At 33.8% G+C, this 72,089-nt stretch overlaps 3 protein-coding genes across 3 annotated transcripts; 1 reads left to right on the forward strand and 2 right to left on the reverse strand.

Moving 5' to 3' along the window:
* Positions 1-33,089: 33,089 nt before the first annotated feature.
* On the forward strand, positions 33,090-34,631 carry LOC124915437 (anthocyanidin 3-O-glucosyltransferase 2-like). Its single transcript, XM_047456153.1, has one exon. The coding sequence runs from the start codon at positions 33,138-33,140 to the stop codon at positions 34,599-34,601; it is 1,464 nt and encodes a 487-aa protein (XP_047312109.1). The 5' UTR covers positions 33,090-33,137; the 3' UTR covers positions 34,602-34,631.
* Positions 34,632-36,809: 2,178 nt separating this feature from the next.
* On the reverse strand, positions 36,810-37,283 carry LOC124911190 (zinc finger MYM-type protein 5-like). The gene has a single exon (XM_047451644.1). The coding sequence runs from the start codon at positions 37,281-37,283 to the stop codon at positions 36,810-36,812; it is 474 nt and encodes a 157-aa protein (XP_047307600.1).
* Positions 37,284-38,772: 1,489 nt separating this feature from the next.
* LOC124911200 (epidermis-specific secreted glycoprotein EP1-like) lies at positions 38,773-40,104 on the reverse strand. The gene has a single exon (XM_047451654.1). It carries the CDS (start codon positions 40,102-40,104, stop codon positions 38,773-38,775), a length of 1,332 nt encoding a protein of 443 aa, XP_047307610.1.
* Between the last annotated feature and the right edge of the window lie 31,985 nt (positions 40,105-72,089).

Genomic DNA, 72,089 nt, shown 5'->3' on the forward strand with positions numbered 1-72,089 from the left:
CATGATTTAATTTCTTTCAATAGAGTAAAAATCAATTAAAAAAGAAAAAAAAAGAGAAAACGTGAAGAAAAGAATGATAAATAATATATTTTTTTTTATTAGAGAACACTTGCATCGATCATTTATTAACTAACATGTTATTTGAGATAATTTTTAATAATAATAAACAAACAACACCCACTGGACAATTAGACATCCAACTGAGGATTTTTAAACTTTGTTACTTGTTCTCTTTGAGTTTTAAAAAAAATAACCAAAATTAAATTTCAAATCAATTATTCTCAACAATTACGTTATTTATTTTATTAACTAAAATACTAAAATACTTTTTATTTTAAATTATTATTTTTTATTTTATTATATATATCAATACCCTTTAACTTTTTTTACAAAAATAATCAACATTTCCTCAAAATTATTATCAATCATTATTTATTTTCTCCCTCTAAATTTTAAAAAAAACATGAATTCGAACAAAGTTTTGATGTAAATGTCATATCAAACAGTAATTTTATCTAATCGAAAAAACTCGTTCTCAAACCCCAAAAAATATTCTTATAATATTTTGTTTACATCAACTTTTATAACTTTTTAATATTACTAAATATATTTTACAAACTTATAAATTACACCACAATATTATAATATATATATCCAATTATTTTAAAATTACACCACAGTATTTGGTAATTTTGTTAATTATATATATATATATATATATATATATATATATATATATATATATATATATATATAAGACTAAATTATTTTTTAATATTATTATAATTATTTTTTAAACATTATTATAAAAAATATTATATAATTAAATTAAATTAATAAATAAAATATAAAACAAATATAAACAAATAAAAAATATAAATAAATAAAATATATAAACAAATTAAAATATAAATAAATTAAAATCTAAATAACTTATATAAATCAATTATATAAGTAAGTTTAATATATAAAATTAATTAAGTAAAAGTTAAATAGCTAAAATGTAAAAATAAATAAAAATATATGCAATTGTGTATTGTAGCCACACATATTTGCGTTTTTTTAAGAAATCTCATTTTGAGTTTTCGTTTGTTTTCACTACGATTGGAGGAGAGAACTCATTTTGGGTATAGGTTTGCAGTACCACACAATTACTCTTATTTATATATATATATATATATATATATATATATATATATATATATATATATATATATATATATATATATATATATATATATATATATATATATATATATATATATATATATATATATATATATATATATATATACGCAAATTGTATCTAATTATTAATCATTCTTTGTTTATTAAAATATAAATTCATACTTTAATTTAAATTAATTATTAAATAAAAATATATAAAGAGGAAGTAGAAAATCAAAACAAATCCAAAATACCTCGCACAAACAAGGCTAATCAATGTCTGGAATTAGTTTTTTTTTTTAAATTAGTCTTAAATGTAAGTCAATGTTTTGTGTAAAGCTATAAAAAGTTCAATATTTATTTTCATATCTTTGTTCAAAAAATATAAATTATTTCTTTATTTTTGCTCTAAAATGTATTTTTGTCTTTGTAAAATTATAAAATTTTATTTATTAAAAATTGTCAGAAATTAAAGATAAAATACATTGTGTCGATATAATAAGTTTTATAAAACTGGACAACTAAGCATGTCATGATTTATTTCATTTTGTTTTTGCATATTTTCTTTCAAAATTTAAGTCAAAATAAGTTTTAAAGTTCATTTATAATTATTTTTTATATTTGTGTTCAATTTTATTACTCATTTTATAAAAAAATTCATATTTATAATATTACCATATGAATATCACGATCAGACGTTATAAATAAAATGAATTTTATAAAATAAAATATCAGTATATAAAATGAATAAAACAATAATTAATAGAAATGCGAAAAATTAATAAATTGAATGAGATTATGATTTTAAATTATTATAGATATAGACATAAGCATAAATATAGAACTTGACCATTAGGTTTACCAAATCAGAATATTTAAAGTAACTATATTTACAAAGATATTAGTTGTGTTTTTTTTTACATTTAAAATAATGAAAATATTCTTCATACAAAATAAGTTATTTTTATATTTGTGTCTAAACTCTAAATTCATAAAATAAAATATAATAAAATATAATATAATTTTAAAAACGGAGTAAATTTTAGAGTTTTAAAACAAAACAAAATTTTTAAATAAAACAAAAGTATTAGCCACATGCATATAATTAATATAACCTAGCATATCATCATCAAATAAAATAAATTTAATAAAATAATAATAATACAACAGATTAGTAGAACAATATTAAAATATTTGAAATTGATATCAAAGTACCTACCAAAACTTTCACAAATAATTAATCGATATTCCAAAATGAAATTACATATCAAATTAAAACGACAATTTGAATTCATCATAATATTAAAAAATATTCAAACCTGTTTGAGGATTCTGGTTGTTCTGTTTGTCAAGAATTTTCAAAAATTCAGTTTTCATTAAGTTTTTGAAATTCTTCATTTAAGTTAACTTGATTTGATTTCTTTTTCATACATGATCTAGGAAATGATTATATACAAAGAAATCACATTAACTAGCCTTATAATAGATTAAACCGATCGAACATAAAAAATTTGAAAAAAAAAAAATCAAATTTCAAATCACAAATCGAATTACAACGATTCTAGATTTCATACCAACAGAGGGAGAACACTCATTGGGTGTATTTGAGACTATCCAAAAGTTTGGATCAAGTCTGGGATCGCCGTAAACAATTTTCACAAAAAATTGTTCTTGGCCGGAATCTTAAAGCTTTGATTGGAGTTGTAATATGTTGTAATTCTTCGATGTTCTCTGCTCTCTTTGGTGTAGAAACCGTGGGGAGGTATTTATAGCAGCTTAGGGCGGTTGAAGAAGGCTAATTCGAATTGATTTCGAGTTCCGATCATTTTTATCTCTAAGTCGTGACAGCCTATTCAGGATAGGATAAAGTTTCTGGATAAGTGGGAATTGTTGGCGAGGATGAGGGGAGCACGTGGCCGAAAAATCAAGAGATTTGATCGTCTACGGAGGCAGCTGGAGCTTCTAGAATAATCGCGCCGACAAGGTTGCGATTCCGGCGATCGTAGAGTCCTGACAAAGAAGACGAGTCGAACAACGTCGTTTGAGGTGACAAAACGATGGGTTCCATAGGAGTTTCGTTCGCGGTCAACTTGTTTGACTAACGAGGTTAGTATGTCCCTTTAATTAATTGAGTGTGGAAGGCGCGTACATGATCAATTGTAGTGGGCTGCGTGGGAGCGTCTAGGCTGTTGAATAAAGCCTAAACACTCTTATTTAATTGTTTAAGTCATAAATTAGACATAATTCATGATTAAATCACAATTAAATATTTTCAACCTATATTTTAGCTTAATTTGGGTAAACTAAATATAATATTTTATCCTCAAATTATTTTTGGTTTTTTAATAATTTTTTTAATTAATATTTAATTATCACAATAATTATCCTTTAATTAGGATTTAATTATTATTTTGGGTATTTTAAATTAAAAATTCAAAATGTTATTTTAAAATATTAAATTAGGGTATATCAAAATTTCATGTCTACAACCTCGACAGAGAAACCTAGCCCCAGGCTAGTCCAGGACCGATAGTTTTTTTACACCTAGACCGGTAAGATCAGCTAAGGACTAAGAGTCCTTTTCTAGCACCTCGATCGAGAGACTCTAGTACTTAGACCGAGAGCTCTTGAACCCAGACCGAGGGTCTCCGAATCGCGACCGAAAAAACGAACCCAACATTAGGACTTCGGTCCTAAGCCATTTTTGGTTTTATTTTTCAAAATCCAAAAGTATTTTTAAAATTTTGGGACTCAAAATCATTTTTTTAAATTCCCAAAAATTTGGAAAATGCATTTTAAATATTTTGGGATATTTTCACAAAAATATTTCAACAAAAGGCTCGTTTGTTGTTTATTTATAAATCTTAATGACTTTAAAAATGATTAATATTCTTCAGGTTTTTCCACCATAGTTATCATCCGCAACAGGTACTAGCATTTAAATATTATTGTTTCAACATTTTAAATAACACTAAAACTTAGAAAAATGACTAGGACTGCAAGAATAATTAGTTAAAATTCAAACGTTATACAACCGATTTTCTAAAAGCAATTTTTATAAGTAGAGACCATTTTTAAAATGGGTACGGAGGATATAGCGCGATAGCCCTTTTTTGAGTATCAATAAACTTTGAACCAAACGACTCTGGTGCAAAATATGTCTGTACGCGTATACCTTTTTATTGATTTCTTTAAAATCAATTGGCGATTATGTCTTCAAAAAATAATATTTTTTTTAAAAATTAATTATATTTAATTAATTTAAATCTGATTTCATAAAAAATCAAATCGTCATTTGACTACAGCAAATCCCCAGATTATTAAAATTTGAATAAAATTAATTATTTTTACATAATTGATTTTAAAAACTGTCACGTACTATCAAAACCTTTAAAAAATGATGTTTTATTTTAAAAAATGACTGACACACAAACCGAGTTAAAACTATCGAATCTCGAGCCACTTCAGGCCCGTATGCACATGTGCGTCTAACACGCGCACACAATACCTACTACGGAATTCCCGCGGATTACATTCGTGCATTTGGACGGGTAAGAATATAAACAAAATATTATTTATCTATAAATATTTTAGATAGAATTAATATTATTCAAATTTAATTAATTTAAAATTAGTTTTAGTTTGTAAAAACTATGTTCAATCCAATATTTAATGTTAACATACATTTTAAAATTCATTAAATATCTAAAATTAAAAAAATTAATTTTATTTGTTTGAAAAACACTTAAAAGAAATGTAGATTTCTTTTTTTAAGAATCAAATCAATTACATCATTTATCTTGTTAGTTATTATAGATCGATACATAGATTTTACTTAAAGTTGTCATACATTTTGCTCTTATCTGAATTAATGTTAGACGTGCTTTAAACTATTACTGACCTCTTATTCATTATTGCGATTTTTACCACCACTTCCATAAACCAACCACCAATCACACAATTCACATCTCATATCATGACCTCACACACTTTCGCACACCTATTATCTCTAATCAAATCAACTACCAAACTCAATCGACCACTCATATCATGACCTCACACACATGACTCTTATCACACTCGATAAACCAACCACCAATCTCAATCGATCTTTAGTATCGTGAGCTCACACATTTTCACATTTCGGTCAATTAAAATTTCATTCATATTATTTTTAACCACTAGTATCTCCTTTATTATCGATCTCTTATACTCACAAATCTAACCTCTCATATCATGATATTTACCCTTACCGCGAACTCTTTTACCACCAATCGACCTCTTATCTTGTGATTCATACTTTTTTATATTCATCTTTATCTACTCAGAAAATCACCCACAAATTTCAATCAACCTTTAATCTCGTGACCTCACACACATTTACAATTTGATTAATCAATATCTCATTCATATATTTTAAATATTAATATATCATTCATTATCATCCTCTTTAATATAACTGAGACCTCTTTTTTACCCACACTTCGGTAAACCAACCGCCAAATCTCAATTGAAATCTCATATCGTGACCTCACACACTTTTACACACCTCTTATCATTATCAAACTAACACCAATCCATCAATTGATCTTTCATATTGTGAATCACATTTTTTCATATGTCTCTTTGTCCCATTGACAAATAACTCATCAATCACAATCGACCTCAAATACTTTTATAGTCGATCAATTAACATCGCATTCATATATTTTTAATCACTAATATCTCATTTATTACCAACCTCTTAAATTATTTCCCACTTCCAGAAAACCAACCAACAAATCTCAATCGACATTTCATCTCATGATCTTACACATATTTTCACACACTTTCACACACATTTTATCCCCTCGGCAAACCACCCACCAATCTTAGTCGACCTCTTGTGACTCACACTTTTTTATATGCATCTTTTTCCACTCAGCAAATCACCCACCAAATCTTAGTCGATCTTTTGTGACTCCCATTTTTTCATATACCTCTTTATCCCCTTTTCAAACCACCCATCAATCTTAGTCCATCTCTTTTACCCCCCACTTCAACAAATCAACAACCAATTCCAATCGATCACACACCTCTTATCCATTGTCAAACCAATCATTAATCCCCCAATTGACCATCAACTTATGACTCACACTTTTTATATGCATCTTTATCCCATCATATGCCCTTTATCCCCTCGGTAAACAACCCACCAATCTTAGACGACCTCTTTTACCCCCACTTCAATAAATCAACAACTAATACTCAATTGATCACATACCTCTTATACATCGTCAAACCAACCACTAACTATCCAATTGACCATCATCTTGTGACTCACACTTTTTCATGTGCCTCTCTATCCCTTGGCTGACAAACCACTCACCACCCGACCTCCATCTCGTGACCTCAGACTTTTAAATACTCGTCAACCTAACCAATAATTTTGACCTCACACTTTCACTTGCTTTTTATCCCTTTTTTTAAAAGTTATTCCACTATATATTATACTCAAGAATGCATTCCTCAACATTGATCTCTCAAATATTTATAATACTCACTTTTAAATTTGCAATTTTGGGATTCAAACCCTAGTCTTAAACATGAAATATAAAAACCTTAACCGCTAGACTACTTGAGATGTTATATATATAATTTTCTGTATGTATATATATTTTGTATTTAATATTTATTACTAATTAGTTAATTAATCGACGGAGATGGGTCGAAATGTATTTGGTTCTTTGTATTCAATAAGTATTGCATGACCGAATAATGAAAGGAGGGGAACACTACAGGGATCTTGTGACTCACACTTTTTCATATGACTCTTTATCATATTTTCACACGTCTCTTATCCCTCGGTAAACCAACCACCAATCTTAATCACAGTTTCATACGCCTCTTATCATTCAGTAAACAAACCACCAATCTCAATCGACCCATAATCTTGTGACCTCACAATCCTTTGTTACCCACCTCTTATCACTTGGAAAACCACATTTCAATCACACGTCTCTTGTCCCTAGGAAAATAAACTACCAATCTCAGTCGACATTTAATCTTGTGACCTCACACTTTGGTCAATCAAATATTTGATTCATATTTTTTAACCACTTTTATTTGTTACCGGACTATTATCTCTCGAAAAATCACACCCTAATCACACTCGGTTAAAGAGTTGTACTTGTTTTGTTAGGTTGCACGTTCGAAAAATACCTATAATATTTTTTATTTTAGTTTTAACCGTTTCAAGTTTATGCGCGAGTTCAACCCACGATCGAGTCCCTATTGAGACATACACACGCGCGCACCTGTCTTTTTGCTGAACCTTGCTCCACATGCACATGCCTGCCACGCCCGCGCCCGAGCCCGAGCCTGCCCCACCCGACCGAACTTGACCAAGCCCTGTTTGGACCGCGTCATGACCCAAGCCTGTGCATTGTTTGTTACATTAGTTTTTGTCATGCTTTTTTTTTCATTTTAATTCTCCATTTGATTCTTTAAAAAATATGGTTGAAAAAAAACATTTTTTTTCCTAATTAAGACCTTTTGGCTAAATTTTTACATTTCACTCAATTTCTTTTTATTTATAACTTAACTCTTTTAAATCCTAAAAATATGAAATAAATTTTTATATGCTCACAAAATTAATTGTGATTATTGGAAGGACCGAAGGCCCGTAACTAAGTAAGTTGGAGGACAAGCGGGGATAAAAAATGAGGTAACCGGGATTGTTCTAGAGAATGTAGATCTCAAATATCTCAACTTTCAATTTTGGGAATTATTTAACTTATTTTTGTTTTAATTTAGTCTCACTTTTAAAGTTAACCAAAAATTATCTTAAAAGTAGGTTAGTGTTTTGTGTAAAGGTATAAAAAGTTCAATATTTATTCACATCTGTGTTCAAAAAAAAATATAAATTATCTTTTGGGAGAAATGTCAAATTTTTTATAAAGTTGGATGAATGTGTCAAATTTGTTTATTAAGTTGTAAAATTCTATTTATATATATAAACTTGTAAAAAAACGTCAAATTTGTTAAAACTAACAGAAAATTTTAACAGCGTTAAAATATAGCTGAGTTGTACTGCCACGTCATATCCACTTGTTTTTTTTATATATTTTTTTATAGTCAAATTTTAAACTTTCAAACCGAACTTATGTCTCTCTCTTCTTTCAAGTTTCACTTTTCTTCTATCTCTTCCCCGTTAGGCCCCGAAGGGCTGCCTTTCTCCGATCAACTCCTCCATCCTTAGACATAGCCTCCACTACTGAAACCATTCTCAATCCGACCCGTGCACATGGGAAGACATTTATGTGAAAACTCCACCTCCCGGCGATGGGCTTTCGGACCAAATTCCAGAAATAACGATCCAACGAGATCTCTGTTCTGACTTTCATCAATTGACACCCGCGATGAGTATAAAGCAAAAAAGAAGTTTTCTTCTACTGTAATTAGCTACAATTGAAATAAGTTCGTCCGCCTTAACTCTTCAATCCTAAGTGAAATAAATAAATAGGTCGTAGATAAAACTGATTCTATGTAAATTTATGTGTTGCACCCGGGTGCAAAGACCAATATCCGATGAAATCTGTCCATAGAGGGTGTTTTGGTGGGGAGAGAGGACTCAAAGCTGCTTTCAAATTTCCAATAGAGTTAAACAGAATTTGGCCAGAAAGCCCGTCGCCGGGAGGTGGAGCTCAACGATTCGGCCAGAAAGCCCGTCGTCGGAAAGTGGAGCTCAACGATGCGAAGAGGGGATGGAGTTTTCGCAGAGAATGTCTTCCCATATGCATGGGTCAGATTGAGAATGATTCAGGATATTTATCGGAGAAAGGCGAACCTCTTCCAAGACGAGGAGGAGACAAGTGAAACTTGAAAGAAGAGAGATATAAGTTCTGTTTGAAAGTTTAAAATTTGACTAAAAAATATATAAAAAAAAAACAAGTGGATATGACATGGCAGTACAACTCAGCTATATTTTAACTCTGCTAAAAATTTGTGTTAGCTTTAACAAATTTGACATTTTTTTACAAGTTTGTATACATAAATAGAATTTTACAACTTAATAAATAAATTTGACACATTCATCCAACTTTATAAATAAATCTGACATTTCTCCCATTATCTTTTTTAATTTTGCTCTAAAAAATAATTTTTTTGTCTTTTTAATATTGGGTGAGATTATGATTTTAAATTATTATAGATATAGACCATTAGGTCGACTCTTACCCCCAAATACAATAAGACCGGACCGAAAATTTACCTAACCCGAATGAATAACAAAACTCAAATATTTAAATTAATGATATTTACAAATATATTAATTGTTGAGTTTTTTTTTTACATTTCTTAAATTATAAATACACCTTGTTTTTGTAATTTTATTTTAAAGTTGGGAAGAAAATTATAAAATAAAGGAATATTCTTTATACAAAGTAAGTTATTTTTATATTTGTGTCTAAATTCATAAGATAAGATAAGATAAAATATAATATAATAAAAATTTAAAAATGGAGTAAATTTTAGAGTTTAAAAAAAACAAAAAAAATTAAATAAAACAAAAGTATTATCCACATATAATTAATAAAATCATATCATATCATCATAAATAAAATAAATTTAATAAAATAATAATATTACCACAAATTATTAAATCAATATTAAAACATGTTAAATTAATTAGAGCAAATTGAAATTGTTATCAAAGCACGTACCAAAACATTCAACACAAATAATTAACGAATAAATTACCTATCAAATTAAACTGACAATTTGAATTCATCATAGTATTAAAAAATATATATATATTTTCAAACTTGTTTGAGGATTCTAGTTGATCCCTCTGTATGTCACAAATTTTCAAAAATTTAGTTTTTAAAATTTAAAATTTTCGAAATTCTTGATTTAAGTTGATTTGATCTAATTTCTTTCAATAGAAAGTTCATACATAATCTAGGGAATGATTATATACAAAGAAATCACATGAACAAACCGGAGAACAGATTAAATCGATCGAACTTAAGAAATTTGAAAAAAACTTAAATTTTAAATCACAAATTGAATTACAACGATTCTGGATTCATACGAACCGCTGGAGAACACTCCATGGTGTATTGGAGACTATCCAGAAGCCTGAATCAAGACTGGGATCGCCGAGGACAGTTTTCACAAAAACTGTTCTTCTTGGCCGGAATCTTCAAACTTTTATTGGAGCTGTAATATGTTGTAATTCTTTGATGTTCTCTAATCTCTTTGGTGTAGAAACCATTGGGAGGTATTTATAGTCGTTTAACCGTTTTTTAACCCGGATATGTTCTTCCCTATGTCCAATATGGCCATGGAGAACAAAATAGGCTTTTCCTTTTCTTTCAAATAACTTATGTGTTGATAGTTCTCTACGTTACCAAATAGTAGCTCTTTAATGGCAGGACGAAACAACTTGAATCGTTTCTCAGTCATTGTACAAGGGAAGTAGACGAAATGATCAGTTCCAGGAGAGGTAATATTGAACTTTGGATCGAACACGTTTATGCCCGACAATACTCGATTAAGCCTAGATTCATTTGAACAACCTTAGAAATATATATTCCGCAACTATCCTCGTTGTAGTAGACATTGATTATTCTTTCATCAAGATCTTGATCTTCAAATCGATCACGATCTTCACATTGATCTTGATCATCATCATTTCATCATCATTGATCAACTTCTTCTTTAATAATACTAGAATGAAATAAAGCCCTCCGTCAATGGCTTCGGCCATCGACAAAGGCAGCGGTAAATTCTCCAATATTCTTAACTTTGGAGCTTTGTTACCATGTTAAATTTTGAAAAGAAATGTAAATTAAAATTATATTATTCAAAGCTATCATTTCAAACAATTTCATATCTCCCTTGTATAGGAGTTTCAATCATATTTACAATTCATAAAACTATCTAACAAACTATTCAAACTAATTAATTATTTTAATTAGTAACTAATTAACAATGTTATTATTATTTTATAAAGTGCTTGTTACTGGTCCTAATCACCATTTAAATAAATCTCTAATTTAAAAATTAGTATGACTTTACAAAAAAAAAAGTAAAAAAAAAAAAAATAGAGTTATAAACACATTATGAATGAGAAAGGTTACATTAACAATTATCTTTGAACAAGTCCTTCCATCCATATAACTCAAGTTTAGACGGTTATGAATCTATGTAATGAAGAAGCATGAAGAAACATTAAGCAAACAAATTGAGTTAATTTTCTCATTCCATTATATATATTGATTAATCTTTTGTTTTAAGCTTGTTTGTATCTTATAATCTGCTCACACAAATCTGTTTATAATTTATCTGTATATCATTAATCACAAAATTTATCTAAAATATATGCTTCCTTCTAAGAACAGAGTCAATTGAACTGAATTCCATTCTGATTCTAAATATTCTTGCCCCTTGACTGGATTTCATGCCAATAAACTTACACAAATTAGGCTATTTTTTAACTAATAATTGATTTTAACAAAGATTATTATATTTGTATTTTTTTTTAATTATGTAGAATTAGTATGACACTTACACTTATGGCCTCAGATTCAAACCATTTTCAGTGACATGTATTTTACTATTTTACAGAAGTTAATATTTCACAAATATCTTGTTCAAATTAATTTAAATTTTATAACATTACTATAAAAAGAATCATTTAAATATTAAGAAGTTGTGTCAAAATAATAAGTGAGTTAGGAAGAAAAATGTTTGTATAGGAACCGTATTTATAAATCATTATAAAACTACAATACAACTCAGAGAGATATACCTGAAAATGATATAATTTTTCTTTAGTTGACCAAAACCTCCGGAGAAGCAAATACAAATGGTTTTATTGTAAAAAAATTTGGACTTCGAATACTACCCGTAAAGATTTGATCGTTCTTTGTACATAAGCCCTTGTTATTGTTTACTTTATTACTATTATTATTACTTCAAAATTCTTCAAACCTTAATTTTTCTCTTTCTTATAGAGTAATTATTTGTCAAAATAATTAATATATTAGCAATTCAATACTAACTTTAATACTAACTTTACATGATTTTTTAATTTGTTAATAATAATATTAAATTATCATAACAATTAATAATAATAACAAACTCACGTGAGTACATTTATTAGGCAAAATAACTTTAACATTTCAGACAAAATAACTAACATTTCATTGAAACCTAGTGTGCATTAGCTTTGACTGAAACAAATGAGCGACACATTTCAATTAATGCTCACCATGCTCAAACGATTTCCAATGGACTCTAGTTGGGAAATTTGACGAAATGACCTTGCAAACCGGGTTATTTGACCTGGTGGAATTTTATAATTTTTTTTGCGCTCGTGGTGTTATATTTTTTTATATACGATTTTGCCCTTGTCGCGAAACGCTAAGTGACTTAGCGTTTCGCGAAGTGAATCAGAGGTTTGTATAAATACCCAAATATTTTCATTTCACTAAATTTTTTTCTCTCTCTTCCTCCAATTCTCTCCTTCACTCACGGTGGCCGGCGGCGACGGCGGCCGGCGGCGACGACATCTCCGTTTCCTCCAATATCCATACAAATCAAACCCGATCCGAGCTCTTCTAACCTAACTAATTCATTTATGTTTATCTATTGCCGATTTCTAACCCTAGATCTATTTTGCATGCAGGTTTCTTATACTAGGGTTTATGTGAGTTCTCCGATTCTAACTATTTGAACGGCGTCGAGGTAGATCTTCATTCTAACAGTTATGTTCTTGTTTACATTTTCTTCATTTCAAAAACTTTTTCATATTTCCTTTATGTCCATCATTTTCTCCGTTTTGGTTGATTCTTATTTCTTATATGGTTCATATTTGTTCATGTTTGAGCATTTCGTTAGGTTATTATTTGTTATCTGTTCATATTTGCAGAAAATCTCTGTCTGATAACAGCGTATGTGTTTCCGTTTCAGATCTGCTTAACGTTTCGCTACGGACTTACCGTTTCGCTACGGACTTACCGTTTCGCTACGGACTTACCGTTTCGCTAAGTATACCTCGCGATTCGCTAAGTATACCTCGCGATTCGCTAAGTATCAAGATTTTTTGTTATTTATAGTTAATCATGAACTTCATTTGACAAGGTATTTACATCACTTCATGGTTATGAAGAGAACATGTGTTAACAAAACAAACCTTCTAATTTTACATTGGAAACATTTAGATTCTTCAGAAAATGCCTTTGAAGAATCTATCATTGACCTCCAGATAAGCAAAGATTGGCTGACTTTGATTTCGTTAGTCGTTAAGCTAAAGAAATAAATTTCAAACAATTTTCTCTTATCTGGAGTTCAACGATCGCTTCTTCAAAGACTTTTTCTGAAGAATCTAAATGTTTCCATGTAAAATTATAGGGTTTGTTTTGCTAACACATGTTCTTTTCAAAACCATGACTTTGTTGTTGATACCTTGTCAAACGAGATAGATTACCTATGAAACCAATAAAAAATTTTGTACTTGACGATTCGCTAAGTACTACGAGCTCCAGCTAGGAGAATGGTTTGAATTCGATTTCGTTATTAAAATATAGTAGCGAAAACGTATTCAAACCATCTTCTCTTAGCTGGAGCTCGTTGACCTCTCGATTCGCTAAGTCCCTCCCGATTCGCTAAGTCCCTCCCGATTCGCTAAGTCCCTTCCGTTTCGCTAAGTCCCTCCCGATTCGCTAAGTCCCTCCCGATTCGCTAAGTGCCTCCCGACTCGCTACGGAAGTTGAAGAGACGCGCGTACTCACACGCGCTAGACCTTATATATTCAAAAAATTCATTACATTTCATTTCAACCGCCCGACTCTCTCTCTCTAACCCATTTTCTCTTCACTGAATCTTGTCAAGCCCGATCATTTCTGCTTTCTTCTCGTTCGTCATTAAGGTTAGTTCATTATCATTTTCTGATTTTTTGTTCATTGGTGGTTTTTGCATGTTAGTGTAATGTTCAGTATATATTTTTTTGCCAGTAGGGTTTCTGTTCAGTATATTTTTGTTGCCATTAGGGTTTCATCAGGGTTTCGCTAGGTACCTTCCGATTCGGTAAGTACCTTCCGATTCGGTAAGGACCTAGCGATTCGCTAAATACCTAGTTGTGGTCGATCATTTTCTGGTTTCTTGCTTATGGATTTTGGTCTTTGCATGTTAAGTTTAAGTGTTTGTTTCAGATTTTTTGTTTAGGGTTTTTGCATGTTAAGTTTATTGTTTGTTTCTGATTAGTTTCGTATTGTTTCCGATTCGGTAATGCTGTCTTATGTTCAGTTAACGGTTTCGCTCGGTACCTCTCGATTCGCTAAGTGCCTCCCGATTCGCTAAGTGCCTAGCGATTCGCTAAGTACTTAGCGAATCGGGAGGCACTTAGCGAATCGAGAGGTACCTCCCGATTCGCTAAGTTCCTACGTTGTATGTGTTTGTTCTAACATTTTTGATGATGTTGTTTCCTTTTGTAGATGGCAGAAACAACTGTTACTGAGTTTCTCGGTCGGATTTCGTGGAAAAGTGCCCTCACCCTGAAGAAGATTGTGAATAAGTTCGAGGAAATGGATCTTCTGGAGAGTGTGTACAATACCCAGTTCAGATCCTTATTCACAGCCCCCCTCCTGCAGTTCTCAGGAAGTATTGTACATCAAATGTTGTTGAGGAGGTTAAGCTCAAACTCCAAGGAGATAACTTTCACTGTGAATGGGCAAAAGCTTGTATTTGGTATGAAGGAGTATGCGTTGGTTACCGGCCTATGTTTCGGCGTTTATCCTGAGTTGGACCAAGAAAAATTGCGCTGTTGTCCACCTCTCTCGGTTAAATACTTTAAAGGGAGCATGAGTGTAAAAATGTGCGACTTCGAGAAGGCTTTTTTCAAATGCAAAGACAAGGAAGATGCATTTAAGATGGGGCTGGTAGTACTGATTTGCCAGTACCTATTCACATTTGACCCAAAAAGAGTTATATTTCCAAAAATACTCAACATGGTGGAAGACAAGGACACTTTCTTCCAATATCCATGGGGGAAGGTCACCTTTAGAGCCACCCTCAAGGGTTTAAACAAGAACATGAAACATCTCTGTACCTCATTTTTTGACAAGAAGGAGAAGGCTGAAGATCCTTATGCTCCTTTTGCATATAACATCTATGGGTTCGCATTGGCACTTCAAGTGTGGACGTATGAGGTCATCGAAAACTTTATCCCTAAATTCGCCAGAAGGAATCAGATTAATGACCCTCTACGCCCAAGGTTGTTACTCTATCATTCCAACAGGAAAAACACATCGATGGAGGTAAAGACTGCCCTAGAGACCACGGATGTGACTGAGATGGAAGAGTCCTCCATGGAGAAGAGGTTATACAGTGGTGATGTATTTGAGCAAATTGACGAGACAGCTGATGATTTTTTTGAGGGATTTACTGATGGGAAGGTAATAAAAGATGATTTTGCTGAAGATGATCAAAGTGAAGATGAAGAAGTTACTCCGATTCCCCCCAAACCTGCCACGAGGAAGAGAAAGGCTGATGCTACTCTTAAAGAAGCAGCCAACTTGAAGAAGAAGTTTGCTTATGAATCGATTCCGGCCCGCATTCTTACTCCCCCATCCGCGACCTCAAGTCCTCGGGCTGACACACCTTCTCCTCGGGCTCCAACACCTACTGTTGGATGTGATTTTAATGAGATGAAGGAGGAGCTGAAAATAGAGATGAAAGAGGAGATGAAAAAGATGAAAACAGAGCTCATCAAAGAGCTAAAAATCACAATCCAAGAAACTCAACAAACTCACGTTGAGTCGTTCAAGAAGATGGTTTTTAATATGTCCACACAGTTGTTAGAAAAATCCAACAAAAGGATGTCCATATTATTAACCAGATTAGATGATATGGAGGATAATATAAAGAAGAAGAAGAGTAAGAAGAAGGATTCTAAGAAGGCTGTGAAGGTCGAAGAGGAAAAGAATACTGAGGTATGGAGATATTTTACATTTCATTTCGCTAAGTACATATCTGATCTAACCAGTACATATTTTGCAGGTTAAGGATTCTAAGAAGGATGTCGAAGTTGAGAAGAGCAAGGTTGAACAGGAGGAGGAGAAGAAAGAGGTATTCTGCGAACTTTTCGTTTCGCAAAGTAGTTTCCGTTTCGCTAAGTTAGTATTTTTCGATTCGCAAAGTAGTTTCCGTTTCGCTAAGTTAGTATTTTTCGTTTCGCAAAGTAGTTTCCGTTTCGCTAAGTTAGTATTTTTCGTTTCGCAAAGTAGTTTCCGTTTCGCTAAGTTAGTATTTTTCGTTTCGCAAAGTAGTTTCCGTTTCGCTAAGTTAGTATTTTTCGTTTCGCAAAGTAGTTTCCGTTTCGCTAAGTTAGTATTTTTCGTTTCGCAAAGTAGTTTCCGTTTCGCAAATTATTTGTTGTCGATTCGCTAAGTGTGAATTTTGTCTATTTTGTAGGAGATGATAGCGATGCAGGAGACTGTGGGGGATGATGAGAAGGTGAATGATGGGACTGATGGGAAAGACGATGTAATGGAGGACAATGAGAAGGTGGAGGATGAAAAAAAAGAGGACGTTGAGAAGGTGGAGGACGCACAGAAGGTGGAGACCATTGAGAAGGGGGATGATGATGAAAAGATGGATGAGGATAAGGTGGAGAACGATGAGAAGGTCGATGATGAAGAGAAGGTGGAGGATGAAAGAAAAGACAACGATGAGAAGGTAGATGATGATGAGAAGGTGGAGGATGCGAAGGTGGAGGACGTAAAGATAGAGGTTGAGGCTAAATTGGAGGACGGTGAGAAGCTGGATGGTGTGGCTAGGGTGGATGATGTGGAGGTTGATCTGAAACTGAAAGATTTGAAAGTGAAGGTGAAGGATGAGAAGAATGTGGGGGATGTGAAGGCAAATGATGACAATGATGACAATGACGATTTCCAGTTATACAATACTCCTCCTAAAGGAAATTATGGGAGGAGAGTGAGGAAGCCGAAAAAAGATGACTCGTACACCAACCCTTCCTTGTCAAAAATGCCCAAGACAAAGGATCCTATGAAAGTGAATCACCTTCAAAAATTTGATGATGAGCTACTTCATAAAGTAGCGTGGTTGGATGATCGAAAAACCGATAATTCGACAACGGATTTACATACGGTTCAAGCAAAGAAGGAAGTGTTGGTTAGAGTTGTAACAAGGCTTACATGGATTGAAGACGAGGTAAGTCGTTCAAATCAATTCATTAATCTTCGTTTCGCAAAGTACTCTTCGTTTCGCAAAGTACTCTTCGTTTCGCAAAGTACTTACTTAGTCAATGTTGTTTGATATGTACTCAATGTATGTTGTATGCTCCCATTGTGCAGGAAATCGATGCATTCTGCCATCTTCTGCGGAAAAGGATTTCCTGCTATCCCAAGACATATAAAAATACACATGCGGCAATTGGGGATTGCGTATTGTCGGATAGAATCAGGCGACTGCACAGGGATTTTATTAAGGATCCTGCCAAATTTCCAGTCGACGAATTCAAAGACTATTATATGGGCGCACCACATAGATATATGCCAGAGTGGTCAACAATTGACGACGTCTACATGCCAGTGAACATTAACCAGAAACACTGGATTTTATGTGTAGCACGTCTTCAAAAGTACCGCATTGACGTGTACGACTGTGACGCCTATCTTTATAAGAATCTGGATCCTTATTTGAAACCCTTCTGCGACATGATTCCATATATATTCGCCAAAACAATCACTCCCGGTGAGAGGGTAAGGTATCCTAATTTCAACTTCGAAGGCCCCCTCCAACCAATGACATACAAACGGTTTCCACACCCCAAAGTGAAAACCGCTGCTGCTAAGGTTGGAGAAGTCCCGCGGGCAACAGAGAGCGGGGACTGTGGGGTCTTCACGCTAATGTACATGGAACACTTGACCGCTAATCAACCCGTGCATAATGTGACCTCAGAAAATATGGGATTTTTTAGGCAGAAGATGGCTGTCCGGTTATTCCATCAGATTATGGAACCTTAAACATTATTGTTTGTAAATTGGATAACTTATTTTGATGTATTGTAAACCTTCATGAATATGTTGGAAGTTGGATTATGTATTGTAAATTATTTTGTGTAAATTGATGTATTGTAAATTCGCAAAGTACTCTTCGTTTCGCAAAGTAGTTTCCGTTTCGCTAAGTCCATCCCGTTTCGTTAAGTCCATCCCGTTTCGCAAAGTCCCTCCCGTTTCGCAAAGTACTCTACGTTTCGCTAAGTGCCCTCCCATCAGATTGATTATATTTTCCATCTGTTTCTTTAGCAACCTTAATTCATTTCTCAATTGAGATTGGTTTGGTCGGTGGATGGATATATTTGAAATCAAGATTGAACAATTTTGTAATTTGTTAAGGTTGAATTCAAAGATTTATAACGATGGGATTAAGTAGAACAAGGATTATATAATGCCAATTGACAATATTTTAAACAAGCATTAAACCTCAATTAACAACATACCAGTACCATAGTTCAATTAACAACATATATTACAACATAGTATCTATCAAGCTAAAGGTTCATATTGTTGAGATGATGAGTCATGCTGCTTAGATGATGAGTCATGCTGCTTAGATGATGAAGCTCGTGCAGTAGATGGTGCAGGCATCACTGCTTTGCATGTTGCCCTATTATGTCCAAGCCCATCACATGAGCTGCATCGTCTCGGGATCTTACGGACCTCACCCTGGGATGACCTACGCTTTGTTTGTGGCCTGCCTTTCTTAACCTTCACATTTGGTTTAAGACATGAACGTTGCTTGATATTTTCGGGAACATCCCAATTTTCTTCATCACCGGGAGGATAACATGTCTCGGCATATGAATTTATCCAACACTCAGTTGTGTAATACCTGTGTGTAGGGAAAATATAACGAATTATTAATTGGTTAAACAGAATGAACACGTGAGCTAGATATTAATACCTTGAACAGAAGTCATAAGAAACCAAATTCCGACTACGGGCAGCAGCCATTGCATGCGTACAAGGAAGACCCGAAACTTCGAATACTCTACAAGTGCAGTTCATGTCTTTCAAATTGACTTTGAAATGGGACTGATTGTCATGCACATAAAACTCGAATCGGTTAAGCGATTGGACTGTATAGAATCTGGCCTTCTCGAATCCCTCACGTAACACCTTCTCATAATTTGGAGATAAAACTTCTTCGTGATTAGACGCTCTTTCTCTTCTATCGTTAAACCATTGTTGTATTGTGAATCTTAAATACTCAGCCATTTCTGAAATGGGATACTTTCTGGCTTCCCTGCTCTGACTATTGAAACTCTCAGCATAATTGCTTGTCAGTTGATTGTATCGCTTACCGGGAAAAAATGCTCTACTCCATCTTGGGAACCCAATTTCTTCCAAATAGGCAGCAATCCTGTGATCTTTAACCTTGATTTTCTCAAACCACCGATTAAATTCGTGGATAGTGTATGCCCTTGAAGCCGAATCAAACTCCGCATGACACTTATCACTTTTAAATTTGGCCACAATATTCATCTTTATGTGATATGTGCACGCGCCGTGGTCTGCTTCTGGGAAAACAGCGCACAAGGCATTAGCGATGCTTGGGTGTCTGTCGGATACGAAGACGAGATCATCAACTAATCCAATTGCGTCTCTCAGTTTTTGCATGAAATAAGTCCAGGAGTTATTATTCTCTGAATCAACAACGCCGAATGCGACAGGATATAGTTGCTCATTCGCATCCAATGCAATAGCCACCAATAATTGACCACCCACCTTGTGCTTAAGAAAACTAGCATCAACACATAATACAGGACGGCAAAAGGATTTGAAACCCCTAATTGAGAGGCCTAGGGACATGAACATATACTTGAAGTGACCGAGCTCGTCTGTCTGTATGTCGGTTATGGTACCAGGATTACACTTCTCCAACATGTAAAGGTATGATGGCAGTATTCCATAAGAATCCTCTACCGTTCCTCGCACCGCTATTAAAGCATTTTCCCTTGCCCTCCATGCCTTATTATAAGTCAAAAATATCCCATAAGTTGTCTGCATGTCTTCAATTATTTTCTTAGGCAAGTGGTTATGATGATGGTCCATGTACTTGCTCTTCACGCACTGCCCAATAACCCATGCTGGTGTTTGCATTTTTTTCTTGGGCCTCGACAAAGTCGAGCATGAGTGTTGATGCTCAAATGTCCGGATCTCAAACATCTCAGAAAACTTACCTTTCACAGCCCGCAAGCTCCACTTGCATGTCTCATCCAAACATTTGAGTTCCCAAAGATTTTTCCTTGACTTCTCCACTTTGAATTCAAAATGATTGGCCATCGCATATTTATATAGAGCAAGTTGAAGTTCTTTTTTATTTTCAAAGAACGAACCGACTTCCAATACGGTTTCACTAGTTAATGCCATCGCAAATGTGGGGTCTGGCGGTGATGTGTCTGTCGGGTCTGTCGATGGTGTACCCATTGAAGATCGTCTTGCACTAGATGGTGTACCCATTGATGATCTTCTTGCACTTGTTGGTGTACCATTTGATGCCTTTCTTGCACTAGTTGGTGTACCCAATGATGATCTTCTTGCACTTGGTTGTATAGGTATTGATGCTTTCTCACCACTATTAACATGCAAGTCCTGAGTAAGTGGGATGTGAGGCAAAGAGGTTTCTCCGGCTTCATTTTGACTTTCAACAAAGAATTCCAAGGGTACAACAGGTGGAACAAATTTCTGAGTAAGTTGTGGTGGTAGTATACTTTCTTGAGTTGGGTATGTAAGTAGTGGTATCTTTTCTTTAGTAAACGCTGACTTCTCCACTACAGATACACACAATGGTGACACTGTTCGACCCAAAATCAAGCGTGATAGATATGTGTTCAAATCCCCATCATTATCAATAAAAACAGGTTTTGGATTTCTGATATTCGGAATATCATACTTCACTTGGAGCACTAAATCGTATGCTGATAACTGGAGATTAAGTCTATCGTAGAGTATATCAAGTAATTCAGCATAACGAGTATTTTGGGGTAGATCAAATGTTTTGATTGAAGATGCATCAAAATACAGTATTCCATCAGCATCAAGTTTCCACTCTCCATTATAGAAAACGAAAACTTCAGCTGCAATATAAAAACATGATTTGATTTAGAGACGTATAATTAATACTTCGCGAATCGAAAGGCACTTAGCGAAACGGGAAGGGCTTCGCGAATCGTAAGGCACTTAGCGAAACGGGAAGGGCCTCGCGAATCGTAAGGCACTTAGCGAAACGGGAAGGGCTTCGCGAATCGTAAGGCACTTAGCGAAACGGGAGGTAAACCCTAACCAATCTCAGAAACCGAACATCAATAAAACATGCTTCAAATAGACGTACCTATTGGAACAGTGCTCGTGCACGTCGTCGAGCTCATAGTGGATTTCGAATGAACTTCGCCGCCGAGATCTCCGCCGAGTTCGTCGCCGCCGCCGGAGATTAGAGAGAAGGAGGAGAAGAGCGGGAAGAGAGAGAAGGAGAAGAAAAGAAATGAAAAAAAAGTACGGAGGTTATATTAAATAGTAAGGGCAATCTAGACATTTCACATATCGTCACTTCGCGAAACGCTAAGTGACTTAGCGTTTCGCGACGAGGGCAAAATCGTCCAAAAAAAATAAAATCACCACGAGCGCAATTAAATTATCAAAATTCCACCAGGTCAAATAACCCGGTTTGCAAGGTCAATTCGTCAAATTTCCCCTCTAGTTTTGGTTGTGCGGAATTGAGGTTTGAGAGAGAAGAGATTGAGAGAAAGATGAGAGAGAAAGCAATTTGGGAAAAACTGATTTTCTATTAACTGGAATTAGGGTTATAAGTAAATTAACAATTACAATCAAGTCCTCGGATTTTTATTTAATTACAATTTTATCTATAACTTCTTAATCATACTAAACTAACATCTAATTAATCTTCTTACATCCCCTCCTCAAGATGAAATTCTTGCAGATTTAGTCTTGTCTTTAGCTCGGCTAAATGACTTCCTTCGACTGCTTTCGTGAAAATATCTGCGACCTGTTTTTTTGTTGAAATGTAGTCTAGAATGATGAAACCACTTTTGTATTGATTTCGAACTATGTGACAATCAATATCTAAATGTTTAGTCCTTTCATGAAATATTGGATTTTTTGTTATATGAATAGCACTTTGATTGTCACACCAAAGTTAAATTGGTAAATTTAATTTTATGTTGAAGTCTTTTAATATATAAGTTATCCATTGTAACTCACATACTGTATTTGTTAGACTTCTGTATTCTGCTTCTGTAGACGATCTTGAAACAATGCTCTGTTTCTTTGTTTTCCAAGAAATTGGTGAATTTCCTAAAAAAACACAAAATACAGTTACAGATTTACGACTTATTGTGCATGATGCCCAATCTGCATCTGAGTATGCTTCAACTCGTATTTCTTGATTTGACTTATAGAAAAATCCTAATGAAGGATTTCCTTTTAAGTATTTGACTATTTCTATTGCTGCTTCCATGTGTGATTTTGTTGGTTTTAGCATATATTGCGAAAGTTGTTGTACACAGAATATTATATCTGGTCTAGTCAAGGCTGTTAAAATCGAGAGTTTACGTAAAATCGTTAGAGCATTGTAAACTCGGATCGTAAACTCGAATCGTAAACTCGTAAGAGTTTACTTAAAAATAATATTTAATTATTAAATAATAAATAGCTCAAATTATTTTAAATTTAATAAATAAAAATTATTCAAAATTATTTAATAATTTTTTCATAACCAACTTTTATTCAAATAAATTTATATATTGTTTTATAAGTTAAACTAACTTTTAAAATATAAATCAACAATATTCTAATAAATTAGATATATCAAATATATTTTATTTTATTTAAGATTTAACTAATATATATATAAAAGAAATAAATAATTTTATTTAAATTAATAAGAATTTAAACTGAAAAAAATAAGTATGTTATAAAATTATAATTATTTATATATTTTTAATTTAAAAATTATTTTCAACATTTTATAATATAAAAACTTAATATTTATAATATATAATATAAAATTATTCAATCAACTATTAAATAAATATCTTTATTATATTATATTTTACCATAGTACAGTAGTTCCCACATAGACCTAATTCAGAGCCGCAGCCGTCGTTTTATCATCTTCCCCGTTTTTTACTCCCTCACTAAAATCTCTATACCTTCTTCTTTCACTGTGGTTCTCTTTCTAAAATCCTGTCAGTCTTCCATGTTCTTTTCTCTCGCATAGAAAGAAGTTACAGATCTACATGTAGACATGATCGAATAATGGAGAAGATTTGAAAGATCGCGAAGAAGGTAAGTACCATCATAATAGATCCAAGAGTGTAGAAAAAAGAAGAAGTAATATCGACCGATATTAATGATTTTATCGAGTTTGGCGATTTCACCGAGTTAACTTGCGATTTCATTACGATTTTATTCCGACCCGAGTTTCTTCAACTCGTGACTCGATCTCCATAAGTTAACTCGCAAACTTGAACGAGTTCACGAGTTGACTCGCGATTTTAACAGCATTGGGTCTAGTTATATTAAGTTATAATAGTTTTCCAATTAGTCTTCTATAGGGTTCAGGGTCAATTAGTTCATCTTCTTCTTTAGGTTCTGTTTTGAAACCTTTCTGCATTGGAGTGTTTGATGTTTTGCAGTTCATAAGTCCCATATTGTGTACAATGTCTAGAACATATTTTCTTTGATTAAGGTATATTCTTTTTGAATTCCTTGCTATCTCAATGCCTAAGAAATATTTAGCATTTCCTAGGTCTTTTATTGAGAATTTTGCATTTAATATTTGTTTGGTGTTTTCTATTTATATTTCGTCGTTTCCAGCTATTAGTATATCATCTACATATACTAGTAGTGTAGTGATTTTGTTCCCATTTGTTTTTATAAACAAACAATGATCATTTGCAGATTGTTTGTAATCTTCTTCAATAAGAGTTTTTTGAGATTTCGATATTCCATTGTCTTCCAGATTGTTTTAATCCATATATACTTTTTTTCAGTTTACATACTTGATTTAATTTTGCCTTTTCATAACCTAAGGGAGGTGTCATATAAACATCTTCTTCTAGGTTTCCATGTAAGAAGGCATTATTTATGTCTATATGATCAAGTTTCCAATTTTTGTAACTTGCTATGGCTATTAAAATTCGTATAGACACTATTTTTGCTACAGGTGCGTAGTTTTCATTGAAATCAACTCCATCAATTTGATGATATCCTTTTGCCACTAATCTGGCTTTATATTTTTCTATTGATCAATTTGGATGTATTTTGGTTTTGTATATCCATTTACATCCTAGTGCCTTTTTTCCTTTTAGCAATTCTGTTAGAATCCATGTATTATTAATTTCTAGGGATTCTAGCTCCTTTTTCATCGCCTCATTCCATTCAGGATGAAGACATGCTTTTTATAATTATTTGGTTCTTTATGTGTACTGATATTTGAAAGGAAGTTAATATATTCATTGTCTTTTGTTTTGGTTTGAAATTGGTATGTGAGTGGTGTATATTTATTAATGACTATAGGTTTAGTTGAACTATTTCCCACATAATCATTCATCCATCTTGGTGTGCATGTGTTTCTCCCACTTTTTCTTGTTTGAGGTATGATTTCTTGACTGTTTGTGTTTATTTCAGATTCTTGAGCATTTTGAGTTTCATGTTGTGTTTCTATTGTATTGGGGATGAAGTCTTCTTCATCTGTTTCATGATGAATTTGTTCATCATCATATTCATTTCCATTTTGAGGATTAATGTTTATTTCATCATCCTTATTTTTAATTATGTCATCTTTAAAGGGGAAAATGTTTTCATAGAATTTAACATCCCTTGAAACGAACATTTCTTCTGTTTCGAGTTCTATCAAAGTGTATCCTTTTTGGTTTTGTGGATATCCCACAAATATACATTTTCTTGCTCTTGGGTCAAATTTAGTTTTATGTGAAGATAAGTTTGAAGCTTAACATAAGGTGCCAAAGACTCTTAAGTTTATGTAATTAGGTTTAGTTTTGTATAGCATTTCAAATGGAGATTTCCAATCTAAAGTTTTTGAAGGCAACCTATTTATCAAATATGTTGCTGTTAATAATGAGAATGACCAATATTTTCTAGGTGTGTTTGAGTAAAACATTAAGGCTCTTGCTACTTCTGCCAAATGTTTGTGTTTCCTTTCAACTATGCCATTCTGTTGTGGTGTATAACTACATGTTCTTTGGTGTATGATTCCTAAGTCATGAAACATATTAGAACATGATTTATTTACAAATTCAGATCCATTATCGGATCTGATAATTTTTACACTTCTCTCAAATTGTGTTTGCACATAATTGAGGAAGGTTTTAATTTTGTCATAGATTGTTGTCTTATCAAACAACATGTATGTCCATGTTGATTTTGAATAATCATCTACTATAGTTAACATATAGGGTGTATTTATGATACATACTTCTTTGTATGGTCCCCATAGGTCAATGTGTATTAGTTCAAAAGTGTTTTGTTTTCTACTTGAACTAATTTGAAAAGGTTGTCTGTGCATCTTTTCCATTTCACATGATTCACAGTGTGATAATTCTATATGTTTATTTCCAATCAATAACTTCATCACAATTTTAGATGGGTGACCTATTCTAGCATGTAATAAATCAACATTTTTAGGTAAGGTTTCACCTAAAATTGAAGTTTCAAATCGTCTTATACCACCATCGTTATTACAGACAGTGCTAGAATTAGAAACTTGAAAACTAGAATTGTTTGCAGAATCATATGGTTTGGACAACATGCCTTTATTTAACAAAAGACTAGTTTCAATTGGATTGCAATATAAAAGAAATAAGTTGTTGCTTTCTTTTCCAATTGTAATTGTTACTCCTTCTTTAGTATCCTGCATCAAGCATTGATTTTCAAGAAATATGCATTTAATTTTGTTATCTTTTAATAATCTAGAAACAGACAACAGATTATATTTGAAATCTGAAGCATATAATACCTGTTTTATGATTAGGTTAGGTCTTATCTGTACCATTCCTATATGATTTATGGTTTTAATTGAACCATCTGGTAAGAACAATTTAACTGGTTCCTTTAGTATTTCTAGATTTGTCATTCTAGTCTTATCATGACATATATGATTACTAGCTCTAGAATCTATAATCCACACTAATGTCTCCTTATTATTTTCAAAATCATTTAAACTCATGCTGTAATTTAATACTTTAGTATCAAGGTTATGTGGAATACCTGCGGAATGTCCAGAGTTGTGCTTCATTGTTTTCCAGTATGATTTGAACAGTTTGAAGTCTTCCATCGAAGGGCTATTTTCTTCCTTATCCATAGGTGCATGAACTATTGATTGGGCATGAGCATGTGTCTGTTGTGTATTTCTCCTTTTGTCTTTTGGCTTGATCCACCAATCTGGATATCCAACAAGTTTGAAACAACCTTCTTTCAAGTGACCTTTCATATTGTAGTGTTTGCAGAGGAGTTTGTTCTTGTCCATTGCTGCTTGTTTTGAATTAATCATACTGCATACTTTCTCACTTGATTCATTTGTCTCAATGACATTCATTGCAGCATGAGAGTTATGATAGAGAATGTTAAGTTCCCTCTTCTTTTCAATATTTAGAACCATTGTAAAGGCCTTATGAACTGGTGGAAATGGATTAGAATTTAGGATCTGATCTTTAATATTTTCGTAAGATTCATTTAGACCTAATAGGAACTGTAACAATTTAGCATTCTCATCTATGAGATGAAATTTCTTAATTGCCCTGCAGCCAAGGCAATTTGCTATGTTTGAGCCATCACATTCACATTTTGGAAGTGAATTAATACCATCCATTTCTTCCTAGTATAACCTAATTTTTGAATAGTATTCTTCAGCAGTTAGGTTACATTGATTAATAGTAGAAATGTCTCTTGCTAGTCCATAGAGTGTTGGTCTGTTGTTTCCTTCATATTGAGCTTTGACTTCTTGCCATAGATCTTGTGTTGTAATCGTTCCTTCGAAATTCGTTCGAATTTCTTTTGAGATAGTGTTTAAGATCCAGGAACGAACCATGGTGTCTACGATCATCCATTGAGTTGCTCCATCATCGTCTTCTGGTTTTACACAGCTTCCATCAAGAAAACCGAGTTTCAATTTGGCTTGAAGCGATAGTTTGATACTCTTTGTCCAGGAAAAGTAGTTTACTCCGGTGAGAGTTATGGCGCTTAGAACAGTGTTTGAATTGTCAGCACCGTGAAGATTCGAAGGATCAACATTGTATTTTTTCTTCGCTGGAGCCATTTTTGATGTATCCAGTTCAGCTTCTTCTATCCTTACACTGCTTGATCCAGCCATTTTTAGTTTCTCTAAGTTTTCTTGTTAGCAATAGGCTTTGATACCATGTGCGGAATTGAGGTTTGAGAGAGAAGAGATTGAGAGCAAGATGAGAGAGAAAGCAATTTGAGAAAAACTGATTTTCTATTAACTGGAATTAGGGTTATAAGTAAATTAACAATTACAATTTTATCTATAACTTCTTAATCATACTAAACTAACATCTAATTAATCTTCTTACATTGGTTCAACATAAGAACGTGCCAGCTTCAAGAGGTGAATTTTTAGCTCAATGACCTAGAGATCATGGCAAAGGAAGACGATGAAGTTAGGACTTTGTCGACTTTGTTGTTTTTAGGTAAGTGTTAAAATGAACCAAAAACAGTTCTTTTTTAAATTTAAATTTCAAGAGATGGAATGTGTTATGTACCATGAGGTACCAAATGAAGAACACTTGATGAAAATTCCAATGCTGGAGACATCATGATCGGCTAGGAGAAAGAAGAAACAACCGAAAATTCTTTATTCATTTTGATTTTAGTTTTCAACTCAATCCTAATATAACTACTCCTATATGATTATCATAACTCAACTAGGTTATTAGAGGCTCAAGAACGTTAATACCTAATCAAATTCTATTTCAAGTTTTAATTTTGATTTAAGATTATAATAGAATGCTCACAATTAACAATCAATTCCTAGCTAATATATGATTACTACCTAGGAATCTAACCGTTAATCACCAAGAAATTCACATAATAACAATAAATCAAATGAAATTCTAGAATTAAACTTATAATTTAAAAGTTAGGTTTACAGAGATTATGGTTGCTTACAACATATCTAGTTTAAGAAGATTTGAAGGCAATAACAAGCTTACAACATAAGGTTTGTTTAAAGAGTCATTTAAAGTTCAACTTAAATTGAATGATATAACTTTTGAGTCAATTAGTACAACGCAAAAAATATGTCGGAGGCTCATTTTACGTTGGAGGTGGTTGAGGCGGTCATTAAGGGGTGCGGAAGTGATAAAGCGTTGGGATGCGACGGGCTTACTTTGACTTTTTTTAAGAAGGCATGACCTTTCCTTAAGAATGAAATTATGAAAACAATTGATTGTTTTTATGGATTTTCATCATTTGATAAGAGTTTGAACTCTACTTTGATATATCGCATTCGTAAAGCTCTAATAACTATTGATGTGAAGAATTTTAGGCATATCACTCTCGTTTTGTCATTCTATAAGATTGTTGCAAAATGTGGCCAACAGGTTGTGAAATGTGTTAGAGACGGTCATATCTAATAATCAGATGACGTTCATCAAAGATCGTTAAATCTATGATGCAATATTAATATTTAACGAGTGCATTGACTCAACTAATTCAAGAGGTGAAAATGTGGTTTTGTCAAGTTAGACATCGGAAAAACTTATGATCATGTCAATTGAGAGTTTTTATTTGATGTGATGAAAAAATGAGAATGGGTGTGAAATAGATTAGTTGAATAAGATTTTTCCTCTCGGCGGTTAAGTTTTCTGTCATTGATAATTAGAGTTCTCATGGATTTTTTGAAAGCTCTAGAGGGATCAGAAAGGTTGATTCACTCTCTCCTTTTTTATTCGTCATTATTATGGAAGCTTTATAAAAAATGATGTCTTTCACAGAAAACTCAGGACTCATCCGTGAAGTGAGTTGTGAGTCAAGAAGATATCATTTTTCCATATCACAATTTCTTTTTGTTGATCACACAGTCTGAATGGTTTATGCTACCTATTTTAATCACCTTCGATATATATTATGGTTATTTAGTGCATGTTCCGGTCTTCAAGTTAATCTTAGTAAGTCAGACATTTTTTTTTAATTCTATTTTGAATAGACAATGAATGAGGTTGGAAATATGTTGGAGTTTAGAATTAGTGGTCTTCTTTCAACATATCTTGGTATGCCATTAGGTGTTAAATTATGTTTTAAGGTCTCTTGGGACCCGATTATCACTAAAATATAATGTAAATTGTCTAGATTAAAAAGTAAAATAATCTTGAAAGGGGGTCAGTTAATCCTCATTAAGAGTGTGTTGTTATCTATGCCCACATATACGATATCGTTAGTCATTCTTTTTAAGAGTGTGGTGGTAAGAATGTAGAGAATAATGTTTAAATTTCTATAGGGATTTTCTAAATTATCGTTTAGTTATATAGTTAGTTGAGATAAGGTTAAATGTTTTATAGATCAAGGAGGTCTATATATTCGATAATCTTATTTATTTTAATAAAGCTCTCTTATATCAAAATGGTGTAGTAGATTTGCAATGAAGCCGAATAGTCTTTAGGCATCGATAATCAAATGTAAATATGATAATGATTGGTTTAGTTGGTTTACCAAAATGTCTAAATATCTAGTGGGGTGTTACATTTGGAGGAGAATTTATTCTATGTGGAAAAGTTTTCATGAATAGTATAGAATAGGGATGGGATTATGGAGGTTCAGGGCGGGGAATACATTTACCATCCCCGCTCCATTTTTATTTCAGGGATTGTTTTAATATTATCTCTGTCCCGTTCAGTTTCGGGGAATCCCCGCAAGGCATCGTTTATAAAACATTTTTTAAAAAAACAAAAAGTATACAATAACACTATATAAACGGAATTTTTAATATAATATATTGAAATTCTATATTATTATAAAGAAATAAACTTACAACTTTTCTAAAATATAATGAATAAATAAATATTGGTAATTTTATATATTTAATCGTGTTTATAGTGTTCAGGGTAAAATCGTGGTGAGATCGGGGCGGGTCGGGGTGGAGAACACAAATATCATCCCCTCCCCATCTCATTCGATTTCGATGAAAAACTGCCCCAAATGGGGCAATTCGATTTGGTTACCGCATGGCGGTTTCAAATTGTCATCCTTAGTCTAGATTCATTAAAGGGGTGGTTCTTTGATTTTATATTTTGGGACAATATTTGGTGTATTGTCAAAAGTCTAGCTACGACGTATCTTGAGCTTGCTTCCATTGCTATATGTAGAAATGTCATAGTTAAGGACATATTTGATACTCGGTCTAGTGGTTTATGTGGCCAAATGAAATAGAGAAGAAGATTAAACATTATAAAGACTTCGTCCCATAATAGAGTTTTACTTTTGGTATAGCACAAAGTGTCACCGTTTGAACAATATGTAATGCATTGGTAAGATATGGATATTTTCTATGTGGGGGTAGCCGAATTAAAAATAGAAGAAGATTAAACATTTTGGAGACTTCGTCCCATAATAGTGTTTTACTTTTGGTAGGACGCAAACAAGTGTGACCGTCTAAATAAGATGTTATGCATTGGTAAGATATCAATATTTTTATGTGTGGTATTACTACAAGTTGTTCGTTAAGATAATTCTATATAATTTTTGTTGGAAAAAATTTTGGGAGTAAAAAATTCCATCTAATATCTCGTTCTTTGAATGAAGCGTTATTCATGATGGATTCTAACGATTGATATGTGCGTGAAAAAATGTTGTATTATGACTAGTCGTATGTGTTACAAAGATGCTGAATCGACAATTTTACTTTTGGATTGTCGAATGATGACTAGTATTTGGAGTCTTTTATGAAGTATTACTAAAATTCATTGAGTGATGCCCGAATTTTTGTGTAGTTGCTGAGAAGTTTGGATTGATGCGACTAATATGGAAATACTACATACTTAGGTTACCGTCCCAATTATTTTTTGGTGCACTATCTAGTTGAAGAGAAATCGTTGAACATTCAATGATCGCAGTCGTCTAATGCGTATCATTCATAATACTATTATTATGACGCTTCTTAATATTCGTTCAGGAAAACCAATAGAGTCTGTCAGAGAGTTAATCGTTCTTTTCGAGAATTTACGAGCTCGATAACTTATTGAGTACCATTTTTTATTATTTATTTATTTATTTCTTTTCTTTTTATGTAATGCTTTTTCATTATGCTGTAACTTAAAATATGAAACTTTTTTTTAAAAAAAAAAGCTCGAAACAAGCCTCGAAGCCGATTGAAGAACCTTGGCAAGTTCTTAGGTTGACAATGACGAATATTTCTTAAGAGCGTTTTAGATCTCTAAATACCATTCCTTTCTAAATGACATATGTTAGCTATTTAAACCATTCCTAACCCTTAAAATTTTTTACATCAATAGTTTATAGAGCTTTATGATTGAAATATATCAAAGTAGAGTTCAACTCTTATTAAATGATAATAATTGATTAAAAAAATATATCAATTGTTTCCATAATTCCAGTAATAAGGAAATATCTGTCACATCTTCTTAAAAAAAAGGTTAAAGTAAACCCGTCACATCCCGGCGCTTGATATAGATTTTTTAAAAATTTATTTTTTTAATTTTATCTATTGTTTTTTTAGAAATTCTCCCTATGTTACATCACACTATCATTCTAATTATAAAATCACTTATTTCATCAACAAAATACTAAAATATCTCACTATATCTTTAAAAAAAAAATTATCATTCTACTATTTTTATTTTGAAAATGATCAATGTTATATATTATGAAATGAATATTCGTTTAAGGAAAACAACAAAAACATTACATTTGTAAAAAAAAATACACAAATAATACAAAATTAACGTTTGCGGTGAGATCTTCCAAAAGGGCAATGAGCTCTCCGACTGATATTCGTTTGAACCTCATATAATGTTAAAATTATAACATTGTGAAGGATCCGCAACAGTCGTTTGAGAATGTTGAAGGTTCAATAACTTTTCTCCAACTAAATTACCACAAAAAATAATAGGAATATAACCCCATTGTTTTAGACCCTCAAATTTAGTTGCCTCAATCCACGTTTCCCAACACGCACCAATGGTTCCTAACATAATCCAATAAATATCAGTAATACTCCAAAGAAGACTCAAAATACTAGCGACTCCCTTACAATATAAAAGGAGACGAGAGATCGTCTCAACATCCTTAAGACACAGACGACATTGACTAACTAAGATAACACTTGTGCATACATTTATCATTATACATTTATCGTTTAACTAATTCAACCAATTAAAAATACAAATAACATTTATCTAACCAGATATTTATAAAAAAAATCCCAACAAATCCTAAAGAAAACCCAATATGAAAATAAATCCCTAAGAGCAAGTTTGATGTTAAAATTTTTTTTATTAAAAGTTAATTTTAAAAAAAATAAGTAAAACCAATTTGATATGATTTGATAAAAAAAAATATTTTTTTTAGATATATATTATCTAAATAATCTTATTTTGGTAAATAATAAAAATATTTAAATAATGAGTAATTTGTTATATAATTTAATAAATAAAATTATTTTATTGATGATAAAAAAAATACTATGTTGATTATTTTGATAAAATCGAGAAATAATCATCAAGAGTGTCATCATTTTCCGACAAAAAGTTTGGTTTCATTCCAACTGTTATCGAATGAGTCTGACTTAAATATCCATCTTTTTACTACTATGAACGAAGACCATCGGTGACCGCCTGACCGGACTAGCTAGATCGACGGCGAGAAAATCTGCAGAGTAAATAAATTATGATGGAGAAGAAGATAGATCTGATTTTTATTCCAGCCCCAGGCGTCGGCCATATTGTATCCATGGTGGAGATGGCCAAGCTCATAGTCGCACGTGACCACCGTCTCTCCATCATCGTTTTCCTCATGAAACGACCCGGTGCCAATACCCACCTGGGCTCATTCGCTAAATCGTTATCCATCGACGACGATTTCGACCAAACCCACATACGATTCATTGATCTCCGTGAACCCGATCCAGACTCCGTCGCCAAATTCAAGAACACGGTCCCATTATTTGCCAGCACGATTGAGTTCCAAAAGCCGATAATCCGTGAAGCCATCACGACCGAGGTCATCGGCCGGCCCGATTCAGGTAAGTTCGCGGGGATCTTCGTCGATATGTTCTGTGCTTCTTTGGTTGACATGGCAAAGGAGTTTGATGTTCCTAGTTATATCTACAATCCTTCCGGGGCTTCTTTTCTTGGCCTGATTTACTATATGAGTTCCTTAAGAGACGAACAAGGGAGGGACGAGTCTGAATTTATGAAGTCGGACGCCTTTCTCGACATGCCCATCTTCTCCAATCCGTTTCCGGCCAAGATGCTTCCTTTAGCGTGCATCGACAAGGGTAGTGGCTCCACCCTGATGCTTGACCTGCCTAAAAAGTTTAGTTTGGCCAATGGCATTGTGGTAAATACATTCACTGAGATTGAGTCTCGGGCGATTAGAGTCCTCTCCGGCGATGAGAAGGTTCCACCAATTTATCCAGTGGGTCCGATTCTCAATCATAAGAAGAACGTGGGAGAGAAGCACGACGAGATCATGCGGTGGTTGGACAATCAGCCGCATTCGTCGGTGGTGTTCCTCTGTTTCGGGAGTATGGGCACATTCAAGGAGGCACAAGTGAAGGAGATCGCGGTGGCGCTCGAGCGTAGCGGGCACCGGTTCTTGTGGTCATTGAGAAGGCCGTCAATTGAAAACAAGCGTACCCTTGCGAAGGAATACGAGGACCCGAGTGAGGTCCTGCCGGAAGGGTTCTTGGAAAGGACGGGAGAAATGGGGAAATTGATTGGATGGGCACCACAAGTTGAGGTTTTGTCGCATAACGCGGTGGGGGGATTCGTGTCGCATTGTGGGTGGAATTCGACGCTTGAAGGGTTGTGGTGCGGTGTGCCGGTCGCGACTTGGCCGTTGCACGCGGAGCAACAGATGAATGCGTTCATACTGGTGAAGGAATTGGAAGTGGCGGTGGAAATTAAGATGGATTATAGGAAGAGATTTAGTGGATTAGAAGAAGACGACGACGGCGAGAATATCGTGGCGGCGACGGTGATTGAGAACGCGATTCGGCGATTGATGGAAGTTGGGAGCGAAAGGGTGAAGAAAACGACCGAGGAATGCCGGACTGCCGTGATCGAAGGAGGGTCTTCGTATGTCTGTCTAGGCCGGTTAATTGATGACGTCATCAACAACATTACTTGATCAATAATTTAATAATAACATTTTCATAAAAAAAAAAAAATCATATTATATTATTAGTCAAATAATTGAGAGTGGATAATTCATTAAAGTCTAGTTAACCATTCTAAAATATATATATATATATATATATATATATATATATAATAATAATTCTTAATTTTTAAAATATTTAAAAACAAATACGTCTCTTTAACCAATTAGGTTAATAGAACTTTATATTTTAAATTAAACACTAAATTTAATGAACGTAGAACATTTTAACAATATAAGTTCAATTTTTACATAAATAAATACTTTAGTCGGATTATGGATTGACACGCCCATAAATTTAAAACGGTTAAAAATAAAATAAAAAATGTTATATTTATGGTTCGAACTTATAACCTAACAAAATAAGTACAACCCTTTAACTAACTAGGCTAAATTCATCACTAAATTTGATGAACGCGGTGATTCATAAATAGTTTTTAATTGGTCATAATTCTCTTTTGACTCTGTGCTATAGATTTCACTATTATTAGTGATCAATAATGGAAGAATTTCGTCATATTTATAAAGATATGTGACATAATTCATATGGATATAGTAAATCTCGCATGAGTTACTTTTAATGTAGTATTTACATTTTTCCTTTTACTCGTAGTATGAGAAAGAAGTGGACTTTAGAGGTCAAACTAATTGAGTTGATGAATCAAAGTGTATCAATTATTTTAGAGATCGTTTTGCAATGTGAGAGTAAATAGATATTTGAGTCAGATTATGGGTTGACCCGCCCATAAACTTAAAACGGTTAAAAATAAAATTAAAAATGTTATCACATTTTTATCGTAATATTTTTTTCACGGTTTTTTATATTATTAGTCGTGCAAATGCACATGATACATGCTAGTTAGTTTTAATATTTGTTAAGTAGTTTGTTAATTATAATTAATTAATAATGAATTTCTTTTATATAAATGAGACGTAATTGTTTGTAGTAATAATTTGAATAATACAATTTTAATTTACATTTATTATTTTTCAAGATTTTAACAATTTTTGATAAAAGAAAAATAATACAACCTCAAACAAGCCCTTATTGTTAGTATTTTAGAGGGAAAATAAATAAGAAAAAAAAGAAACAAAATGATTAGGTTTATTGGCAGTATCAAGTATATATTCAATTTTGATGTGTTTATAGTTTATCATTTTATGTTGAATTTTTTTTATTTATTTTTCTTTATTCAATGTTTCTAACCTTTTTTTTTGTTATTGTCAAAAATAAAATGTAATGACTAATGATATAACGTGAATGGGAAATTTGATCGAAATGACCTTCATAATAGTCTTATTTCTAAAAACAACAGGGGAGAGTAAAGTTCGCAAAAGTAACCTTTTGCCCCTGGCAAAAGACAATTATACCCCTGTTAAAAATATTTTTCTTCCCTCTTCTCTTCTTTCCATTTTCTATTCCTTCATCCCTCTCTTCCTTCATTCTCTACGGCCATTAACCACCTTCAAGCAACGAGCAAACGAGCCACCTTCAAGCAACTAGCAAACGATCCCCCGCCAACGCCGATAGGTCCAAGCAAACGACGCCGAGACGTCTGCTTCCCCTCTCCCTGACGTCTGTTATCCCCCACGTCTGTTATCCCCACGACTGTAGCATTCTGCTGATGGATAAACATTGTTCATATTGTTTATATTGATCATATTATTGTTATAACTGAAAATATTATTTATATTGTTATAGCTGAAAATATTGTTCATACTGTGGTTATTGATTGCTAAAGCAAGCGTAGGCGACAATTGTATTTTCGTCACTGAAATTATTTTTTTTTGCCTGCGAAAAATACATTTGCGCCCGCGAAAATGCATTTGTGCCTGCGAAAATTACATTTTTCGCAGATGAAATTTTTTTTATTATTTTTCGTAAGCGTCTCGGCGGCGTTTGCTTGGACCAGTGTCGGACCTGAGATTTCGAGATCTGAGGCGAACACAAAACTTGGTGCTCTCAAAGCTTAATATTCATACATATATTTTTTATCGATTTAAATATAATAATATTTATAACATGAATTATAGAAATAAAATATCATCAAAACAATATGTCATAAGTAAATACTAAAAAAACAAAGAAGATCCAAACAAAATATAAAATTCATGTTCTGAACTAGTACAGTCACTTGAATATTACTCGTCTCACATTTTTTGAAGCGAAAGTATTGATCAAGTTTGCACATTTTCATCAATTGTCTTTTTCTTTTGAAGTCTTCTTTCTAATTCAATCCAACTAGTCATACAATCAACATGATCTTTACTAGTTTCATGAAGATTGAGGCATCGACTGATATTCTTCCAATCTTTGTATCCTTCGTCAGCCATATAACCAAGTTTCGCCATGGTTCTCTGAGTTTTGAATAACTTGCAACAAAAACAGTAGATCTTGTCCATAGAAATAGAGTACACTAACCATATTTTGTCACTTTTCTCACTATTTGTCAATTGTCTCTTATAATGTGATGGATTGAAATGTCTTCCAGTGTTATTAAGAGAAAACAAAATATCATCATATCTTTTAGGACCTCTTTCAACCAAAAAGTCCCTAATATTTTGCATTTTGTCCCAATTTCCCGGATCATCAACATTTAAAGTAAACAAAATCTTTTGATTTATATCTCCATCACTTTCACTTTTAGGCATACTTACATCGTTCTCATTTTCAGACTGTTTTGGGTCTTCATTGCGAAGTTCATTCAATTCACCATGTTTCCGATCATTCAATTTATCATCGATTTCATTCTGGTTCACTTGCTCTACTATTTGATCGCTTGTGAAATACTTATTAAGGCTTCCTACTTGGTTTTGAATTAAAGCATCTTCCTTATGTTTTTTCTTTCTTTTTTCTGCCCCAGACAATTGTTTTCTTATAAGAGGCATGCTTGATAAAACTCTAAATGCTAATCTGCATTAAAAATTTATAGATTAACCATCATTCTATGAATCTATGATTAACCACAATGTTGCACTTCCGCTATGCAATAATGCAATATACAGATTGTGAATCCATCATTTCACCAGACAAGTCCTCAACAACCAAAAATCATCAAATAAACCGAACCAAAATCTCACCGAAATCGGAGGAAGAACTCTAGTGGGCAGCGGCGTAGTGCCGAGAAACAAGGCTGGAACGAGCGAAAAAAGGCCAAGAGCTCGTGGAAGGAGACGACCGAGTTTTCTGCTCCGATTTCGGCAAGCTGGAGGATCGACGACGGACTTGGGGTTTGGGGGAAGTGTTTCCTTTTCTTTTTCCAGAATGCTTGTTCTTATTTTTTTTTTCTTTTTCCTTCATTTTGTTGATAAATGGGAATCGTGCGATTCTTTTCTCCAAGTAATATAGTGTTTTTTATTTTTATTTTTTTGGATACAAATTAAGTTAGGGCTTATAATTGATATATAGATTATTAATTATTATTTATGGGCTTTTTAAAAATAAGTCCATGAACATATCATTATAATTTTTTTTTGAAGATTTTAGTGCCCATAAAAAAATTTAGGCCTGAGGCAATTGCCTCACTTATTACACAGCAGGTCCGAGCCTGGCTTGGACGGCTCGTTGCGCTGAGGGAGGGAAGGTGGTTCGTCTGTTCGTAGCCGTAGAATGAAGAGAAGAGAAGAGAATGAATAAGAGAAAGAATAATTATTTTTGTCAGGGTCTTTTGCTAGGGATAAAAGGTTACTTTTGTAAACTTTACTCAACTCTATTGTTTTTGTTTTTTTGAAAATAAGACTATTTTGGAGGTCATTTCGTAAAATTTGTGAATGACTCCATTATTCCATTACCTTCTAAATGGGCTCCAATAAGTCTAACTATTAGGTAACATAGCCTAAGCTTCACTAATCAATATTAAATTAATTTAATGTTCCCTTCTAAATCCATGATGATTACACTATAATTAATTACTTAAAGTGATACTTTTTCTCCTAATTAATTAATTTTACTCATGACTAGTGTGCTTTGATTTTCCATAAAATTTGAACTATGAAACATTTGCCTTCTCACTAATATTATTAAAACTTTATTCAATTCAACCCAACAACACATTATTTAGTATGTGTCAGAGATAGTTTATACTTAAAAACGAAGACAATACTTAAAATAGAAACATAAATAATAAGATCGAAATCAACTTCATTCGGCTTGCTTGATGTAGGCAACATGAGCTGAATTGGAGACTTGAACCAAGGTGCCCAAGTTGGGAGCCAACAAACATTTGGATGAATCTTCTCGGTAGAAAAATCCCAAACACTTGCAGTCTCGACTACACTTGTCTCTACAATCGGCTAACTTAACTGGCCCAGCTCCATCCTTGTACGCACTCGTGAAATGCTCCACGCCCACCACCTTGTAGTACCCAACCTTGGCACCTCCTTTGCACGACGGTGCCGTGGGAGGGCTGCAAGCCTTGTTCCAGCCCAACAGGCCTGACGGGCTTGGGCAAGCCACGCATTGGCTTTCTTCACACACACCAAGAGCCCCACATCGTCTTGGCAACTGACACTCGCTTGTAGATATGCCCCACCTCTCTTCCTTATCGAATAGTTGAAACGTGACCTCCCATGCCCCCCAGGATACGTTGGGATCGTACGTGTATATCCTCAGATTGCCATCTATGTCAACTCTCAGCATCGAGTAAGTTGTGTTGTACTTAGGCCTTGATAGTATCAGGGTCCCTGAGCTCTGGAAAATGTCCATGCTCACTCCGAACCGAAGCTCGTGAGCGTTGGACTCTCCCCACTCGGGTTCAGACTGGAAATCCAGGATGGCTAGTGAGCCCTTTGTGGCGGGCCCAAACACGTCGAACTTGTAATAGGTTAATGGTTTATTTTTTGCATTTGTAGTTTGATAGACCATGGTTATGAATCTCCCTTCCGTACCAAAGCTATAAGGTCCATCAGAAGGGTCATTGGCTGACAATCGGCTTACTAGCTTACTTGGGCCGGTAGTGGGTCGTATGGACTGGCCCACTAAAAGTGTATCTGTTGGGTGATCAAAACTTTGCCATACAAATTCTCCTTTTGCATTAAACAGAACCAAATTCCCATTCGGAAGTAAATCAAGCCCAACAACACCTTTGTTAGCCGTATCGGTATGCCATGCCAGCGTGCCATCCACGTCAGCAAGAACGAGATTCCCGTCACTTGAAAGCGTAAGGGACGCATTCTGGCGTACGGGCTTAGCCCGATTAGCGTCCCAAACCCATCTCATGAGGGACTCGGAATGGCGATTGCCCATTCGTAGGCCCAATATGAAGGCATCGGGGGTTGTATTGTAGAAACAAAGAAGGAAAGGAAATTTTCCAATATTAAGGGTACGATAATCGGCCGAGTACTCGACAATGTATTCGCCGAATGAGCCTTCGTTTATGTATTTGAAGGTGGCATTGGGCGGTACTATGGCTTGAGCCGCCACAAAGAGTGCGACTATGAACAAGGGAAGTATTGAATTAGGAACAAACATCATATGGCGCTTAATTTGGTTTATAAGTTATAGACGAACTCACTTGTAACTCTTCCTCCAATGAAATGAAAGATTACTAGATTTTGCTGCCATTTATAAGCAAGTGTATGTAATGTGGGGATATAAAACCAATAGCTTTTAATTTTATTGAACATATAAAACTACGGACTTTTTATTGAATAATGTGACATTATGGTTTCTCTTATCTCTATTTATTTATTTAAGTAATTAATATTTTGTCTGGCGCCGCCTGCTTTTTGTTTTCTGGATAATATATTTTGGAGGGAAATTAATAGTTTATTAAACAAAAAAGCGCGACATTCCAAGTGACAATGGATAATTTTAATCCAACAATATTGAGGTGAGGGGTGGGTTTAATTATTATTTTCAGATCTATTTTATTTTTTATTTAAAAGAAAAAAAGGGTTAAAAATTATATTTATAAAATATTATTGAATTGCAACACGTTTCAAATTCCAAGGTAGTAGATTGATCGGGAATCGGGATCATACATGTGGCATATTTATTTAATCAACCAATGAGCAACAATAGTATTTTTGGCACGATAAATAAAAATTGAAGTTGACAATTTCTTCATATAACAAGAGATAAATTAAGGTGAAAGTTATTACAGCGATTACTCACCGAAAATATATAAGAATAAAAAAAAACACTAGCTAGATTGACAGTTTAAAATGACTGCAAACTGGCTGAGTTTACTATTATTCTAAATGATTTTGGTTGATTGTATTGTTTTAATTTTAAAAAATGACAACCCTATCAAATTTAGAGATGCAGACTCTCTTGGTTAAGAGTGTTTTAAGGTTTTAATAATATGTTTGATTTGTATTGTTATATGCAAAAACTACTTATCAACCATTTAATTAAACAATTAGAAGATTTCTATTATTCAATTTATTTGTATGGATCAGCTTGATCATTAAGCTCGTAAGGGAACAATTTCAGATGTAATAAAATTGTTGTAAAATATTTATTTTTTCCAAACAATGTTAATATAAAAAAAAATCACCCGCATAGTTTTTTATTTGGAGAAAAACCATCAAACTACCCAACTTTACAGCTTATATAAACTAACAACCATTTTAGTCAAATACCAAAAGATGGAAATGCCCTAAGTCCTAGTTTGGGGTAAGGTAGTTATTTGAATTATTGATATATATATATATAGGACGAACCGAGCTTATGGTGAGGTGGGCTTAAGCCCACCCCTAATTCATCCATAATTTATATATATATATATATATATAATTGTCTTAGAGAAATCATATATAGTCAATCTTATCCCTCTTAACATTATACTTTTACCATTATACGAGGTTCGATGTGGGAAGCCAACTGAAATCGAAGAGTTCATTTTCCTTTTTTCTTTTGAAAGATTTCTGCACATATTAATTTTGTATTATTTGTGTAGTTTTTTTCATAAATGTAATATTTTTGTCGATTGTATTTAAACGACTATTCATTTTATAATATCATTCACATTGATGAATCATTTAAAAAATAATATTTTTTTTTAAGTTTATGTTTTATTTAACTTTTATTTAAACTTAAATCACTTATTTATAAATTATTTTATTAAATATAATTTTAATTATAAATATAAAATAACATTTTAATTCATAAAAAAATAAAAAATTTCAAACAAACTCTAAATAAAAACATAATTTTGTTTTAGTAATTAACAATAAATTAAATAATTTGGTGTGCCATAAAAATGAAAAATTATTTCTTTTAGACATAATAAAAAAAAAGTCAAAGTCAAATGGATGTTTTGCCAGGTAGGTCCGTTAAGAATTTGGATCATTTGCTACCTGCTACAAATTTATTTTGTGCACGCCTTGCATTATTATTAAAAACAAATAAATAAAACAATTACTTTTTACTAGAGGATCTAATATGGTCGGTTAAACACGGTAAATTTTCTCAACAACGTATGAAATTATTGAGACTTGGCATTACATCTAAATACTTGTTCTTTATTTAATCAATTAAAATATTAAATAATAATTAGAACGGTTTAATAGATTTACAGCATAATCAACTAGTTTTTAGACATTAAACTCCAAATTTTACCGTTTCTCTAAACTATTAGTTATGTTTCTTTGTTGACTTATATAGCTGTTTATGAACTGTTATTAGGAACTCTTAGACTCTATATAAGTGTTCAAAATGTTTTCATTCTTCATGTAAAATTCCAATTTAATAAAACTTTGATTTTTACATTTTTAGTTAATTCATGTTCATAGTTGGATTTTCTTTAAATAAGTGATTCATTACGATTGTAATTCTATAAAACTCAATCATAGTAATTCTAGTTTATCAAAAATACAAACTAATAATAATAATAATTCGTGTTCTTGAGCTTATTGTTCAAGAACAAATGTTCAAAAACACTCCCACCATATTGTATAACATGTCTGAATCTTAATTCTGGATCTTAATTGTGCATTGAAATGGACTCTTTATTAGAATTTAAATATATTTCATTTCATGTTCTTGATTATCGGATTTTTTTTTTCTTGATAAATTGTTGTTATGTTTGTGTACTAGATGATTGGAATGCGGTGTTTTAATGTTAATCTACATTGCTATGTGTTTGGATCACAATTTGGTTAGAAAAATCATGTTTTTGGTTTCCATGGTTTTGGAAAGGTTGGTTGTCGGGTTTTTTCTTTGTGTGTCTCAGGTTTTGAACACTAGAAATGTGGTATGAATTCAGGCCACTATCCAGAGTCCATGGATCGACTGTGTGCGAGCCCATATCGAGCACTACACCCGGGCGCACCTACTTCTTTGTTCAACCTTGCTCCAACTGCACATGCCTGCCGAGCCCGAGCCTGCCCCACCCGACCGAACCCTGACCAAGCCGCTACTTGGACCGCGTCCTAACCCTATATTATTTTCAACCAAAATAAAATACATTTTTCTAATTAAGGCCTATTTGGCTAAATTTTTATATTTCACTCAATTTATTTTATTTATAACTTAGCTATTTTAAATCATAAAAATCTAAAATATATGTTCACGAGAACCAAGTAAATTAATGGACAAGTTTCAGAGAAGATGTAAATCTCGAAAATATCCCAACATTCATTCTTTGGGATTATTTTTATTATTAACTATTTTTGTTTTAATTTAGTCTTACTTTTAAAGTTCAAAAAATTTGGGGACGTTTTATTTTTGTTCAAGAAACTATTTTGTCACAAGAAAAATGTTATTTATTTTGAATTATTTTTTAATTTTCTTTTCATTTTGAAATTTGACTTTTTTTTTATTCAATAAATTGTGGGTATGACATATGTTAGTTCTTTAGAATTGTTAGTTTGAAATAAAATGATAAATAAAGTGAAAAATATTTTTAAATAATAGTCCAAAATCATGTAGTAGAGATAGATCATTTTAAACGGAACATATTTTCGATGCTCTTTCTCACCTTTAATCAATTATCGAACCTCTTCTAAAAGAATTTCTTTTAAATTTTTTTTTTATAGATTCAACTTTAATTTTTTAATTTTGCGAAAAAATTAGATAAGTAATTTATAAAGTCAAAATTTTTATAAAAAAACCAATTGATATTTTTAATTATTTCAAAATTTTGAAGAATTATTTTAATTGTTTTTTATTGATATTTTTTTCTTTTGAAAATTAGTTTGACGATTTTTTAACATGTACACCAATAAATAACTAATTTTATTAAAATAATTTATTTTAATTATTTCTTATCAATATATTTTTCGAAAAACGGTAGAACAATTTTTGAATCGTATACACCAATAAATAACTATTTTTTTTTTAAATATGTAATATTAAAATGATACAAAATTTATCAATCTCAAACTCTTACAAAATAATTATATTTACATTAGTTGTTTTTGTCCATTCGTCCATAAATTTTACATCGGGGAAATTTGACGAAATGACCTCAAAGATGAGTTATTTGATCTGGTGGTAAATTATAATTTTTATTGCGTTCGTGATCTTTTTAATTTTTTTGACGAAATTGCCCTTGTAGCGAAACGGTAAGGAACTTAGCGTTTCGCTAAGTGGTAATGTGTGAAATGTCAAGATTACCCTCACTATTTAATATATCTCAGCCTTTTTTTTTCATTTATTTTTTTCTCCTTCTCTCTCTTCCCGCTCTTCTCCTCCTTCTCTCTAAACTGGGCGACGACGATCGGCGGTGACGGTAAAATCCACGACGATGAGCTCCACGACGAGCACAAGCACGGTTCCACTTGGTACGTTTATCCTATGATACTTCAAGTTTATTATTGATGTTTGGTTTATACATCTTCGAATCTGTTGTTTAGAGTTTACTTTCCGTTTCGCTAAGTGCTTAGCATTTCGAAATGGATATATTGAACCCTATTTTTTATTATTATTATTGTTATTATTATTATTATGCATTTTTAAGCTATCTATAGATTTTCCCATCTCTTTTGAAGATTATAAATAATACAAAGGATATGTTAAGCATTTTCAACCATTTAGATAATCTTGGACAAAGTTTGCCTGTTTAAAGTACATAGATATATTTTTTGATGGTGTATATTGGAGATCATTATGTATTTAGATAATCAAGAAACGAAAATAAGAGCAGTAGTAGATAGATAGATGATAGATAATCTTTGACAAAGTCTGTCTGATCCTTTGCTCCCTGTGTATGTACAATTTCATCAATCCCTTTACATTTTATTTGCTGTTAACTTGTTTGATTTATAGAAAGAGTTAAGATCAGTAGTAGATAGATAGATGATAGATGATTAACATTGTTGAGAATGAACTGAACTGAACTGCATGCAACACTAAAGGTCCAACAGTGGTAGGATGGAATAGGTGGTTTCAAGGAGCTCATAACTCACGAGGAGGACGCAAGCGCTGGATTTGAGGTAATCTTCTTCTACTTCTTCCCCAATCCCCGTCAAGACATGGAGAAGAAACATATACATCATCCAGACAGGGGAGATTGAAGGAAGATAATTTGTTGTAATTTTTGAATATAGCTAGAGAGAAAAAAGAAAGAGAGGTGGGATGTTGATGAAGTTGGTATTTTTTTGCTTTGTAATTTTGGTTATTGTTGTTGTAATTTTGTCATTGTTATAATTTCCATTGCTTACTAATGAATTTGATCACAATTCTCTTTTCTTACTTCTTTTGTTTGTTTGTATATGTTCAAGTTTGGCTGCAATAATAGATGATGTTCTCTGCAAATAAATCAGATAATATTGTCATTACAGATAATGACGAGTTTCTTAACGAAGGGTCTGTCTAATGCGGAAAAACACACTAAAATTCACAACTTTGGCTAACCCTTGTCCGGCACAGATCCTCCTCGCAAGAACCTGCTCAGCCAACTCCCTACTTAAGATTTTCTCCCAAGTAAATAAACTTCCCAGCAAAGATATATTTCTCCAAGAACGAACATAATATAAAGAAGATAGAAAACAACAATAAAGAGGCAACACAATTACGGCCGAAGCCAACCCTGTATCTTATTATTGATTCACACACAACCAATGAAAATTACAAGGAACCCACGGGTAGGCACAATCCCTAGGCTCAAGAGTCTCTCTCTAGTTCTTGAATAACTTGATTGATCTCTTGATTGAATGCCTTAGGGTCGCCTCCTCTAGAGATATAAATAGGAGTAGAAAACGTGTACAACCAACTTTGCCTAAGTCTACGCTGAATAATTCATCTAAGACTTAGTCTTCCGAAAATATAGGGACTTTGACCGGGCCTTCCCGAAATACTCGGTCTCGGCCAAGACTTCTTCCATCTTTGACTTAACGCTGCGCCTTTCTTCGGTCGCCCAGTGGATCGGGACATTATCGGTCCAAAACTGGCCCAAGGCCCAATCCCTGGTCGAGGCCTGACCCATGCACAATGATCTGGCCCATGCTGAAACGCTTCGGTCCTCGGTCTTCTCTTTCCCCTCGGTCGGATGCGTCGACCAGGCTACCTTCTCTCGGTCCCTGCTTCAGCCAGGCTACCTTCTCTCGGTCGCCTGCTCCTTCCTGCACACTTTTCCGCACCTATGCCAAGGCCCCCACACGCGTGCCTTGGTATCTCCGGTCTGGTGTCCGAGCTCCGCACTTGGCTCTTTTTTGGGCACCTCCTCTCAGTCCTGGCCTGCACTCAAGTTAGCCAGGCCGAGAGTCAGCAACTAGGGTTGTGACAAACCAGCCCCACCCACCGGACTCAACGTCCGCGTTGAGGGGTTCTCCACCAGACCCTTACTCGTCAAGTACGCCTGCACCTTATCCGCAAACTGCCACAGGTTAGTATTACGTACCCATGTAGCATCCTCCCGGCTCTCTCCGTGCCATTGGACTAAGAAGTCCGTGCGCCTATTCTTGACACTATGACCGGCTGTCCTATGATCCAGAATCTGGGCCACTTTCTTTTCGGTCTCAAACTGCACCACGGGTGGGGCTCGCCTAGCCTGCACCTTGGTACCATCGGCCATGTCCTCGTGAAACTTCTTCAAATAGCTTACGTGGAATGTAGGGTGGATCTTCAACCGGTCTAGAAGAGACAACCGATAAGCCACCCGACCGACCCTTTTCAACACCTCAAAAGGCCCGTCATACTTAGGAATTAGTGCTCGCTGCCGACTCTTAGCACTAATCCGCTTCCAAATCTGTGGAGTCAGCTTCAACAAGACCTGTTCTCCGACCTGGAATTCCACTTCTCTTCTACCCGCATCAGCATACTTCTTCATACGCTTCTGAGCCTTCTCCATGCTCTCCCGAGCCAAGTCTAACATCTCTTGCTTAAGCTTGGCGAAGCGGTATGAAGCTGGACAATCACCCCCACCGTTCCTTGAAGCTACTGTGTGCGGGGTATTGGGCTGGACCCCCAATACTATCTCAAACGGACTCTGGCCCATTGATGAAGACCGATGCAAGTTGTAACTGAACTGTGCAACGTCTAGCAAGCCGAGCCAATTCTCTTGGCTGCTTGTCACATAATGCCGAAGTACTCCTCGAGCACTTGGTTGATTCTCTTCGTCTGGCCATCGGTCTGCGGGTGATTGGCCGTAGAGAATTTGAGTTCTGACCCCATCATATTGAAAAGAGAAGTCCAGAACCTGCCAGTGAACCGAGCGTCCCGGTCGCTCACAATGTCCGCCGACACTTCGAAATTTTTCACAACATTCCGGAACAATAAGTCAGCTGCGGTCTCGGCTGAACACACCTTGGGCACCGGTATGAAGACCGCATACTTCGAAAACCTGTCCACCACTACTAGGACCGAAGTCTTCCCCTCCACCTTGGGAAAACCGAGAATAAAATCTAAGAAATAGACTGCCACGGTCTATCAGGTATGGGCAAGGGCTGCAGCAAGCCCGCTTGTCTCCTCTTCTCGGTCTTGTCTAGTTGACACACCAGACATGTCTTGACATAAAATTCCACGTCCTCCAACATCTTGCTCCATAGGTAGGACCGTGAAAGAAGCGCCATCATTCTGCTTACTCTAGGATGACCGGCCCATTGTGGATCATGGGTCTCTTTGAGTAGTTTCTAACGCAAGGGCCCGGTTGGAACGACCGCGCGCCCTCCTTTGGCAAAAAGCAGACCATCTTCAAGCCAATATTTCGTGCTTTCTCCCGCAAGCACCTGCTTCACCGACGCTTGGTAAGCAGCATCATTCTTGGCAGCTTCTCGGATCTCATCCATGAACCCTGCCTCCACCAGTGTCAAGGCTGCCACATATTCCTCGGTCGTCTGGCGGCTGAGTGCATCGGCCACTTCATTACTCTTCCCGGGCCGGTGCAGCCATTCGAAATCAAACTCGCTGAGAAATTCTTGCCACCTCGCTTGCTTAGGGGACAGCTTCTTCTGAGTCTTGAAATAAGTGTTAGCCACGTTGTCGGTGACCACCACAAACTTGGTGCCCAAAAGATAGTGGCGCCATGCCTCAAGGCAATGCACAACCGCCACCATCTCTTTCTCATGAGTTGAATATCGAGTTTTAGCATCTTTGAACTTCCTGCTTTCGAATGCAACCGGATGCCTCTCCTGCATCAGCACCCCACCCAACGCTCGGTCGGATGCGTCGGTATGTACTTCAAAAGGCCTGTCAAAGTGTGGCAGTTGCAACACGGGCTCGGTCGCGACCGCGTGCTTCAGGGCTATAAATGTGTCTTCACATCTGTCGGACCAGACCCACTCTCGGTCCTTCTTTAGCAAATCTGTAAGGGGCCCGGTCATCTTGGAATAATCTTTAATGAACCTGCGATAATAGTTGGCAAGACCGAGGAAAGACCGCAGCTCGGTCGCTCGGCTCGGTCGTGACCACTTCTCGATAGCAATAACCTTGGCTGGATCCATTCTGATTTCACCATGTCCGACAATATGCCCCAAGAAATTAATTTGCTCCAAACAGAACTCGCATTTGCCCTTCTTTATGTAGAGGTGGTGCTCTCGCAGCTTCTCAAACACCCACTCCAAGTGGCTATAGTGCTCCTCGGCCGAGGCACTATAGACCAGGATGTCATCAAGGTAGACAACCACGCTCCGGTCTAACCTTTCATACAAGACATCATTCATCAGGTTGCAGAACGTGGCAGGCGCATTGGTTAGACCGAAAGGCATAACTAAGAACTCATATGACCCATAGCGAGTCACACACGTAGTCTTGGCCACATCTTCGGTCGCCACCCTAACCTGCCAGTACCCTAATCTCAAGTCTATCTTCGAATAGACCCGCGCCTGTGCTAGTTTATCAAATAAATCCAACACGTTAGGGATCATGTATTTATTTTTGACTGTTACCTTATTGAGGGCGCGGTAATCCACGCACATTCGCAAGGAGCCGTCCGACTTCTTTTGGAACAGAATGGGAGACCCGTAGGGCGCTTTGCTAGGTCTGATCAGCCCACCTTCCAACAGCTCAGTCAGCTGCTTCCTCAATTCCACCAACTCTGATGGACCCATCCGATAGGGAGCTTTCGCCGGTATCACTGCCCCGGGTTCCAGCTCGATTCTGTGGTCGATGTTCCTCTTCGGAGGCAACACCTTCGGTAACTTGGGCGGCATGATATCTTCATACTGCCCCATCAAATCTGCAACTCTACTCGGCACCTCCGAGTAAACGTCGGGCTTCATCTCCACTAATGTCGCCACGTAGGTGCGCTCTCCACGCCTCAAGCCCTTCTTGAGCTGCATGGCAGAGAGCAAGGCTGCCTTCTTCTCCTTGGCTGCCTCATAGCGCCCGACTATGAAGGATGGATTCTCCGGTGCCGCAATGAAAATCCCTCCTAAGTGTGGCATAACCGCCACATGGGCCGCGGCTAGAAATTCGATTCCAAGGATGACGTCGAAGTCATCAAGGGGGATGGCCATGAATTCCACCCGACCCTTCCATGACCCAATTTGTAACTCAGCCGTGGCCTGCCCTTTGACTAGCTGAGCTTCTGAATTCACCGCCTTCATCTTCGAGCGATGTTGAGCAATCTCTAGCCCAAGCTTGCTGATCTCTCTGTCAGCAACAAAGTTATGGGTTGCACCGGTGTCAACCATAGCCATAACTTCCTTCCCATTGATCTTGATCTTCACATACATCAGACCACGGGCTTTATGTGGCACATGGGCGCCGGCCTGCATTGCACCGAGCATCTGCAACGGGTTCACCCATAGAAGGCACATCATCTTGTTCCTCCTCTTGACCCTGGATCGCACTTACTCTGCCGCGCTGCGGGCATTCCCGCATCAGGTGATCACCGTTGCACAGGTAGCATCCAGCTTGTCTTCGGGCCGGACCGGTTTTACTCCCTCGGTCTGACTCTGTTTTCTTTCGGTCATGACCAGTACTCTTGCCTCGGTTATGACTTGTCTTTCCCCCTGGTCCTCGATCTCTACCTTGGACTTTGCCCTTCCCCTTGTCTCTGGCAGAGGGCCTACTTGGCTCGGCGCTGACTGAGCCAATGGTTTTATAATCGGCCAAACGATCGGCCCCAGCTATGGCCGAAGGTAGGTCCTTCACGTCCAATCTTCTTAGCTCGGTCTGGGCCCACGGTTGTAGTCCGGCTAGAAAGTTGAACAGCTTATCTTGCTCTGACATATCACGATGTCCAGCATAAGGGAACTGAAGCTCTTCACATACTCTCTTATGGAACCAGTATGGCGTAGACGGCGGAGGGACTCGCGGGCTAGCCAAGAAGCATTCCCCGGGAGGAATTGCTCCTTTAGTTCTCGCTTCATTACTTCCCAGGTGTCGATCTTGTCTCGCATCGCACTAGCATCATCTGAAAGGCGGGCTCTCCACCAAAGCTTGGCATCGCCTACAAGATACATGCTGGTTACCGACACCTTCTTATCTTCAGGGATCTTGGAGGTCTCAAAATAGACTTCCATATCCCAAAGGAAATTCTCTATCTCCTTAGCGCTCCTGGCTCCTCCGAATGAACAGGGCTCGGGTACCTTGAATTTCGTCGAAGGAGCTGCTACGTTCGGGGCATTCGAACCAGCCGCGCGCCTAAGCAATCGCACCTCGATCTCCAGCTCTTCTATCCGTGAGATGAGTGCGTTCTGCCTAGTAATCTGCTTCTGCTCTAACATGTCGCTCAAACGCCCAATGTTCAGCTGAGCAGTCTGCCACTGCGCCTTCAACTCGCCCACCTGTGCGAACAGGGAGGGCTCGTTATCCTCTGCAGGCATGCCTAAGAGCTCCTCGAGCTCGGTCAGCCGCGTGTCCGTTTCTGCTTCGAAATCTTCTTGGACCGCACGGTTGCTGCTACTAGTCTTCTTCATTATTTTCTTTCGCCCAAAATATACGTCGCTGTGCTCTAATACCACTTGTAACGAAGGGTCTGTCTAATGCGGAAAAACACACCAAAATTCACAACTTTGGCTAACCCTTGTCCGGCACAGATCCTCCTCGCAAGAACCTGCTCAGCCAACTCCCTACTTAAGATTTTCTCCTAAGTAAATAAACTTCCCAGCAAAGATATATTTCTCCAAGAACGAACATAATATAAAGAAGATAGAAAACAGCAATAAAGAGGCAACACAATTACGGCCGAAGCCAACCCTGTATCTTATTATTGATTCACACACAACCAATGAAAATTACAAGGAACCCACGGGTAGGTACAATCCCTAGGCTCAAGAGTCTCTCTCTAGTTCTTGAATAACTTGATTGATCTCTTGATTGAATGCCTTAGGGTCGCCTCCTCTAGAGATATAAATAGGAGTAGAAAACGTGTACAACCAACTTTGCCTAAGTCTACGCTGAATAATTCATCTAAGACTTAGTCTTCCAAAAATATAGGGACTTTGACCGGGCCTTCCCGAAATACTCGGTCTCGGCCAAGACTTCTTCCATCTTTGACTTAACGCTGCGCCTTTCTTCGGTCGCCCAGTGGATCGGGATATTATCGGTCCAAAACTGGCCCAAGGCCCAATCCCTGGTCGAGGCCTGACCCATGCATAATGATCTGGCCCATGCTGAAACGCTTCGGTCCTCGGTCTTCTCTTTCCCCTCGGTCGGATGCGTCGGCCAGGCTACCTTCTCTCGGTCCCTGCTTCAGCCAGGCTACCTTCTCTTGGTCGCCTGCTCCTTCCTGCACACTTTTCCGCACCTATGCCAAGGCCCCCACACGCGTGCCTTGGTATCTCCGGTCTGGTGCCCGAGCTCCGCACTTGGCTCTTTTCTAGGAACCTCCTCTCGGTCCTGGCCTGCACTCAAGTTAGCCAGGCCGAGAGTCAGCAACTAGGGTTGTGACAGTAGGATGGGATAGGTGGTTTCAAGGAGCTCATAACTCACGAGGAGGACGCAAGCGCTGGATTTGAGGTAATCTTCTTCTACTTCTTCCCTAATCCCCGTCAAGACATAAAGAAGAAACATATACATCATCCAGACAGGGGAGATTGAAGGAATATAATATGTTGTAATTTTTGAATATAGCTAGAGAAAAAAAGAAAGAGAGGTGGGATGTTGATGAAGTTGGTATTTTTTTGCTTTGTAATTTTGGTTATTGTTGTTGTAATTTTGTCATTGTTATAATTTCCATTGGTTACTAATGAATTTGATCACAATTCTCTTTTCTTACTTCTTTTGTTTGTTTGTATATGTTCAAGTTTGGCTGCAATAATAGATGATGTTCTCTGCAAATAAATCAGATAATATTGTCATTACAGATAATGACGAGTTTCTTCTTTACATCCATTTCGATGAAACTTTGATTTTAAAACACATTTCCTAATATGTTTGCTATATCGAGTTGTCTAGCTATTTCATTAACCAACAGTATCATCATTCGCTATATTAGGTTTGTCTAGCATTTGTATATGTTTTTGCCACCAAATTTTATATTATTGATCAATTTTTTTCAGGCTATCATTATGTTATTAAATTAGAACAAAGCATAAATGCTTTCAAAGAATATGATGGAATTAAAAAATGTTGATCTCATCTAAGAGGAACATAAATAGAAGCGAGAAAAACACAATAGACTTTCCAATAAATGTTCTTTTGGAGTTTCATTGAGGCTGACGACATCTTGTTCCTAACTGTTGTTGCAACCTGCATTGTGGGGTCCTCCGTTGTTGGTAAATGAAACACGACTCTATGAACCCGAGGAAAGGACCGGAGCTTTTTGTAGTGCGAGCAGGAGCCCCGAAGCTTTTTGTAGTGTTAGCAAGAGCAAAGATTACTTGTTTATTTGTATTAATTACTGTAAATATGTACTTCACTAATAAACTATAAATACCTTTATAGGGTACCTCTTGAGCTTGATTATACTGGTCTTGAGTTACTTTTAGTATATTTCTTCACGGGTAACGATACTTGTATCAAAACCGACCCGATAGTAGGAATAAGGTGTCACGAAGAGTACCTCTTGAATCTTAAAGAGATTGCGACGACTAAATCCCCATCATAAAATCACAGTTAATATAGTGATAATTTTTGGTTTGTTTTTGGATATTTATAGTCTATTTTCTCACGTCTTACAATAACTAATATACTTTTTAAGAGTAAACTCTAGAATTTGTTTTTAATCATATATAAAAACAATCAAAATAAAAAGATGATGAATGTCAAAAGTACTGAAAAAAGGAACATTATATATTAATGCCACAAGAAGCACACAAGTTAAAACAATTATATCTACATAGCCAAGATTAGTTTAGTTGTCTCTAGCAACCTTATAAAAAGAAAGAACATGAACTGTATTTGCTGCAACAAACAACAAAACATTGTCATCATCTTAATCTTAAGTAGCAATCACACACACATAACTAATAATAATAATACATCATTCCATCCATCCCGATCTAAACAAAGAGTCTTCATCATAAAGGCAAAAATAAGTCGCAAAGCTCAGTATCTGTACTCATGGGAGTGATGATCTTCAAAAAATGGATTATAACTATCGCTCCTCATTTTTGACTCCTTATCAGTCTGCACCATATGCAAGAGATTTCAGTGAAATTTTCAATTAGTTGCATAAAACATTTTTTCATACCCTTATCTGAACAAGGTCTAAAAAAGAAACGTCGTTGCGGAGATAACATATAATAACAAAAACAATTCTTTACAACTAAAGAAACAAAAAGGTAAGCACTTAGCGAAACGGTAAGCACTTAGCGAAACGGTAAGCACTTAGCGAAACGGTAAGCACTTAGCGAATCTTCCCTAAAACGGAACCAATATGAACCAAATAAGAACAGGTTAAATCGAAGGTTTTGAAATGAAGATAAAATAATGGAAATATTACATAAATCGAATTAGGTTAAGGTTTGAAATGAAGATCTTCTTCTCCTTTTTTCTTCGACCTTCAAATCCTTAGAATCCTTCATCTGTATGCAAAATAAGTTTAGGGTTAGGGTTTGAAATGAAGATCGTGTAAATAAAAACATAAATTGATTTAGGTTACGATTTGAAATCAAGATCATGTAAGCCCCGCCGTCTCCGTCGCCGCCGCCTCCGTCGCCGCCGTCAAAGAAAGAACAAGAGAAGAGAGGGAAGAGAGAGAAAGAAAATGAAAAAATTAGAGTATTTATACTAAACCTAATCCACTTAGCGAAACGCTAAGTCCCTTAGCGTTTCGCTACAAGGGCAATTTCGTCAAAAAAAAAAATAAAAAGACCAAAAACGCAATAAAAATTATAATTTACCACCAGATCAAATAACCCCATCTTTGAGGTAATTTCGTCAAATTTCCCGATACATCGCAATATGTTAAAAAACGTTCAAATATTTTCCACAATATTTTCAGAAACTTTTTCTATCAAAACTTTCTCAATAGTCAAAACATTCTTATACAAAATTTAATATTGGAAAAAAGTATAAACATATTCAACAATTCCAAAAGAAATGGCACTAAAATGAGTGAAACATTCCAAAACTGACAAAAATAAAATAAAATTTGAATTCAAAAATTTGAACTCTTAACAAATAATTAAATTCATGTTTTGTCTAGATCAATCTAAAAAATGATAATGAATAAGTTTGTACGATGAATGAACTGAAATAGGTAAGAAAATTATCAAATCACATTTATTCGACGAAGCTATGGTTGTCGTAGGCGTAGGCGATAGTAGATAGAGAATAGTCACATTGAGTTCATAGGAGATGGCAGTTGAAGGAAAGTGTAGGTGACTCAGTTTCTACTCGATCAACTCAATAAGTTTTGGAGGAGTACCTAAAGATTTATCGCAATTTAATTGAACACTTCTTTCCCAAATTTATGGAAGTTTCCAAGAAAATAACAATTTGGAACCGATTTTTAACTTATTTCAGTTTGTGGTTTAATTGGATTCCAAATTTTGTACAAATTATTTCTCAGAAATAATATATATATATCCAAATATGTTATCACATACCAAACACAATGTTAGAAGAGGGATCGGAAATCATCAGCTCTCCAATGACAGAAAAAAGTCATCAGGAAAAGGGGGCAGTTACCCTCAATCAATATTTCGACTCCTTTTCTCCAAAGAGTCTTATTCTTTCTGGAGTTATTTGTCTCTCTGGTTTTGATCAAATGTTCCGACCTCCTATCCCCAATTTTATATTGAATTCATGGTCATAATTGAGTAACCATTGTAAAATTTCGATCTAATGGATATAAGGACAATTAATATTAGTTTTAGTATCTATGACATTAGAACCAATAAGAAGCGGTCTCCTAACTGACTTTATGTTTTATGTTTAAATTATATTTATTTTTTATTTTTAACAAAGTGGTCACCTGTTAGGTCAGCTCATCATTCTGTAACCATCTATCAAAGAATATTTAGAATCAGACTAAAATCAATACATAACGAAGGTCTAATTTGGAAAAAAAAACTCTTTCACCGTGCAATTCCTCCAGCAGCTCTTCAATCACATGTATAAGAAATTTGTATTTTATGGTGGTCACTTTTAATTTCCTGTAATCAATACATAATCTCCAAGTCAGATCTTTCTTCTTAACCAAGACCACTAGTGCTACAAACGCACTATGACTAGGTTGAATAACGCCTTGCTCAAGCATTTCATCAAGCATTTTTTCAATTTATGCCTTCTTAAGGGAGGGATATCAGTATGATCTTAGGCATATCAGGTTGGTTTCTTCCTTAAGAGGAATTTGATGGTCTTGATTTCTGATTAGAGGTAGGTGGTTAGGATGCCAGAACATTTCTTCAAACTGGAGTTACATATGGCTTAATTCCTATTCCATGCTCTTCAAATTCTCCTTGACCAATAATTATAAACAATTGACATTGATTCGTTAGATGTTTGATCATCTTTTATGCACTTTTCTTTAATATTTTTTCGAGTTTATCTCTTTCTAAGATACAAATGTCCCTTTGGTTTACTCCTTGTAGGAATAGTGAGATTTCATTCTTGCAAAATGATAGCGTTAGTCTCCCAAAGTCCCAAATAGATGGATCGAGAGTGATGAGTCATTCTATCCCTAATACCATGTCATAGGAAGCCATGTCCAAAACTCTTTGGTTAGACATAAATTTGATGTCATCCATTGTCCATTTGAGATTTTCACAGCTCGCTGTGCTTAATATGTTCGATCCAACAGTTACTTTAATAGGTAAAAATATTGTTTTTTGCACTTGATGACTGATGTTTTTCATTACCTGATTGTTAATGAAATTATGTGTGCTCCCTGTGTCAATGAGAATAATGATCGATAACTGACTTATTTTTCCAGATATCCTCAGGTTTTGATAATTTTTCAATCCATCAAGGGCATGTATATATATAGATGCTTTATACACTTGAGGGATAACCTCATTGATCTCTTTAACTTCAGTTAATAGGAACTCCTTGTCTCATGTTTCATCTACATTAATCATAAATAACTTAGCCTTGTATTGGTGGGTTGAATCGAACTTAGCATCACAAGTATAACATAGTCCATTTCTTCTCTTCTCTTCTAGGATTTTGGGATCTATTTGTTGGAGATACTTATTCCTTTGGGAGATAGTGTGTGGAGGTGAGTAATTTGGTCGTGAATAAGTTGGTTTAGATGGGAGATAAGTTGGTTTAGAATATGGTGGCCAAGTAGAATTAGATTGGGTGTGGGTTGATGTAGAAAGGATGGGAGGGTTACCTGAGTATAGACTACCTCAAGTAAATAGTGATTTGAAAGTGGATTCTTGTACTTTGAATATTTTTTTTTGGAAAAAAACTTTGAATATTGCCATAGCCTCATTTAGGGACCTTGGGTTTAATATCCTAACTGTATTAGCTATCTCTTCATGTATTCCACACAGATAACAATCAATCACATACCCATCAGACATATTGAGTAGATTTTGAGATACAGTCATATATCTAATGTTATATTATTGTATAGACCTTATCCGTTTCAGATTCATGAGTTGGCTAATGAGACAATCATAAATAGAAGGTACAAATTGTTGTAGTAGGGCAGTTTTAAATAAATGTCACGTGAAGGCTATTGTAGGACTACAAGTTTGAATAAAAGATCCATACCATAATCGTGCATCCCCTTGAAAATGAATCGGGATGATTTCAACTTTAATAGCATCATCTGTATAATCAACTCGAAAAAATTGATTTGCTGAAATGAGCCATCCTTCCACATCCATGCCATCAAACTTCGAGAAATCAACCTTAGTCAAACGGGTTGTAGGTACATACAGTCTTTCTCTGGTTGGTGTAGTGCGGGAGCATTCCGCTGAATCTACTGGTCGTCCTAGGCTCTCTTTAGCAGAAATATTATCAAGCTTCTATTCAAGTGAGTTCACCTTATTTTCTATCCACTTCCTTTGTTCTTCCAGTGATTGTGTAATCAACGTCAATGTTGCTCGCAGGGAGTCATTGTTCGTCTGGTTCCGTGTTTCCACCATGGTCATCCGATCATTGGCTCTGTTACCAATTTGTTACATCCTAAGATGTAACATGAGAAGATAAGTTAGGGTTTGGGACAAGAGACAGAAATGAGGAGAAGAAAGATCAGAGAGCCATGAGGTGAGAGAAAAAGGAAAACATTCAATATCGTTCATAATCTTCCAAAGATAATCTTCCAAAGAGAAGATATTCAGAATCACATCGTCTGATTCTAAATATTCTTTGATAGATGGTTACAGTGATGAGTTGTCTAACAAGTGGTCAGTTTATTAAAGACAGAAAATAAAGATAATTTGAACATAAAGTCAGAGATCGTATAAATAAAAATGCTGAAAAATAATAGTAAGTGTCCTTGTATCCTTTTAATAGTAATTGCTTCTCCTAAGGATTAATATGTCAACTATGTCCTAAACTTGCTTGTATATATATCCTACATTTTCTTTTAAACTAAGCTATACCTTTCTTTTGCCTATAGATTATTTGAGAATGAGGCTTGATAATTTTTTAATTAAAAAGTATTAAATTAATAACATATTACTGATTTTGTATTAAAATAAGGACAAACTAAGTGATAAAACTTCATAGTTTGATTTTTTTACATATACCAAAGAACATATTTGTAGGGAAAATATAAATTATTTGAATTTTAGTCAAAGAACATTCATGATCAATCTTTTAATCCAAATATGTTATCACATGCCAAACACCAGTATTGAAATATGATAAATTTAATTTTAGTATTTGCCCAATTTTTTCATTTATAATTGTTACATTTTATAATAAATTTTCCCATTCCATTATATTGATCAATCTTTTGTTTTAAGTTTGTATCTTATAATCTGCTCACACAAATCTGTTGAGAGTTGATAATTTAATCACACAATATATTCTGAATTCCATTCAACTGAACAACAGTATTTGTAGATCATTAATCACAAAATTTATCTAAAATATTTGCTTCCTTCTAAGAACATTGATTGAATTCCATATTATGAATCTCATTTTCTCTGCTTTCGCCCCCAAGATTCTTAACTTCCAGTAAAGTTCTGCTTTCGCCCCCAAGATTCTTAACTTCCAGTAAAGTTCAATCAGGCAATCAGTTATCATTATTCATTACTAAGAATCAGAAACAGAAAAGTGAGAAACCAGAAAGATCTGAATTTTTTATAATTTAGGTTTGATGGAGGGAGGCTCAGATCTGTATAGAGGAGGATGTGAGATTATAGAAGATTGTTTGCCCAACCATGGCTGCAAACGGGTTGCCCCACCAAGGAAACGGGTTGCTTCTTCTCCATCTTCATATCAGAGAGAACTCTATACCAAATATTCATCATCTTCACTGCCTCATTTCAAAAACAAATTAAATATAAAAAAAATATGATGTATGTCTACCTGAACAAACATACATGTTTGATTCGGCTGGATGATAAAATAGATGCACTGTTATGTCCCTCTAAATCAATTTCACTTATAATATTTCAGTTAGACACAATTAATATATTTCAGTTAGTTAGTTAGAACTCATTAGTATAAATAGATAGATTACTAGTGGATTGGATATGATATTTTGGATGTAAATCACATTACCTTTCTTCTATAATAGAATACCTTGAGTAATTTCTCTTGATTTTTTTTCTTTTTTTTTTAAGGCTATCTATTTCTCTTATTTCTTCTTCTCTACCTGTTCATCAAAATAATTCTAGTTCGAGTTACAAATTTATTGATAACGTGTATTGCTGAAAAACGCAAACTATCGGGACACGACATTTGGTATCAGAGCGAAATAATCCTCGACAAAAATCCGTTGACAACAATGACAAGATCACAAGCCACGGAAGAAAGCATCAAAAAATTAGGCGAGCGAATGAATAATCTAGAAGCAACTATTTCTACTAAACTAGAAACGGTCGTGGCAATGAAACTTATTACGGTACAACAAGAAATTCAAGAACAACAACGGGTAACATAAACGAAGTTAATATCCTAATTCATAGAGTTACTATAGGAAAATGCTAAACAATTCGAACTCATACACCAAGAAACCACAAGATTCCAACAAGATGCGACTAAACGTCTTGAACTGATGCAGTCAAAATTCTTAACTAATTTGGAAGCCAAGCTTGAAGAAAGAAACATACCTAACAAAAGTAATGAGGAAGAAGTTATATGGGTATTTTCTTCAAATACAAAAGGAGAGAAAAAAGTTGTTGAAGATGGACTGTTGAGGCGACCATATAAACCAACAATAAATCTCAAAAATCCGGAAGCTCGCGACCTATGAAACTCATGGGACTACAATCAGTTAGAAATTTATCACTAAAGAATCCTAGGATTGATATAGAAAAGTTTGATGAAACAAATTCAAGGGGTTGGGTTAGAAACGCAAACCAATTTTTTTGGAAATTACACACTTGAAAATATTGACAAAGTGAATTATGCGATTTATATTTTAAAGGACAAGCGAATATATGAGTTACAAATTATTTGGTAGATCATACTATAACTTCATAGGACGAATTTAATAATAAAGTTTTTTTAGCTTTTCAAGAAGCAGGTCATCATAACATCATTATTGAATTTCATCAACTTACGCAGACAGGTTCATTAACAAAATACATTGATCAATGGTGGGAATTACGATAGTTATTTATTGTCAAGAATGTACCTCAGAGTGAAAATTACTACGTGCAATGTTTCTTTGGAGGTCTGCGTGATGAACTGAAAGAGACGTTAAAATTGTTGGAACTTGAAACCTTGGACAAAGCAATAAGGTTAGCAATGAAGAAGAATGAGTTTTTAGCTCCATTACCGAATAATATCAGAACCACAAGTCAAATGATTGGAGATTCGATTAGAAAAAAAAATCCAAAACCAGCCTAGACAGATAATACAAGAGGTCACGATAATTTGGAACAATCAACTAGAAACGTAAATTGGGCATTGATACGAGAAAAGAAATAGTAAGTCCTTTGTTTCAAATGTGATGAAAAATATACTCCAGGTCACATATGTGCTAATCGATAACTATTTAGTATCGAACTTGATGACGAGTTAGAGGAATATTTGAAGCTTGGGGACAGTGAAGAGGATGATTCGTTTCGTAAATGATGAGGTAAGAAGAGATCACATAGAGGCCAAAGCAATGGTAAAACAATAAGAGAAAGTAAGCTCAGTCTACAAGCATGCTTTTAAGGAATGGGGATTGTCACGTCCCTCTAAATCAATTTCACTTACAATATTTCAGTTAGACATAGTTAGTATATTTCAGTTAGTTAGTTAGAACTCCTTAGTATAAATAGGTAGATTACTAATGGATTAGATATGATATTTTGGATGTAAATCACATTACCTTTCTTCTATAATAGAATACTTTGAGTAATTTCTCTTGGTTTTCTTCTTCTTCTTGTTCTTCTTTACCAAAACTATTTATTTCTCTTATTTTTTCTTCTCTATCTGTTCATCAAAATAATTATAGTTCGAGTTACAGATTTATTGATAACATGCATGGCTGAAAAACACAAATTATCGGTACACGACACGCATACACCCATCCAGGGTTGTTCGATCGGGAGAGAAGATCATAAATCATCGGTGCAGATCGTTGGAAAATATCGCCAGCGACGGAAAAAGGAGTACCCTTGATTAAAATTCCTAACCCTTTCCCTCAGTTGCCTCCTTTCTAGAGTTCTATCACCTCCCAAATTTTGACCTATTCTCTTCTTGCTTTTATCTTCCTTATTTAACCTTTTTCATTTTACAAATAAAATAGGAACAAAGTTGTTCATAAGGGTACTTTTGGTAGTGTAACATTTTAATATCATTGCCCCTGGATTTCATGCCAATAAACTTACACAAAAGATTAATTTTTAACTAATAATTGACTTTAACAAAGTTATATTATTTTAATAGGGTTAAAAATAAATTTTCAATTAAACCTTTTTTCTCCCCCTGCCTCAACTTTTTTGGCATTAAAAATGAAAAATGAAAGAACCTCAAATCTTTTTTCATATCAGTTAACAATTGATGAACAAATAACAAAAACGAAACAATTTAACTTGCTTCCTTTTTATCTATTAGTGGAAGATGAACAACACGAAAATTCTTTCATTCTATTTTTCTACAACAATTATTATGTCGTTTAGTTTTCAATTGCCATAATAGGAGTAGTTTTTAGTTCCCTAATTTCAATCTAATTTTGTTGGCAATAGGAGACAAATATATTAGGATCATTATTCAAGTGAAATAAATACAAAAAGATTAATGTGCAAGAAATGATTTCACTAGTATATGTTTTATAACATTTTTTTTTGTTAGTTAACCAAACCTCTGGAAAAACAAATACAACAGGTTACCCATTATTATTATTATGAACAAATTCTTGGACTTTGGATACTAGCCGTAAATATAAACCTTGTGATTGTTTACTTCTTTATTATTATTATTATTATTTAATGTCTATTTTAAATATATAATAATAATAAAATGTAAATAACTTTACAAAGTTTTATATAAAATAAATTTGTTTTCCTTTGTAGAATTTTATTTTAGTTTTAGATTTCTTAAAATAGAAACAATTTATTAACCAATTAAAAATAGCAATGACTACAATTTTAGAAATAAATAATTAATGTCAAAGAGGTGGATAGGAAAACTAAGAATATTCAAAAATTTAAAAAGTTTAAATTTACAAAAACCAATGATAAATCATGTAATGTAAAATAAGGATAAAAGAATAAGGTAAAGGAAATTATGTACCTAAATATTTAGGAAGGGAAAGCTCATGCGCTTTGAGTTGGGCCGAATTAGGCTCATTCGGTTATTGAGAAGAAAACCCTAAAACTACCTTTAAATATGAGCTTTGTTATGCTAAACTCAGCATATTTGGCTGCACGCCGCCTATCTCTCTAACAACTCCTATTTTGAGAAGGATCTCTTCTTGAGGCCAAGTTATAGTTTTCTATTGTCGTGTTAGATTATTATGTTATTTGTTTGACAACAATGTAATTTTGATTTTTTTTACGTTTTGTCAATTGTTTAAAAAACTAGATCGTGTTATTGTTTTTCGCTGTAAAAGATTTGCAAAACAAAGATCCAACACGGAACTATATTGCACATCTAGAGATCTATTGTTCACTACATTAGTAGAGGTGTTGGGTTAGACGTCTTTTGCAGCTTGTTTCATCCGCGGTTATTTCTAGTACTTCAATTGGACTACCATTCTATTTTTAGGTCAAGTAAAAGATTACGAGGGTTCACATGGATATTATTAGAAGTATCATTATTTCAATTCTTAGTCTAAGACGTGACCAATTCGTGAGCTATTCAGACAATTGTCCTCTCCTTGAGAAACTTCGTGACTACATCAAAGGATAAATTTTGTGTAATATAATTAATGTTTTACATGTAAATGCCCATGACGATTTATATTTGCAAAATTAATTATATATTGTATAAATTAAAGTAAATAGATATTTTTATCATAGTACAAAGTCTAGGCACTAATTTAATAGCTAAGAGAAGTCTAAGGACTTAAAAAATTGTTTGATCATCTCATAATTTAGTGTATACAATCAAACAATTTACTTTTTGAGTGAATGCTTTTTTTTTATTTGTTTAAATAATATAAATTAAAATAAATAAACTATATTAATAGAGATGTTAGTCTCTTAATAATTATCTCAATATTATTTTTATTAATTAATATTATTTTTTAAATTTTAAATTATTTTATAATTTCAATTATTATTAATACATTAAATAATAAATTAAATAATAAATATATGATAATAAATTAATTTTAATAAAATAATAATATATATTTATAATTTCTATTTATCTTTCCCACTTTATTATTAAATTATAATATAATAATATATATTTATAAATATATCAACTATAAATCCATTAAATTTTTACTCACATTTCTCTTCTCATTTATAAAATTACCCACATTTAACATTCTCAAATTACTACATATCAATAAATTTATTTGCATTCTTATTTAATTAATAAATTATTAACTAATTTTATTTGAATAATTATTTGTAAATTTTAAAACACATTTTAAATAATTGATATTCAAATTATTATTTATAAAACTATATTTTAAATTTTATACCTACCCATTTTACATATTTAACATATTAATTAATTTTTAAATAATATATTTATCACATTTAATTTAATAAATTAAATTAAATTTTCTAAAGTTAAAATAAATAAATTAATAATCATATTTTATAATTTTTACTAACAATATAATTTAATATATATATATATATAAATAATTAATTAACATGAGTGTTTCAAAACACGACATGACACACATGAAAACGAATATCGACATGACACAATTAGGCCGAAATGATGATCAGACATAGTCGGAATAACACGAAACACAAATTTAAACACGAGTTAGCACGACATGAATAAATCTATGGACACGAATTAACATTATACGAAAGAGCTCGTGAATAATATTTTGAGTGGGTCAAGACACGACATGACACACATAAGATTGAGACATGACACAACACGACACATCACAATTAAAAGTAACACGATTTTCCCGAGTCGAATACGATCGTTTATGCACGATATCCAATTCTAGCCACAACTGTGAAATGCGTTATATGGACTTTTGGAGCATTTGGGGTCATAATTATGCTCACCCAAGTTCTAGTATAAGAACCTTTCTTTCGACTTAGAATTGTGGGTGGATATGCTTAGGGTTTTCTATATGCCTTTTTGCATCACCACTTTTTATCTTGGTAATATGATTATTATTCATATTTTTTTTTTATGTATAATATAATTTTAAATTTACATATTTCTCAATTATCTTTATTATTGTATTTGCATAAGTAGGGTAGTTTGGAGTTTATGTGTGATGATTTTTACTTTCACTGCAAATGTTATCGTTTAGTTTTTATAGATTATTTATGAAGAATATATTATTATCTCGGTTAGTACCTTAATTAACCTAGACAAAATATGTATAAAAAAATTATCAACAAGTTACGAGACTGACTCATAATTTATTTGTTTGATTTTTTTACTTGTATGTCTCAAATATTTTGAGGGTGACAATTGGGATGATTCAGATTATTGTATATTGGTTGTATATGTCTACTTAGAACTGGAAAATGATCAATACGAACCGACACGATGCAATACGATATTAGTACGGAACGACACAATACGATATTATCTCACTTGGATATTGGGTTGGACATGATATAAGCACGAGACGACACGATCACGACACGATTATGAGTTTATACAATCGTAACACGACCACGAGTATATATAGATACAATACGAATATAGACACGATACGAGCACGAGTATACATACGAAATGACATAAACACAATTAGTCACATGACTTGAGCTACTCAATTATACATTAACATTCTCTCTAAATCTATTTATATTCTCATTTAATTAATAAATTATTTTTATAAATGTAATATATACAATTAATTTTTTTTGAATAAAGGAGAGCTAGCATGACACCATCACAACCATGACCCGACAAGAAAGAGCACGTGAATCATAATATTTTGAGTGGGTCAAGACACGACACGACACGCATAAATTTAGGACATGATACGACATGACATGATTGAGAGTCTAACACAATTTTCTCGAGTCGAATACGACCGTTTATGCAAGATACACAACTCTAGCCACAACTGTAAAATGCGTTATAGGGACTTTTGGAGCATTCATCATCATAATTATGCTCACCCAAGTTCTAGTACAAGAACATTTCTTTCGACTTAGAATTGTGGGGTGAATATGCTTAGGGTTTTCTATATGCCTTTTTGCATCACCACTATCTTGTTGATACGATTATCATTCATATTTTTTTTATGTATAATATAGTTTTAAATTTATATATTTCTCAACCATTTATATTATTGTATTTGCAGAAATCGATGTTACGTGGAGTTTATATCCATCACCTTTGACTCTTACCTCACTGCAAATGCAATCATTTAGATTTTTTTTATAGATTATTTATGAAGAATATTATTATCTCTAGTACCTTAATTAACTTATACAAATATATAACAAAGTTATTAACAAGTTACTAGACTAACTCATGATTTATTTGTTTGAAATTTTTACTTTTACGTCCCCAAATATTTTGGGGTGACGTTTAGGATGATTCGTATATTGGTTGTATATGTCTGCAGTCTGCTAGAAGTTAGACAATGGGTTGGATAAATACGAATCAACACAATACGATATTAGTACGGAATGACATGATACAATATTATCTCACTTGGGTCGTGGATTGGACACGACACAAACACGAGACGACATGATCACAACATGATTATGAGTTTATACGATCATAACAAGTTCACGAGTCGACACAAACATAACACGAATATAGACACGACATGACACGAGCACATGTATACACACGAAACGACAAAAACACAACTAGTTAGATGAGTGAAACTACTCAATTCTCTATAAATTTATTTACATTCTCATTTAATTAATAAATTATTTAATTTTATAAATATAATATATATAATAAAAATTCTAAATTCTAGATTAAAATATTAAAATAAAATATTAACTCAAATAATATAAATTAAAATAAATTATATGAATAGAGATGTGAGTCGAATAAAAATTCTATTCGATATTATTTTTATTAATTAAATTTATTTTTAAAATTTTAAATTATTTTTAAAATTTTAATTATTATTAACACATTATATAATAAATACATGTTAATAATTTAATTTTGATAATATAATAATATACATTTATAATTTCTACCTACTTTTCTAATCTTACCATTAAATTATAATATAATATATAATTATAAATATGTCAACTAAACTCATTAAATTTCTACCCACTTTTCTCATTTCATTTTCAAACTATCTACCTTTACATAAATATATTTTAAATAATTGACATACAAATTATCAAATAAAAAATTATATGTTAAAATTTATACCTACCAATTTTACATATTTAACATATTAATTTTTTAATGACATATTTATCACATTTAACATATTAAATTAATTTAATTTTTTTAAAATTAAAATAAATAAATTAATAATCATATTTTATAATTTTGACTATCAATACAATTATATATATATATATATATATAAATAATTAATTATCATTAATGTATCAATACACGACATAACACGCATGAAAACAGGCATGACACGATTGGATCGAAACAATGACTAGCTATAGTTGGAATAACACGAAATACAAATTTAAATATTAGTTAGCACGGTAAATCAACCTTAGTCAAGCGGGTTGGAGGTACATACGGCCTTTCTATGGTTGGTGTAGTGCTAGAGGATTCCGCTGAATCTACTTGTCATCCTGGGCTCTCTTTTGCATAAATATTATTAAGCTTCTGTTCAAGTGAGTTCACCTTGTTTTCTATCCAATGATTGTGTATTCGACGTCAATATTGCTCGCAGGGAGTCATTGTCCGTCTGGTTCTGTGTTTCTACCATGGTCGTCCGATCGTTGGCTCTGTTACTAATTTGTTACATCCTAAGATGTAACCTGAAAAGATAAGTTAGGGTTTAGAACAAGAGACATAAATGAGGAGAAGAAAGATTAGAGAACCATGAGATGAGAGAAGAAGGAAAACATTCAATATTGTTCATAATCTTTTAAAGAAGATATTCAGAATCATATAGTATGATTCTGAATATTATCTGATAGATGGTTATAGAATGATGAGCTGGCCTAACAGGTGGTCACTTTGTTAAAAATAGTGTATAAATGAAAATACTAAAACTAATACTAAGTGTCCTTATATTCCTTAGATCGTGATAGTTTATCCTTATATTCCTTAGATCGTGATAGTTTATCCTAAAGGATTAATAAGTGAGATATATCCTAAACTTGTTTGTATATATATCCTACATTTCTTTTAGACTAAGCTGGTTTGTCTAGAGATTATTTGATAATGAGACTTGATAATTTTTTAATTAAAAAATATTAATTTAATAATATATTACTGATTTTGTATTAAAATAAGTACAGTTAGTGATAAAACTTCCTACCAAAAAACATATTTGCAGGGAAAATATAAATTATTTGCATTTTAGTCAAAGAACATTCATGATTAATGTTTTAATCAAAATATGTTATCACATGTGAAAGACCAGTATTGAAATATGATGAATTTAATTTTAGTATTTGCCCAATTTGTGTATTTATAATTGTTACATTTTAAAATAAATTTTCTCATTCCATTATATTGATTAATCAAGCTTGTATCTTATCTGGTCATACAAATCTGTTGAGAGTTATAATTTATCTGTAGATCGTCATTAATCACAATCTATTCTGAATTCCATTCAACTGAACAACAGTATTTGTAGATCATTAATCACAATAAAATTTATCTAAAATATTTGCTTCTTCTATGAACAGAGTCAATTGAACTAAATTCCATTCTGATTCTTAAAAATCTTAACTTTCAGTAAAGTTCAATCAGGCAATTAACATTGCTACAACAATGGTATCTGGTATGCAACAGTTATCATTATTCATTACTAAGAATTAGAAACAGAAAAGTGAAGTAATATGAGAACCCGAATTTAAGATTTTATAATATAGGTTTGATGGAGGGAGGCTCAGATCTGTATAGAGGAGGATGTGAGATGAGAGAAGATTGTTTGCCTTTCTCTCAGTTTCTCTTCTTCCTTTTATAGTGAAAAACAAACGCAATATTCCCTATTTAACCTTTTTCATTTTACAAATAAAATAGGAACAAAGCTGTTCATTTAGGGTACTTTTGGTAATGTAACATTTTAATATCCTTGCCCCTAGACTGGATTTCATGCCAATAAAATTACACAAAAGACTAATTTTTAACTGATAATTAATTTTAACTAAGGGCTAAAATTAAATTTTCAAATAAATCTTTTTTCTCCCCCTGCACTCAACTTTTCTGACATTAAAAATCAAAGTTTACTATCAGTTAACAATAGATGAACAAAGAACAAAAACGAAACAATTTATCTTGTTTCTTTTTTATCTCTCATTGAAGGATGAAAAACACAAAAATTCTTTGATTCTATTCTTCTACAACAATTATTATGTCGTTTAGTTCTCAATTGCCTTAATAGGTTGTAGGATTTAATTCCCAAATTTCAATTTAATTTTGTTGGCAATGGGAGATAAATATATTAGGATCATTGTCCAAGTGAAATAAATACAAGAAGATTAATGTGTGCAAGAAATGATTTCACTAGTATATGTTTTATATGTCAAATTAATTAATTAATTTGTCATAACAAGAAAAAACAGAGCTAAAATATATAAGATGAATGAGCTAATATATAGGGAAATTTGACGAAATAACCTTAAAGATTTGGTTATTTGAGTTGGTGGTAAATTATAAATTTAATTGTATTCGTGGTTTTTTTATTTTTTTTTACAAAATTGCCCTTGTAGCGAAACGCTAAGGGACTTAGCGTTTCGCTAAGTGGATTAGGTTTAGTATAAATACTCTAATTTTTCCATTTCCTTCATTTTCTTTCTCTCTCTTCCCTCTCTTCTCTTGTTCTTTCTTTGACGGCGGCGACGGAGACGGCGGCGACGACGACGGAGGCGGCGAGGCTTACATGATCTTGATTTCAAACTCTAACCTAAATCGATTTATGTTTTTATTTACACAATCTTCATTTCAAACTCTAACCCTAAACTTATTTTGCATGCAGGTGAATGATTCTAAGGATTTGAAGGTCGGAGAAAAAAGGAGAAGAAGATCTTTATTTCAAACCTTAACCTAATTTGATTTATGTTAATGTTTCCATTATCTTATCTTCATTTCAAACCCTTCGATTTAACCTGTTCTTATTTGGTTCATATTGGTTCCGTTTCAGGGAAGTTTCGCTAAGTGCTTATCGTTTCGCTAAGTGCTTATCGTTTCGCTAAGTGCTTATCGTTTCGCTAAGTGCTTATCGTTTCGCTAAGTGCTTATCGTTTCGCTAAGTGTTTACCTTTTTGTTTCTTTAGTTGTAAAGAATTGTTTTTGTTATTATATGTTATCCCCGCAACGACGTTTCTTTTTTAGACCTTGTTCAGATAAGGGTATAAAAAAAATGTTTTATGCAACTAATTGAAAATTTCACTGAAATCTCTTGCATATGATGCAGACTGATAAGGAGTCAAAGATGATGAGCGATAATTATAATCCATTTTTTTGAAGATCATCACTCCCATGAGTACAGATACTAAGCTTTGCGACTTATTGTTGCCTTTATGATGAAGACTCTTTGTTTAGATCGGGATGGATGAAATGATGTATTATTATTATTAGTTATGTGTGTGTGAATGCTACTTAAGATTAAGATGATGACGATGTTTTGCTGTTTGTTGCAGCAAATACAGTTCATGTTCTTTCTTTTTATAAGGTTGCTAGAGACAACTAAACTAAACTTGACTATGTAGATATAATTGTTTTAACTTGTGTGCTTCTTGTGGCATTAATATATAATGTTCCTTTTTTCAGTACTTTTGACATTCATCATCTTTTTATTTTGATTGTTTTTATATATGATTAAAAACAAATTATAGAGTTTACTCTTAAAAAGTATATTAGTTATTGTAAGACGTAAGAAAATAGACTATAAATATCCAAAACAAATCACAAATATATCACTATATTAACTGTGATTTTATGATGGGATTTAGTCGTCGCGATCTCTTTAAGATTCAAGAGGTACTCTTCGTGACACCTTATTCCTACTATCGGGTCGGTTTTGATACAAGTATCATTACCCGTGAAGAAATATACTAAAAGTACCTCGAGACTAGTATAATCAAGCTCAAGAGGTACCCTATAAAGGTATTTATAGTTTATTAGTGAAATACTTATTTACAGTAATTGATACAAATAAACAAATAATCTTTGCTCTTGCTAACACTACAAAAAGCTTCGGGGCTCCTGCTAGCACTACAAAAAGCTCTGGTCTTTTCCTCGGGTTCATAGAGTCGTGTTTCGTTTACCAACAACGGAGGACCCCACAATGCAGGTAGCAACAACAGTTAGGAACAAGATGTCGTCAGCCTCAATGAAACTCCAAAAGAACATTTATTGGAAAGTTTATTGTGTTTTTTTTGCTTCTATTTCTGTTTCCTCTTAGAGGAGATCAACATTTTTTAATTCCATCATATTCTTTGAAAGCATTTATGTTTTGTTCTAATTTAATAAAATCATATTCAAAAAAATGTTATCTAATAAGTGTAAGATAATGATAGCCTGAAAAAAATTTAGTGGCAAAAACATATACAAATGCTAGACAAACCAAATATAGCGAATGATGAGACTACTGATTGATGAAATAGCTAGACAACTCGATATAACAAACATATTAGGAAATGTGTTTTAAAATCAAAGTTTCATCGAAATTGATGTAAAGAAGAAACTCGTCATTATCTGTAATGACAATATTATCTGATTTATTTGCAGAGAACATCATCTATTATTGCAGCCAAACTTGAACATATACAAACAAACAAAAGAAGTAAGAAAAGAGAATTGTGATCAAATTCATTAGTAACCAATGGCAATTATAACAATGACAGAATTACAACAACAATAACCAAAATTACAAAGCCAAAAAACACCAACTTCATCAACATCCCACCTCTCTTTCTTTCTCTCTAGCTATATTAAAAAATTACAACAAATTATCTTCCTTCAATCTCCCCTGTCTGGATGATATATATGTTTCTTCTCCATGTCTTGACGGGGATTGGGGAAGAAGTAGAAGAAGATTACCTCAAATCCAGCGCTTGCGTCCTCCACGTGAGTTATGAGCTCCTTGAAACCACATATCCCATCCTACCACTGCTGGACCTTTAGTGCTGCATGCAGTTCAGTTCAGTTCATTCTCAACAATGTTAATCATCTATCATCTATTTATCTACTACTGCTCTTAACTCTTTCTATAAATCAAACAGTTAACAACAAATAAAATGTAAAGGGATTGATGAAATTGTACATACATAGGGAGCAAAAGATTAGACAGACTTTGTCCAAGATTATCTATCATCTATCTATCTACTACTGCTATTATTTCCGTTTATTGATTATCTAAATACATAATGATCTCCAATATACACCATAAGAAAATATATCTATGTATTTTAAACAGGCAAACTTTGTCCAAAATTATCTAAATGGTTGAAAATGCTTAACATATCCTTTGTATTATGTATAATATTCAAAAGAGATGGGAAAATCTCTAGATAGCTTAACAATGCATAATAATAATAATAAAAAATAGGGTTCAATATATTCATTTCAAAATGTTAAGCACTTAGCGAAACGCTAAGCACTTAGCGAAACGCTAAGCACTTAGCGAAACGCTAAGCACTTAGCGAAACGCTAAGCACTTAGCGAAACGCTAAGCACTTAGCGAAACGGTAAGCACTTAGCGAAACGATAAGCACTTAGCGAAACGCTAAGCACTTAGCGAAACGGAAAGTAAATCCTAAACAACAGATTCAAAGATGCATAAACCAAACATCAATAATAAACTTGAAGTATCATAGGATAAACGTACCAAGTGGAACCGTGTTTGTGCTCGTCGTGGATTTCGCCGTCGCCGCCGT

This window comes from Impatiens glandulifera, chromosome 1 (assembly GCF_907164915.1).
Source record: "Impatiens glandulifera chromosome 1, dImpGla2.1, whole genome shotgun sequence".
Classification (NCBI taxonomy): domain Eukaryota; kingdom Viridiplantae; phylum Streptophyta; class Magnoliopsida; order Ericales; family Balsaminaceae; genus Impatiens; species Impatiens glandulifera.

Coding starts and splice junctions, on each gene's coding strand:
- LOC124915437 (XM_047456153.1), top strand. CDS start 33,138: ATGATGGAGAAGAAGATAGATCTGATTTTTATTCCAGCCCCAGGCGTC.
- LOC124911190 (XM_047451644.1), bottom strand. CDS start 37,283: ATGCCTAAAAGTGAAAGTGATGGAGATATAAATCAAAAGATTTTGTTT.
- LOC124911200 (XM_047451654.1), bottom strand. CDS start 40,104: ATGATGTTTGTTCCTAATTCAATACTTCCCTTGTTCATAGTCGCACTC.